This window comes from Gymnogyps californianus, chromosome 9, assembly GCF_018139145.2.
Source record: "Gymnogyps californianus isolate 813 chromosome 9, ASM1813914v2, whole genome shotgun sequence".
NCBI classification, from domain to species: domain Eukaryota; kingdom Metazoa; phylum Chordata; class Aves; order Accipitriformes; family Cathartidae; genus Gymnogyps; species Gymnogyps californianus.
Window position 1 is genome coordinate 11,804,722 of NC_059479.1, and position 58,881 is coordinate 11,863,602.

Genomic DNA, 58,881 nt, shown 5'->3' on the forward strand with positions numbered 1-58,881 from the left:
CTGCTGCTAGCTTCACCCGAAAGCCCTTGCTCCCCTGCCCTACGGCTCTTCCGGGGCGCCGGCCGGGTTGGTGCCGTGGCGGGGAGCCGAGGGCCGCCCAGCCGCGGGGGGGCGCAACGCTGCCCAGCCCCGCACCGTGACTGGGGCGGGGCCCGCCAAAAAATAACCGCGCCCCCTAGTGGGCGGGACGCCGTTGAGACCACGCATCTGTCCCCAATAGCCACTTCACTGCCCCACCGTCCAATTGGCCGGCGGCACGTGAGGCGGGGCGGAGCGCGTCAGTTCCGGGCGGCGCGCGATGCTGTCGGCGGCGGGCGGCTCCGGCCCCGGCGGGGCGGGCGGCTCCGGGCCGGGCCTCGGCGGGGACGGGGACTTCCTGTCGCGGTACCGGCTGGTGTCGGCCAAGCTGCGGCGGCGGTTCCTGCGAAAGCCGAACGTGGCGGAGGCGGCGGAGCAGTTCGCGGCGCTGGCGCGGGAGCTGCGCGCCCGGGAGAGCCTGCCCTACGCGGCCTGGTGCCAGCTGGCCGTGGCGCGCTGCGCCCAGAGCCTCTTCCACGGGCCCGCCGAGGCGGCCGCCCTGGCCGAGGCGGCGCGGCTCTTCCTGCGCCAGGAGCGGGACCTGCGGCAGCGCCTGGGGCTGCGCGGCGGCTTCGGCGAGCACGTGGCGGCGGCGCAGAGCTGCGGCGCCTTCGCCGCCCGCCTGCACCTGGAGCGGGGGCAGCCGGCGCTGGCGGCCGGGCTGTGCCTGGAGCTGGCGGCGGCGCTGCGCGACACGGGCCGGCCCGCCCGCGCCGCCGCGCCCCTGCAGCGGGCGGCCGAGCTGCTGGCGACGGCGCGGCTGCCCCTGGAGGCGCTGCGGTGCCTGGCCGAGCGCGCCTCCTGCCTGCTGCTGGGCTGCGACTACGCCGGCGCGCTGGCGGCGCTGACGCGGGCGCAGGCGCTGGCCGGGGCCGGGCTGGGCTGTGTCGGCGGCGGCGGGGGCGCGCCCGGCGGCGCCTTCCTGGACGTGCTGGCGCGCTGCGAGGTGTCGCGGGTGCTGCTGCTGCTGCTGCTGCAGCCGCCGCCCGCCAAGCTGCTGCCCGAGCACGCCCGGACGCTGGAGCAGTACTGCTGGGAGGCGCCGGAGGGCGGCGCGGGGCCGGGGCCCGCGGGCGGCCCCGGGGCGGGCGGCGGGCTGCCGCCGGCGGCGAGCTACCTGCCGGCCGAACTCTTCCTGCTGCTGCAGTCGGCTGTGCTGGCGTGCCAGGAGAAGGACGCGGAGGCGTTGAAGGCCCTGCAGGCCGAGCTCTGGCCGCTGCTTAGCGCCGAGCAGAACCACCTGCTGCACCTGGTGCTGCAGGAGATGCTCAGCCCCGCCGGACAGGGGCTCTGAGTGAGCGCCGCCGCTGGCATGGACGGGCCTCGTCGTGCTTCCGCAGGGCGGCAGGGCTGGGCTTGGACTTGTTACTTGAGCCACACTCTGTGTCAGCGTAGCCTCTGTTGCGTTATTTATTTTTAATATGACTTCTGTAACAGAAGCAAGTAATCATTGATGAGCGAATGTGTTCATCTACTCATTTATCTTGTGTCGTAGTAAACTACTCGCTGTATGTATTGGAAGTTGTCGTGCTTGAAGAAATGTAATCCCATAGCAGAAAGGCCCATTCAAGGCAGAACCAGGCTGTTCCTTAAAGAACTGGCTGCAGTTTGCAGACAGGAAAACTTGCCAGGAGGATATCACCTGGGGGACGTGTGTTGGAGGGTTTGCACATCTAGGAATCAAATGTTGCTGGAGCTGCTTTTTTTTTTTTTTTTAAAAAAAACACATTAAAATGAGATTTTAATTTTTTTTCCCTCCTGAAAGCAAAAGACACTGCAGCCAACGTGAGGCCATGCATTTGGCTCTCGTGGTGGGCAAAAGGAGTTGGTCGCTGACCTGCAAGTGGTTGTTTGGGGACCAGTGGTGGTGGCCTGACTACATTTGCTGTAGAACAGCTGGCAGAGTTGGTCTCTGCACCACCCTATACTCCTCGCTCTGTATTGCTTGTTGATTCCCTCCTCAGTTGCCTCTGCCGTCGCCACTGCTTCTGTTGGGCTTCACCCTATGGTTTCTAATGTAATCCTTTTGCAATGCAGCTGGGGGGTGGGGGTCGGGGGGTGTCTGTGTGTGAAATGTTTCTCCCCCACCTCCAGTGTTATATGTATACACCCATCACCCTGGAACCCCTGGGATTTGGTTATGTGGGGAAATCAAATGCTCAGGTTAAAGGAAGATGTGGGTCAATGTGCATCGTTGTTTTCTAATATTTGTTTGGGATATAATCCATCCTGGGCCGATGTTAACCTGTTATGGAGGGAGTTGTTCTGTCCAGATGAGAAAGATAAGATAATTAAAAAGAATGCAGAATTAACCCTACAGCCAGCAGGAAACTGGGCTGCCTGGCCTCAGGTTGATCCTAATTGGGGCTATAATCAAACAGATAGAGATAGCTGCCGAATGGGAGGTTAGAAATCTGATAAATGTGATTAGAGCTTGTGAGGAGATGAGAGCAAATTGAAGCAGGGTTATGAGGGGGCTTTGGAGAAGGCGGGAATGTCGCGGATGGAGTGGCGCACTTCACTCATAAGACAGAAGTAGCAATGTTTATTGACATAAAACAGCAATTTAACAGAGTTTGATGGTAAATGTGACAGTGGTTTAACAAGATGCGATGGCAAGGTTCGCTTGATATTTACTGCATAGAGGACAGGGTCAGACAAAACTGGGAGACCCTCCCATTGAGTCACGAGGTTCAGAATGGACCCCCTTGCTTTCTGAACTCCTTCTCAGAGAGGAGTCTAGGTGCGGCTGGATCCAATCCTAGTCCCAGACTTGGTCAGTGGTTTATGTCTAAAGGATTATATGTGCGCAATCATTCCTTTAGATCACTTTGCTAAGATTTCAAAGTTTAGCATGCTGTTAATCACTTACCGAGAATCTGTTGTGGCAAGGAATCTCTCAACCTCGAGGAGTAACCTTGAGAGGCATCCCTACGTGAGGGGAGATCCTGGCGTGCAGCCCGCTGCCGCGTGGGAGAGCTCAACGGGCCCTGGGCTGTCCACTATTTATGGAGTAAGATAATTGACTCATAGTCATATTTGCATAGTGACTACAGATGTTAGCTTCTTCCAAATTTGGTTTGAGTCGGACATTGACCAGCACTGTGGTTAGGTGGGCGCATTGCTCAAATTAGCCCTTGTCTGTTGTGTTGTTATCTGTCTCCCCCAAATCCACTTTGAGCCGGATGCAGCCATCGTGACCAGACGCATCCATTATGACCGCCACTGGTGGTTATCACTGGAGCAGGGTTACAGGAAATACAGGTCAGGCTGGGGGGGGAAGCACACTGCCACAGGGGGTCAGCCAAGTGATGGCCGCCATCGCAGTGGGATGGGCAGGGTAGGTGTGCCCGCCCAGCAACTGCCAGCGATTGGCTTGTGAATTCCCACAGCACCCATCAATGTCAGGCAGTCTTTGCTCACACCTATAAGAGATGCGGCCTGGGGCAGCTCTGAGGAGAGCTCTGCCAGCGGCACCAGGGGACGGTTGTGGTGGGGACCCCAGGGCCCTGCCATGAGGCAGGGCGGTTGTGCGAGGAACGGCTGCTCCGAGCCACCCGGCTCCTGCCCGCCCTCGGGGGCACTGGGCTGGCTGTGGTGCACACAGACGCTCCCCTCCACGGCCTGTGTCCGGAGGAAGCAGGGACACACTGCAAATCAGCGCAGTGGCGTGACCTGTCCGGGAACACACACCCAGCGGAGATCGGAAGCTGGTGTCTCAAATGAAGCAGGGCTGAAAAAGCCTCATGCAACTGCTGGGGCTCCACACTGCTGCGGCCCTGGCAGTGATTACATTACAGCCCCAAGCAGGAGATGCAATTGCCCTTTGGCTTCATTGCATTCTGACAGTAATCAGGCGCAGATGTGAGGAGAGGCTGCCTGGCAAGTGCTGGCCTGAAGAGAGGAAGTGGAGCCATAAGCTTCTCAAAGGGGCATGCCCCTGCCTGAGGCAGGGTAACCTTCAGCCTGGGAGGACAAAACCTGCCACCTTGGGCCCTTCTCAAGGCAACCTTCCTCAGCTCGAAGGCAACTACAGCTCTCCTGCGCAGCATTGGCCACTGCGCCGAAGGACAGCTGGCTGCAGTCTCTGGACCACCAGTGCAGAGGAGCATCCCAGGCATGGTGAAGCGCCCGATGGCAGAGAGAACAGAGCTGCGACGTCAGCTCAGCCCTGAACAGCAGCTGGACTGTAGACAGAGACCCGCACACACTCGCTGAGGAACTGGCCCGGTCCCCCATGTTGATGGCCTTGGACAGGGGCAGACATCTGCACCCTCTGCCCATGGCTCCCACTGCAGGCCAGGCTGGGCCTGACCAGCTGAAGCTTAAATACCCATCAGGGCCTGTACCAGTGGATGCGCAGGCTCGTCCTGCCTCCAGAAACCAGCTGCTGTGTTGTGGCACGTTTGTCCGGGGTTAGATCAGAGAAAAAGCTGTGCGCACCAGAGCCCCCTCTAGATTATTTTCAAAGAGGAAACAGGGCTGAAATCTCTGCAGGTGACCGAGCAGCCTTCACCAACCAGCCCGGAGCAGCTCCAGGATGTTCTCCAGCCACCCAGGAAGCAGTGAAGGGGCTGTGCCGAGCGAGAGCCCTGGGAAGGGGCTGTGGGCAGGCGGGCAGATGTGTCAGAGCCTGCCAAGCTCTGGCATCCATTACTGGAAGCGTCTCTTGACATTCATCTTGTGGGGAATGCAGACCAGACGCTGCTTCCTCCCAGCGCAACGCAGATCTGAGATGCATCACAGCCTCCCCCAAGCCACAGATGTTTCTGTGTGGGGGAAGGGCTGGAGCAGCACAAAGCCCTCTGCCTCTCGGCCAGGGGATGCCCTGCCTAGTCACCACCCCACAAAGAGCCCTGCTGCGGCAGGGGCTGCCTGGCCAAATCCTCCCGGACGCTGGGGATCTTCCTCTCTTTCATGGCTCAGCTGCTAGGATTGCCTGGGCTGGGTGATCCAGTGATCACGCAGCTATCTGGCGTCTCCAGGAAGACAAAACACATGCCTGCCATCCCTTTCTAGTATAGCCCAAGCAGAGATTATTTTGCAATCCAAAGCGTGCGAGGTGCTTCAATGCTGAGCCCCAGCCAGATAAGCCATGGGCCAGGGCTGCTTCTGCATCCGGCTTCTCCCATGCTGGATGGAGAGCCCCCGGTATGCAGCCCCCACCTCAGCCAGGCGTGGGGGATGTATGCAGGTATTGCAGCTGGGCAGATGGGCACCATTCTCAGAAGAAGTTGCCAACACGTGACAGAAACGGGCAGCAGCATGCTGAAGAGAGCACCTGAGCAGGGACTGTGGCCGACGGGGAGCGAAGCGAACTCGGGAAAGCAGAGCTTAATTCCCAGCTCAGCCATGGAGCTAGGGCCAAGCTGCTCCCCGCCTCCTCCGCCTCGGTTTCCCTGTATGTAATCAGGAGAGAATGAACAGACTTAGACTTCCCTTTTCTGTCTGTCGGGTGTCTCTTGTCACGCTTAACTGCAGGGCTTCTCTCTGCTCTCTGTATCTCTTGCCTCCTACCCCACATTGTTACCAGCCTGTTTCTAGCCCGTGAGTGCAAGAGGAGCCTGGGGCCAAGGCGTCCTGCCTCCAGGATGTGCTCAGGGCAGCGTGTTTCAAAGCCATCCCCACGATCCCACTGTATGTCTGTACTTCCCCCTGCCCCCGCATAGCCCGCTCTCTCCCGGAAAGGCGAGGCTTGCTCTCAGTGAGTACTCCTCCTCCCAGGCTGCCTCAGCCGCTGGGTAAGGATGCTCCAAAGTGCTCTGCAGATCCTTCTTGGTCAGCCGGGCAGGGCTAGGGGAGATGACGGTCCAAGCAGCATCCTCCAGCCTAGTGGGCACGTCTGTTGGTGCTGAATGCAGTCAGGCACCCCGGGACTTTTCTAGGCCCCCAACCTAGTCCATTATTTTCTCATCCTAATCTGATTTTACAAGCTTTCCAGGGAACCCCGCAGATGAAGTCTGGGCCACAGGTCCCACTGTGCCCAGCTGCAAAACATGGCCCTCATAGCTGGCTGTCGTCTTGCTCCTGGTGCTGACTGCCCTGATCTTCTACCGTCACTGCAAGCCTGTTGTGCGATTTGGTATACTACTTATACAGAACTTGCTTAGCATTAGTAGCTAAATTTGCTGAAGCCTTGGGCCACAAGCTGTGAACTTTCACCCGGATATGCTGAACTTTTACCTAGTTAAGTAAAAGAAGGCCCCAGAGCTGGTTCGAGCTGGAAGATTAGGAAGCAAGGAAGGCCGCTACTGTCGTCAGCCGACGCAGCAACCTTAGAGATAAGAGAAGAAACGGCCCGCCTAGAGACAACGAAGGGACCCAATGAAGAACGGGAAGACCCCAGACCCTAATATTACTACTGGTCAGAACTGTCGCATGAGGGGTGAGGAACTTAGATTGTAAGGGTATAATTGCCCAGAGATTTCTTTGTTTGGGGTCCCTCCTTGGAGGCACCCAGCTCGAGCTGCTCTGCATGTCGGATAAATAAACCACTTATTTACTCAGCGGACTGGCGACTTGTCTTCTTTGAGCAGGAACCTAGGGCTGAGCCCTGTTGACAGTGGCATAATTCCTGGCAGGTGGTGTAATTCCCTCAACAAAGCCCAAGACCACCTCCCAGCTGGGCAGTGTGAGGCTGAGGAGAGGGCAGGAAGTGGATGTGGAGCTACATGTGGATGATGCAGAAGACTCCTGCCAAGTGATCCCACGTAAGTGCGCAACAGCTGCCACAGGAGAGGGACTGATGGGAAGAGCCTGCCCCGAGCAGCACTGACTGCCCACTCCAGCCACCTCTGAGTGGCAGATCCATGGGTTTCTGCCTCTTAATCCCCATCCACGTGACGTATCTGCTGTGGAGGAGAAAGGGGTGGGCAGCTAGCCCTACGGGGCAGTCCTGGGCCGGAGACCACTGCAGGAACTCCACTGCCCAGGGGGCTGGAGTTTTCCAGGAAGTTTCTTGGGAAGGATGAAGTTTTTCAGTGCCGGAGGGGTGGGCGCGCTGCCCCTTGTGATCTGGGGGATCCCTGTCCACCCTGTTGGCCTCAGCCTGCAGCAGACGAGGCACCCAGCAGCCTCGACCGGGGAACGCTCTTTGTGCTGGCCCAAAAGGCCCTCTCGTCCTCTGTGTACGTGGGTGCACAACCAGGCTCGCTCCTCCACTTGCTGTGCACACAAGTAACACCAGTTTGCCCAGAGGGCACTGGCTTTGTCCTGGGGCTGAAGGTCTTTATGGCGGCCCCAGAGCGAGGGAAGTGGCATGTGTGTGTGTGGAGTGAGAGGGGCTGGATGCTGCACATCAGCACAGGGAAGAAGGCCTGACCCTGCCTCAAAATACACTCAGATCCTCCCCGTGCTGCCTCACGTACGTGTGTGCGTCGCCCACCATCTGGCGGTCCCTTTCTCTGGGGCAGGTTTGCTCCTCTGGGTCGTGCTGTCTGGGTCAGAGCTCCAAAACCCCCACTGTCACGAGCAAGATGTGGCAGCGAGGAGGTGCACCTCTGGCCACCTGTGTAAGATGCAGCAGGAGAAGATTTACAAAGGAGGATGCTGGCCAAAAGCTAGTCCCCAGTCTACGAGGCCATAGTTAAAGGTAAGGTAAAAAAAAGCAGACAGGGCCCCAGAGCACAAAGCTTGTATCAGAACTTTCCCCAGGTTTCCAGATCAGGGCGTCTGCTCAAGAAGTAAGCTTTCTGGCTCCGTTTGCTTACAAAGATGATGCATTCCCAGTGACACAGTCTGAATTCCCCTGTGGGATGTGTTGGGGGCAGGCCCCCAGCACCTTTCCCGCCTCTGAGCACCCACCTCCTCACTCCCTCCCCAGGCTGTGCTGCTGGGGCTCTTTCCTCCTGGCAGCATTAGAGCAGCTGCTGGAGCCGGTCGCATCAGCACCTGCAGCTCCCACACCTCCTCTTCCCTGCGTCTCACAGCACTCTGGGCTTTCTGATAGCCCAGTCAGGAGCAGTTTTATTCCCACAAGGCAGGAGAAACTGGCTGTCAGAACAAGATGGATTTTCTTTCTTTTCTTTTTCTCCTCCTCTTATTCCCCTGCTTCCCTGTTTGCTTTCTCTAGGGATTTACACCCTTCTTTTCCTTTTATTTCTTAGGGTAACTTTAGACTGAGGCAACCTGGGGAACTCGTCTGGCAGCAGCGTGGGAGTCCGGTGCAAGGAAACCTCAAAACCTCCAGGATCGCAGGGATGGTGCGAAAAATCCTTTCAGTGATTATCTTAAAGAATATTCCACCAGAACTGATTTCCCATCCCCCAACCTGTTATTGAGAGAATTGTTCCGTCCAGACAGAAAGATAAGATAATTGAAAAGAATGTGGGATTAACCCTACAGGCAGGGGGAAATTGGACTGCCTGGCCTCAGGTTGATCCCAGTTGGGATTATAATAATCAAACAGATAGAGATAATTGCCAAATAGCGGTTAGAAATCTGATAAATGCGATCAGAGCTTTGGAGGCGATGAGAGTAAATTGAACTAAAGTACAGGCATGTAGACAGAGGCCAGAGGAACACCCCGGCGACTACTGGGGAAGATTGTGACAGGCTTTGTTGACGTATGGGGGAATGACTCTTCAGAATTTTAATAATGAATTGGCAGCAAGTGTGTTTGTGGACCAAGCCGCCTCTGACATCTGCAACTATTTTAAGGATCACATGCCGGGGTGGCGAGGAGAAAATTTGAAAGATACTCTATTACCTGGAGGTTCTATACTTGTACAACATGTGGATGATTTGTTAGTTGCCAGCAAGACACGTGAAGATTGCTAGAAAGATACTATTTGTCTATGTGCTGCTTTAGCAGAAAAACATCACTGTGCATCTCTTTCTAAGCTTCAGCTGCATCAGCAGGAAGTAAAAGATTTAGGATTCATATTAAAAGAAGGACAAAGATTAGTAGACCCAGAACGGGTCCAGGCTATTGTAGAAACGCCTCGACTGGTAACAAAGAAGCGATTGTGAGGATTTTTAGGCGCAGTAGGATACTGCAGACCCTGGATACCGGGGCTAGGGGAGTTAAGTAAGCCATGGACAGAAGCTACCAAGGCAGAGGAAGTGGAGCCTGTATGCTGGGGTCCAGAGAGACAAAAGGCTTTCCAAGCTATGAAAGGAGCTTTAGCTTCTGCTCCAGCACTGGGATTGCTGGATTACTCCAAGTCCTTTCAACTATTTGTGCATGAGAATAAAGGAGTAGCCAGCAGAGTCCTTACTCAAAAGCTAGACCCACACCGCTGCCCTGTGGCTTATCACTCAACTCAACTGGATCCTGTAGCGGCAGGGAATAATTCCTGTGTTAGAGCGATAGCAGCAACAGCGACTATCATAGAAAGCAGCAGACCATTAGTCCTGGGTCACCCAACAACCGTGTATGTCCCGCATGAAGTAGAACTGATTCTTAAGCAACATGCTACACAAGCATTGTCCCCACAAAGAGCACATCGTTGTGAATTAACGATTTTAAATGCAGATAATGTTACTTTAAAAAGACGCAATGTTTTGAATCCAGCAACTTTACTGCCTGTTCCCTCCGATGGTGAGCTGCATCATGGTTATGCTAAGGTAGTGTTCCATTCCAGCCGCCTATGGGAAGATCTGCGGGATCAACCTCTAGAGAACTCGGATCTAACCCTTTTCACCGATGATCGTCACGCTACGACACATGGCTATGCAGTGGTGAGAAACTTAGAGGTACTTGAAGCAGAACCTCTACAACTCTCGGTGAGTGCCCAAGGGGCTGAGTTAACTGCATCAGCAAGAGCAGCCTGGTGGGGACGTAACCAGCGGGTAACTACTTATACTGATTCTAAATTTGCTTTTGGAGTGTGTCATGCAACGGGTACGCTATGGAAAGAACGGGGGTTCCATACCTCAGTGGGAAAAAGTATTTCCGGTGGCACTGAAATCCAAATGCTGTTGGAAGCTATTAAGCTTCCAAGGGAAATCGCTGCAGTACCAGCTCATACCAAAGGATCCAGCAAAATTGAAAGAAATAATGAATTGGCAGATAAAGCAGCTGTGTGAGTCAGCACAGGCAGAACACAGGAACAACCACAAAACCATAGATGGAATGCAAAGAGTAAATTTATTTTCGCTGCCTCGCCAACTGGGGGATCCCCGAAGCAGCACCCGGGCAGAGGCACACAAGTGGGGATGCAGGCACCGCTGAGCTCGCTCCGTGCTGGAGGATTGCCGACCCTGCTGTGTTCGCCTGTTTATCAGGGATTCGCGCAGGCATAGTTTACCACTGTGCTTTGATCTTCTGCGTAGCAGGGCAGGAATCTCAAGCATGTCCAATAGGGTGCCTCTAAGCCTACCACCTGCCTATGTTATCTAAACACGGATGTTCTACTTGTCAAGCACACAAGGATAAACAACAATCAATATGATATATTTATTTTTCTACACTCCAGCTGCAGGTCACTTGAGCGTGTTTACAATCCTCCTTGCCAATCTTCCGTTATTATCCCACAGCAGCTAAAGCTGCTGCCCTCCAACCTATACATGAGAGTACCTCCATAACAACTCCCTCTGCTGATGATTGGCCAGACATCAATAACCCAGCCCAAATATATGCAGCAGTCACTCAGGAAGAACGGGCTCGTTGGGAAAGTTGGGAGGCTGTGAAAGATGAAACTGGAATTTGGACTATTAGGGGAAAACCCATTTTACCAGGAGAATGTTTAATGACTTTGGCTAGGTGGTTTCATGATAAAACACATGGAGGGATGACAGCAGTTGTTAACCAGATTGAGAGAAGGTGGGCAGCTCCAGGAATACATACGGCAGTAAAAAGGATTGAGAGTTCTTGTCCCACATGTTGCAAGTTTTCCGATGCAAAATCCAAACAGGAGGTTGGAGGACGACCATGGGCATACTTCCCATTCCAAAGACTGTGAATTGATCATGCCGACGTGCCTCCCATGAGCGGATTTAAGCACGTGCTGGTAATCGTGGACCAACTCTCAGGATGGGCAGAAGCTTTTCCCACCAGGAAGGCTGATACTGCGGGAGTGGTCAAAGCACTCTTGCAGGAAATCGTTCCCAGATACGGAACACCTGAAACCATAGAATCCGATAGGGGTTCTCATTTTTCAGCAGGAGCTCTAAACAACATTTATAAAAGTTTAGGAATACAGCGACAACTAGATGTTGCATATCATCCGCAGTTGTCAGGACAGGTGGAAAGAATGAATAGGACTCTCAAAAATACAATTGCTCAAACTTGTAGTCAGGTAGGTTTGAAATGGCCTGAAGTTTTAAGAATAGTGCTATGGGATATCAGAAATACCCCTCGCCAACCTCTAGGGTTGTCACCAGCAGAAATAGTGTTTGGCAGGCATTTAGCTGTACCTGGGACCTTTGTCCCCGCTAGGACCAGCCTCTTAGATGGAGATGAACGAGTTACCAGATTTGTGTTGGGGATACAAAAACATTTCCAGAAAACAGGGCACAAGCCCAATGGTTTCAACCAGTACCAGCAGAAATGCAAGGACGTGATATCCGGTCTGGAGATGCAGTAATGATGAAAGTCCACTCTTGCAAAACAAAGTTGGACCCTAAATGGGAGGGTCCGTATACTGTGTTATTAGCTTCTTACTTTGCTGTAAAGGTTGCAGAAAAGGATAACTGGACTCACCACTCTCATGTGAAATGACTGCCAAAAGAACATCAGTTAGATGGACCACCGTCGACCCCACGCGACTCCGTCAATCCCACCTTGGAGACTGAAAACGGGACTGTTTGAGCTTACAAAGGCTGAAGGAATCCCAGAACTACGTCGGTTTTGTTTTCTTTCTAGAGCCACCTGGGCCAGAGAGTCACCCGCTGCTTGCCCAAGTGGACCATCAGAGAACGTAAATCAAGGGCAGCGTCCTGTTTGGTGTATTCGCCACCCTTATAGAGTGGCAATCACTCCAGGCTCAGTTCCAAGAGGGGAAGGTTTGAGATGGCATCAGCACGGTTGGCTTTGTTTATCCTGCAATAATTGTGGCCCACGTCATCCTGGGTGGTGTATTAATAACTGTTATAAAGGTCGTTGGGAAAACCATCATCGAGGTTGGGGCTGGGGAAGTATAACCAGACAAGGCGCAGCTGGATACATAAACTGGTGCTGTGCATGCAGGTGGCACCAACCACCCGGTGAGGAAGAGTTAGCCACGAGACTCAATGTTTTGTTATTGGGTTAAGAGTGGTTACCCTAGTTCTGGTATTAACCCTTCTTTGTCTAGGTGTTTTGGTTCTTTTTCTTTTGTACATTTGATTGAAAACAATGGGCAAGCCATCGCCAAAATGGGCTCAACCACGCATCGACAAACCCATTACGTGAATGATATTCTCAAAACTGTCTTAGTACAATACCTTTCTTTATTGCTTTTACTAATACCCCCCGCTCTTAGTTATAAGGAACACAATTCCTTATAAAGACGGTTTTGACCTTCCGTTGGGAAGATACGGGATTTTAATCTTACATACCAGCGTACTAACAAGCAGACATTACTCCCCATTTTGGGCCCTACAAGGCCATTACTGTGTCGGTGGCCGAAAAGCTTATAAAATACTACCGGCCAATTGGACAGGCAGTTGTTACGTAGCCCGTGGGGGGCCAGATTTACACATTACTTCTAAATTACCTCAGGGAACAATTAGAAACGTCAGAGAAACTTCCCTCATTGAAACTTGAGAACAAACTCTCCAAAGACTAGAAGAGGCACTAGACAGCACATGGAAAAATCCACTAACAGAGGGAAAACTAATAGGATGTTCCATTTCAAGAATGACTCCGTTAGTGACCGGCCCGCCATTACTTGTGTAGGCCGATATACCATCAGACTACAAATGGTCTTAGAAGAGGTTGCTTTAGAACCTGAAGACTCCATCAATGATCTAGGAACAGCCATTGAATCCCTGGTTACAAAACTTGTTCTCTGGATGGGGATTATCCTCATGGTTTAGTAGTTTATTTAGTTCATTGCTAAAGAGTCTTTTACCTGTGGTTATTATGCTTCTGATAGCCTGCTGTGTTTTTACTTGTATTCGGAATTGTTTACAGAATATGCTTATGAAATCTGTACAAGGGTATCGAAAAGTCTTCATACAAGACCAACTACAGATGGGCAGGGATGCCGAAAAAAGACAAAGGGAGGACTGTTATAGGAGAAATGTGGTTAATTGTCTTGTTCTCTCTGAATAGTCTCGTTTAGCATTAGTAGCCTAGCGCTAGTAGCTAAAGTAGTTGAAGCCTTAGGCCGCAAGAGCTGACCGAGAGTAAACTTTTTGATAAAACTAATGCTGCTAACACAGAACTAGCTGAATCCGGCAGATAGGAGCAGAATGAAGAAGATAAGGACCAAGGAAACAATTCCAAGAGAATGAAGCAACTTCAGAAGGCAGCCAGCCCAGCGACAGCGAAAACCGGTAAGAAATGAAGAGACCACCGACCGAATTAAGTGATTGGACTTGGGGATTGGGTGCTGGGCGGTACAGGTATAATTGAGGGGTGCGATCTGGGGTAGGGGTCCCTGTCCGGAGGCACCCAGCTCGAGCTGTAACCTGAGAACTAATAAAAGGGGAATCAGAAACCTTCACTTGGACTTTGCATTTTCAGCGGGATCCTAGGGTCGGGCCCTGTTACGGCGGCCGGCGTGCATAGATCCGTAACAGTGGCCTGACTACATTTTCTGTAGAACAGCTGGTAACCTAGAGAACTGAGACTGCAAGATGGCAAATCCACTACAGCTGAGGGTAATTAGGAACAAAATTAATGGTGGAGGTGGAGGAGGATGAGTTATTGGAATGGACCGTTTGCTCGGTTCTCTCCAGCTGCTGTTCCTGTCTGCTGTTGGACACTTCTGCCTCTTGCTTTCTGCTTATTGGGACCTTTTCCGGTATTTAGGTGAAGAAGGCCAGTCTTTAGATCAGCAAAGAAGTGAAGCTGCTGGTTTTGGTGCACCCAGCTGTTGCCTACAGGCCTAGCCAAATTTCTGCAGCGTTAAGATGCAATCTCAAGAAGGGGATGCTTTATTCCGGAAGCCAGAGACGCCCTGGTGGTCCCCAAATAATTGTGCGTGTCGCGTAAATAAAGAGCAATTCTAGTACACCCAGCTAATGGTAAATGAAACAAACGCTTGCAGCAAACACTCCCCAGAAACCCCGCAGAAGGCTGAGGCTTTGGGAGAGAGAGCAATCTCATTTGCACGGCAGGGAGAGAAGACAGAGGCAAGAGGGAATTCTGGTATAACATGTACTCCTGATTTTAATATTGGGGTCTAGAGACAGCAGTTTTTTCAAATGCTTTTCCAATGTTTGTTTTTCAAATGTTTTTCAGGTTCCACACTTAAATAACTAGGAACTTGCCTACCCGAAATGCAAACATTCATTCCCACAATATTTAAGAAGAGTTAGTTACCACAAAGCTTTTTTTGCCTAGATAAAATTATAGTTGATAAACGCTTGCTTCAGAATTTGATGTTATAGTTAAGTTAGCTGTGAGTGTGCCATGCCGTGAAGCAAAAATAAAAAACCATGCATCAAAAGTACTTGTGACCCTCTCCTTTTCAATTAAAATAGATGAAACTGTTATTAGAATATTATGTGGTGGTTATCCAAAAAAAGTGACTGTTCTACTCTAAGTTTTTAGAGGCTACAGCGATAGCTGTGTAGAGTTAATTCCCAGGCAAGGGACGTCTCTAAGATTCCCAGATTATCTGAAATCAGAATACTTAAAAACTGCATACAGGTAATTTTTGGTCACTGTCGAGAACCTTCCTCGAGGCAGCAGGTCTGAGAGCGACCGTAACGACAATAACTGCAATTTGTGCCAGCACAGCCGAGCAGACGAGCTCTGCTGTACAGCCTTGTCTGCCAGCAGGAGCCCGGGAGAGGCTCCGGGCTCTGCGCGGGGGTGGCCCGGGGCAGTTTCCTTCTCCCGCAGTCCCGCGAGCTACAGGGCCGCTCATTTTGCAGAATTCTCCGGGACACTTAAATCCTGGACAGAACGGACCGGAGCCTGATCGCACCCACTGCTGCTCTCTTCGTTTCAGGTGCCTAAATGGGCAGAGACCATGCGGGACGAGTTGCGGTGACAGCGACTGATGCCGCCCCCGCGGGCGGGCGTAAGCAGGAGCCCCCTTGCGCTGGCCGGCAGGGTGGTCTCACACCCTGCGTGGCTACCGGCATCCCCGGCAGCGTTCCCTGAGGAGAGGCGCTCCCGGGTGCCGGACTGCCGCGGAGCTGCCTGGACACCGTGCGGTTCCGCATGCACAAAGGGCTGGGGCGTGCAGCGCTGCGACCCCGGGGTGTGCCGAGGCTCCGCACCGCGAGCACGAGGCTAGCGTGTGCTGGGCACAGCTCGCTGCCCCGGGGCGGCGAGGGCAGCGGCTCGGGCACCACAACCGCCCCACTGCCGCGGACGGACCCGGAAAGCGCAGGGTGCCGGGCTGGAGCCTGCAGCGGTGCTGGGGCGCTGTGCCGGGAGGTAAGGCATGGGCCGCAGGAGCGCGGCGGGACTCGCCGCCGAGCAGAGGCACCCGTGGGGTGTAGGGAGCTGGTCCGGGCTCCCTGGCAGGGGGGCTCGGCCGCCTCGCAGGGCGGCGGGGAGCTCCCCGGCCTGGGGAGGTTTCTCGGGCGTAAACACTGCGGCAGGGCGGCGGAAACGCAGCTCACCGCATCCCGCCACGGGAGACCCGAACGCCCAGGGAGGCGATCGGCCGCGAGCGGAAGGAGCGAGCTCTTCATCACGCGAGGCAAGAGCTGAGCTCTGAAGGCACCGGCAGGGCCCGGGCGAGCAGGGCTGGCAGCGGGCGCTGCTAACCGGGCCCTAGCGCGCTGGCTGCCGGAGGCCGGTCACCTGCAGCCGAGGAAGGAAACCCCGCTGTTGGCGGCCTGTTCCCTCCGCGCTTCCTGTCCGGCCCAGGGCAGGGGCGCTCGCTGCGCTGCAGGCACCGTCTGGCAGCTCTGAGCAGTGTAAAAATGCACCCGCTGGGCCAGAGCGGCCATGGGTATTTTTAAACTTTCTTTCTGGAGCAGAGCTGGCCACGAGCACGGTGTTTTTCTCAACCTGTCTCCAGATGCGTAGCTGATGTGCCGCTTTCTGGGAGGCTGACGGTGGGCTCGCTGTGCAGCTGGCCGGGGTGCAGCCCCTCTCCTTCCCGCCATGGCTCTGTCCTGCGCATGGAGGCTACCGCGCTGGCACCTTCGCCCTTCGAGTGCTCTCCTGAGCAGCCTGCCCAGTCAAGGCCGCAGCCTGCTGACGGAGAAGAAGACAGCAGCAAAGTGGAAGGAGAAGAAAAAGGCCAGGGAGGGCTGCAGCCTACCAGGTTCCTCCTGGGAGGAGAGGTACAGCTCTTCCAAAGCAGCAAGCACCTGAAGCGGTTAGAGCAGTGGGTTGGGGGTTTCACCTCCACCCAGCTCTCCCCAGTAGGAATAGAAGAGCCAGGGCTCAGCTGGCTTCCCTGGAGCTTTGCCTGGGGGTAGGAATAATGGAAAAGACAAATGAAGAGGTCTAAGAGGAAGGGATCAGGAGCAGAGCAGTTGCCATACTGGCAAGCAAAAAGTAATAGTTCATTTGATTTGCAGTTCTGTGCCTGAAAGTAGTTGGCACTGGGTGCTTTGGAAGCAGCTCCAGAAATCCCAGTAAGCAATAACAGCAGCTTATCCAGCTGTAGGGTGAGGTTCCCCATGGGCCCAGTGAGTCAGGAGTTGATGGATAGTTATGACAGTTTGGATCATATCCACCTCACCCCTTACTCTGTCTTTTTTTTTTTTTTTTTTTTTTTTAAATCAGCTTTTATTGTTCTTGCTCGCCGTGCCTCAGGTACAAGTAGTGGCAAGTTCCGAGGTTTGTCTCTAAACTGCCACTGTGTGGGTGGCCGGGTCAGTGAGAGTGGGCAGCCTGTAATTCGCTGCCTGCTACAGACAAACTGTGCATTTCACTGTGGTGGGTTTAATCTAGTACAGCATTAGCACAAAAGATGTAGTAGTGGCTGGAAGTGTGAGCAGGCAGATGATGCAGGATGGATGCATCAAGTCATGAGAGAAGCATCTTGCTCTTTTAGGGGAAAACTCCAGGGAGACGGGACTCGGGCTGTCCTTGGAGCAGCAAGGGACGGTCAAAGCCTCTGATTCAGTGGGACAAAGCAACAGAGCCCACCTGAAGCTACAACATGATCTCTTTTTTTTCCCTTCTCTGCCTGCACTTTGTTTTTTTCCCCCTCTGACCCCAGTGACGTCTGAATACCCATTCCCCTGGCTTTACCAGCGTGGAGTCAGATCTCAGCCAGGGCTCGGCAGGGCCTCTCTGGGTCCCTGCGCAGGGGGAACGCTGTTCCTGGCCCTGTACTCTAAAGGAGGATCAGAAAGGTACCTGGGTTATCCAGGACGCCCAGGCATCACTGGTCAATCTTCTGCCAAAGGCTCAGCCTGTCCTCTGGAGAGCTGGTCGTTGTGGTTCCTGGGTCCCTCTTCCAGCCACAAGTATTCTGCACCAGGAAGGTGCCAGGAAAGCGAGTTTGGATGTTCACAGCCGGCTCTGGTGCAGAGCCCGTACCAGAACGGTCCTGCCCATGAAGCAGCTGGCGGGGATGTTATGCCATAAGTACCAGGAGGTGAGTAGCTCTGGGCACTACCGTGATGTTGCACTTTCCAGGTTAGCGAACGCGGCGACGCCACTGTGGAGACTTCCCTATCAAGAGCAGCTGCAGGTAAGATGTGCTTACGTGGACTTTTCTCTGTCGTGTTGCCCCAGCTGTCCCTCCTATGCCCCTTGAGCAACAGCCCCTAGCATCTTAGTCGCTTAATGCTGTAAACTCTTCAGACCCCATTTACTGCTGCTTTAATTCTTCGGTTGTTGTGAAGGATAGAACGGGGAGGTTCCCTGTGGGTGGTGTGTGTGATCACCAGCAGCACAGAGGATGGGCTCTCGCACAATGATCCCGTCCAGTGCGGGACAGCTGGTTCACTGGGGCTTCAGGTTGGACCAAGTGCTCCAGGCCAGTGCTTGGGGACCACGGACACAGGATTTCTCTCTCTCCCCGTTGCTCCAAGCAGCTGCGGTGATGAGAAAGGCAGAGTTCCCCTGGGGCTATATCCCACTCGCAGTATTCCCTCCTGTTGGCCTTCCCAGAGGTGGGTGATGAAGAGCCGCCCACCATCGTGTGGTCCTGTGAGAATGTTTCTGGCTTAGGACTCCTCTGCAGGTGAAGTATGAAAGCCAGAGGAAGATTTTGCAGACACTGGCATCTCGTCTTGAGGAGCTGGGCACAGATGCGCAGAAACCTGGTGGACTCTGCTGTCCTCTCCAGCCTGTGGTCCCTTCGGTGAGAATCCTGTGGGAATGCTGTCCCCTCTGAGCCACTAACGGTCTCTCACTCGACTCCAAAGAGTCTCATGGTGGGGATTACTTGGTTGCAGAGAATGCGCCTGTGGCAGTCCTTGCTAGCTTCTGCTTTGCAGCCTGTGGCTGCCGGAGAGTGAGAGAAGCCCAGGGATTAGGAACGCTTTTTTGTGCCCAAGCCTTCCCTGATGAACCTGTCACCATTCTGTCACCGAGAGCCATTTCTTCTTCCCGAGGGGAAGTACTGGGGGTCTCGCGCACAGGCTCCGTTTCTGCGTTTTGCACATCCGTGTATATCTTCCCGTGTGGCCACCAGAACAACCAGGCTGGGTTTTGGCTTTCCTCCGTTACTTTTTCTTTTAATCCAAGGCTTTACTTCCCTTCTTTTCTTCCTCAGCCCGTCATTAATGGCTACCGAAACAAATCGACTTTCTCTGTGAACCGAGGACCAGACGGGAACCCCAAAACCGTGGGGTTGTATGTGGGAACTGGCAGAGGTCAGCGCAGGACAAGGAGCTGGGTAGAAAACTGCTGGTGTGGGCTGGGTTGGGGCAAGGCTCTGCTGTGAGAGCCTCCACCTGAGTTAGAAGCCTGAATCCTGGGCGATGCCAACAGAAACGCCACCAAGTCCTGGGCAGCAATTTTGAAAACTCAGTTCACTAGCTTCTTAAGAAACACCAGCTTCTGATTTGCTAAATACAGCAGTAAGGATGACAGCTGTGGTAGCAGCCCCTCCGGGATTTAGCTTTGTTATTCTTAACTATGCTGTTCCCATGTTTTTGGCGTGCTCCAGGAGCCTGTGCTGAGCAGGGAGAGCACGGTGGGGTGTGCACGTCCATAGGCAGCAGAGCAACGTTGGAGCATTTGGGATGCGTGAGGCAGTTTGGTTTTGTGCAACGAAGATGTGAGCTGTGTGCTCCTCGCAGGCTGCTCAGTGGTGAACTCGTTCACACCATCGATACTAGGTTTTGCTTGTCAACATCCATAGCAAGAGGCACTGGGGTGGTTGCTGTGTACTTTTCTCATTGAAAAAATAATTCCGTGGATGCATTTTACTATTGTCTTCCAGGCAACTTAAACTGCCTTGCTGCTGTAAGCCCACACCATTATTCTCCAGTTAGAAAACCAGCTTGCTCTGCTCTGGCTCCCTTAGTTTAAGAACAGTGCAATGGCTCCTTCGGGAGTTGCTAGAGGACATTTAAAAAGCTCCCGGAGCTCCACCCTCTTCATGGAAGTTAGTGACTAATCACCGACAAAGGGAATTTTGGCAGGTCCTGCAGACTGCGGGTGCCCAGAACATCACAGGATTTTAGTGGAGCACTTAGATACCAGTTTTTTCTTTTTTTTTTTTTTTTTTTTTTTTTTTTTTTTGTACAATGGGAGAATTCAGGGGAAAGGCCTCTCCACAATTTATCATGTCAGATGCTACAGTGGTTTATGTGCCCTGAAGCAAAACAGTTAAATACCTGTCTGTCTCTCTCCAGCAAGAAATATTGTCTGTGTGAAAGCCAACCACATGGAGAACATACCCCCAAAACACAAACAAGTAGCCCAGGTAAATAAAGAAGTCATGTCTGTCCCTAGACTGTGGAATAGAGAGACTGCCATAACTCTTATTTGGGAGAACATTGTAATTTTAGTTACGCTGTGTTTTCAAGTCCGTTTTCACGTTGTGAAAAGTTTCAGGCCTGACTCTGGTTGATGGATAAATATTTTTTTAAAACTTGCATGTTAATGTTGCAGCCTCTAAACTGTCCCAAAGAATGAAATTAATCAAGTGACAATGAATTCCCGCCAATCTATTAAAATACATAAGAATCACAAAGATTCGATTGAGAAATTATTAAAATGTCTCATCTTTCAAGAACTTGGAAAGAGCTTTCACTCAGTGTATTGAAATCAAACAGAAAAAACTGATGATACTGGTGGAAGGGCCATCTGTTTGGGGTGCATGGAGTTATGCTAAGACCAGGGCAGTTGTCTTCACTGTACTACAAGTGCCATTTCCCCTCCGCTCAGTGCTATGAGGAGTTCATCCGTTGCTCCCCCCTGGACCCCTGCATCCTCTTCCACGAAGGCGGAAACTGGCGGGAGCTCGTGGTACGCACCACCAGCCATGGCCACACCATGGCTATCATCACCTTCCACCCCCAGGAGCTGGGTCAAGTGAGTATGTGGAGGACAGGGCATCTGGCAAGAGGCACATCAGGTATCTGGCTGACCTGAGCTTGCTGGGTGTATTGCTAGGGAGAGGTGTCTAATCAGATTACCCAAACAGCCAGGTTTTCCTTTCTTGCTCTTGACAGGAGGCACTGGCTACTCAGAAAGCATTGCTTAAGGAGTTCTTTACGTGTGGACCTGGAACAGTCTGTGCCTTGACTTCACTTTATTTCCAAGAGAGGTATATGTCTTGACACAGGGAAAGAGTGGAAAAAAAGCCACCTCCTTTTCTCCCCCCTCTCTGATCAAATTCAAATTGTACCAGTTCAGGGAGTGCTTGAAGAGAATGACGGATGTTTGGATGTCTCTTGCAGACGTGGTTTTAACATGGCCACATCTTTTGTTTTTCGAGACCTGAAATACTTGAATGTGCTATGGCTCTATCTCATGAGAGTTATGAGCCTGGGAAACTAAAGAAAAAAACGTACAGTGACTTTCCCAAGACAGTAAATCACATTAGCCGCAAAACTGGGGAATAGACCCTAGGACTGCTGCTGCCTTCTGCGAAGCCATTTTGATCCTTGTAATGAATTCTAGGCTGTGCAAGTTACAGATCCCTTACAAAGAATCAAAATTCTTTGATCCTGTTGAAAGGCGCACATGAAATAAAAGTTGCTGGGGGAGAACCATCCTCCCCTGCACGTGAGCACCCCAGGGATGGAAATGGAAATCAGTTGCCTCTCTGCTGCCTTCTAACACCTGGTTTTTGTGTGCTCTGCTAGCACCATGACACGCTGCTCCCACGAGCAGTCCCCCTTCCAGCTCCTTCACGGAGAACCGCACATCTTTGAAGAACTGCTTGGCCTGAAGTTTCGCATCTCTCCAGATGCCTTTTTCCAAGTAAACACAGGTGGAGCAGAAGTTCTGTACCAGGCAGTCAGGGAGCTGAGTCAGGCTGGTGGGGACACCATCCTCCTCGACATCTGCTGTGGAACGGGTGAGCAGTGGCCGTGTGAGCCTGGCTTCCAGGGCTGGTGCTTTGCGTGCCAAAAATGATCCCCATTTCTTCAGCATGGATGTATGGAGTATTTTTTTTCTGCTCGTTTCCAGGCACAATTGGTCTCTCTCTGGCTCACCAAGTTTCCAAGATTATTGGTATTGAGCTGGTGGAGAAGGCAATAGAGGATGCCAGGTGGAATGCAGCATTCAATGGTGAGTTCAAACTCGCTGTGGCAGAAAGTTTCAAACTAATTGCTGAAAAATCGGAAGCAGAAGTGAGCAGAGGGATCCTAACAACTTCCACGCAGCAATGGGTGGTACTTCATGTTATACCTAACATCTGGTGAGACTGACTCTGCTCAGTTCATGTTGCTTTTTGCTTCACAGGAATTTCAAACTGTGAGTTTCACAGTGGAAAGGCAGAGGCCGTGTTACCACAACTCCTGTCATCGTGGGAGGATGCCCGACCCCTTGTTGCTGTGGTGAACCCATCTCGGGCTGGGCTTCGTAAGAGAATATGCTATTTATTTTCATCTTGAAAACAGAGAATTTTGAACAAGTTCTGTGAGACCTGTTATACTGGCTCCAAACCCTCTGCTCGCTTAGTCTCTAGTTTCTTACCTTGTTGCTGACAGCAGCTAAAATCCCATAGAGTCTGCTGTTTTCAGTGCCTTTATCATGCTTTCTCTTTAAAGCAGACAGCTCTAATCTTTTTTCCATCTTTCATAGGCTCACAGAATTATTTAGGAGAGAAGGAGCCTCTGGAGGTCTGTGGTGCAATCTCCCAACTAAAGCAAGGCCAACTTCAGAGTTGTATAGGGTTGCACAGGGCTATAAAGCCCAGCTGAGGTTTGAATGTGTCCAGGGGTGGATACCTGCTCCTGAAAATGTTTTCCCTAATATATTTAATCAGAATTTCCCCTTGCTGCAGTGCATCTGTTGCCTCTCATCCTCTTCTCGTGCCCCTCTGAGAAGATTCTGGCTCCATCTTCTCTGTAATCCCCCATAAGGCCCCTGAAGATAGCAAATGGATCCCTGCTCACCTTCTCTTCCCCAGGCTGAATAACCCCAGCCCTCACGTTCTCCTCACACATGCCATGCCCCAGCCCTCTAATCATCTTAGTGGTCTCCGCTGGACTCACTCCAGTGTGTACTGGCAAGTCCCAAACTGGTCCTGGTACCCAGATGGAGTCTCACAAGTGTGTGTGGAAGGTTTTACGTGCCTCTGCTTAATTAATAATTTCTCTCTCATCCTTCATCCCCCTGGGAAGCAGAGGGACTTCTCCCACTGCTCTACCCTGCCAAATCGGCTGAGCTGTTAGCAGTGTGGGTTGCATCCCTGGCCTCCTAAGAGCCTGCATCTGAGACAGGACATGGCAAAATGTGTATATTCTTTTTTCCCTGTATTTTTGACAGTTCAGTGCAGTTCTGTGATGCTTGCTGTGCAGTCATTCCTTCTGGAGAGCTTACGGTGGTGGTGGGTCACTGGGAAAGCACGGTATCTGTTTTTGCAGATTACAGGGTTGTGCGAGCCATCCGAAACTGCAAGTCCATCCGAAGGCTGCTCTACATTTCCTGCAAGCCAGAGGGTGAAGCCATGAGGAACTTTCTTGAGTGAGCACCCTCCTCTCTTCCTTTCCACTGACCCTATGACAGACCCTATTACGTCCAGACAAGGACATAAATATCTGACCTTGGCTTAGGAAGGTTTTTGTTGCGACTGAATTTCACTGGGTGAGTTCTGCAGGTGTGATCGAGGACTGGTCAGTGCATGGTCAGAAGTGGTTTATGCTTCTGTGTTACTTTGGGTCTACCTGCAAGCTGCACTCGCTGGTTTAAGGTAGTGGGTGTTCTTTGGGTTTTCTGTTCCAGCAGGATGCTTTAGTGCTTCAGTAAGGAATAGAAAATAATGCAAACATGCTATAATGGCATTGTGCATCCTTTCCCAACAAAACAGCACATCTGGATGTGGTACATGGAGTCCACTGGGTTCACTGCAGGAAGGTTGGCCCCTACTCAATGAAGTGAAGCCAAGGGGATTAGTCACCTGCTTACAGTTAATCATATAGCTAAGTCTTTATCTGGGGCAGGCCCATTTGCAGGTGATAAATCTGTCTGCAGGTAACCAATGAAGGTAGTGCAAAACTGAGGATTATTTCCTAAGGGTATTAAGTGCCTTTCAGCTGGGATGGCTTGTGAGAAAGGGAGCTTTAAACCTGCCACTGACTCTTCAGCTTGTCCATGAGGTTTTCAGAGCTGGTTTGGGATTCAGTATTGATGGTTCCAGACCTCAGCCAGTGTCAGCTGCAGACTCTGAGGGATGTTAGCCAAACACATGATACCTCCTTAGTGCATCCTCTGTGCTATTGTGCTACCGGTAATGGTGGGAAGGCTTCTGCTACTGGTCTAAAGGATGCTCTCTTTGCTTTCCACAGGCTGTGCTGCCCACCTGACCCAGGCAAGAAGCTGGCAGGAGAGCCATTTGCCCCCATGTTGGCTATACCTTTTGACATGTTTCCTCACACTGTTCATTGTGAGCTGGTGCTGCTGTTCACCCGCTGACAAGGAGGCAAGTATGCCAGCTCTGAGAGCTTGGGAAGCAACCTCCTACTGTCCTGAAGACTGGAGTCAATGTAGTTAGGATTTTAACTTACTTTCTTGAAAGTTGTTTAAAAATAAATAATTTTGCTTTTGCTCTTACTTTGGGTTGCCTAGCTACACTGTTCTGTAAGGAAACACTCAGATTTCTGGGGTGAAAAGGTTCTCTGTAGCATTTCATCACCCTTCCCTGCAAACCTCTTCTTGGGCTGCTGGTTAAAGCAGCCTGGAAAATACCCTCTCCCTGGTATTGTGGGTTTTCACCATCAACATGTGAATATGAAGTACTAAAATCCACTGTATTTTCTAATACTGCCATGCCATTAGTTCTCTGCTTGCTTCAAGGATATTTCAGGTGTTTTTCAAGTTGATAATGAACTTGCTATGAAGAAACCATACGAACTAGAAATCCTCATGCTTCACTGGGAAAATGTTGACTTTTGGGGTCAGGGAAGTATTTCCTGTACAAAGTTCCAAAACCAATATTGAATCGCTGTCAGTCACGTGCATAAGTTGGAGGCAATGAGAAAGATTTTTCTATAAAACGAAATGAAGAGAGAACAGATTCAGTGTCTCTCCTTCCACATCTGTCTCCCCCTTCTCTGCTAATGCTCGCTGATACCTAAATATTAAATACCCTGTGACAATGTCAGCAGCAACAAGTTATTTCCTCATCAGGTTGCTCTGCAATAGCTAATTCAAAAATCTGGTGTGTTTTGTATCTGTCCTGCTATGCTCACTGACTGGTAAGCTGTGAACCTCAATGTTACATGAAGTTCTCTCCAGCTCTTCAAAAGATGGAGCTGCTACAACCTGGAGGTGGGTCTGAGTGAGCGGAGTTCCCTTGTGTTTTGTGAAGTCCATGTTGTTTTGAGGGCTCCTTTTTTTTTTTTTTTTTTAAATTTTTACTTTTACGTTGTATTGAAGTTACCTTTTGGTTTATCCTGGTCATCTAGGCCAGACCAGTAGCAGAACACATTTCTACAGTCAAGCTGTTAAATTTGACTCTCTCCTCTGAAAGAGGAGTTCCCTATCCGATTTGGGTGAATCAAGGCTGATAAACTCCCAAGGAAACAGGAAGAGCTCCCTGTATTTTTCAGACTTTTAACTCCAGTCCTAAGGAACCCTGTGAGCTTGGAATAGTAACATCAACCACCAGTTCTCAAGCCATGGGGGCTTAAAATACATGGGTTTAGGACTGGAGACTTACTACACCAGAAAGGGAGGTGATGCGGAAATTCCTCACAGGCATAGGAAGGGTCACTCTTGTGCTATCTCACAAGGGTAAGATTTTTGCACACTGTTACAGCCTCTTGTTTTCAGTTTATAGCGAGGGATGCAGCTTTCCAGCAGTTCTGTTTTGTGTAATTATACCTTGGCTTCTTGCTGTGAGATCTGAATAGATTTCTGCTTAGCCTGGCTATGCTTTTGTCAAAAGGAAATTCGTTGCAAATTAGAGGGAGAGAGATAATGACTTTAAATCAGAAAGTAATAGAGGATCAGGAAACCTTTCCACTAGTCTCTGGAGAGCTGAACATACAGGACAGGTTTTATCTGCAATGGGGGAGGGTGGCAGAGTGGCCTCACCATCCCTTTTGGGCATCAGGTTCCAGGAGAGCCACAGGGGCAAGACATCTTTTTTGCTTTTCTGGGGCAAATATATTAAGCAATATGTTGTTTGCTGTGTATTAGTGTCTGAGCATCTGAAACTGAAAGCTGTCTATGTACAAGAGACGTCCGACCACTTTTCCCCCATAGCAGGTTACTCCTGTGCCCTGTGCTAACATGTCCTCCTTTTCCCACTAGTGAGCAACTGTGCTATGCGTTTGGCTGCCATCCTGCATCCCTAGAACTGGCTCAGTTTCGGCTTCCTGTGGGTAACTTACGGAACGTGCAAGGAAACAGGATGACTTAATGGTAGGAGCGGTGGGAATGCTCGTCGCTCAGGAGGTGCTAGCGCTGCCTGGCTCTGGCTGCATGGCTTCGGGGCATTAGGACCCAGAGGTTGCTGAGTGGAGGAGGCTGAATCCCCCCTCCCGCTGTCATCCTCGCTGCCTCTGCAGCTTTATTCCTCATCTCCTTCAATGGTGACTGACTACCTCCCGCCCGGGCTGGCAGCCAGAGCGAGGCGGCCTCACTAGGACCGGTTCCCAGCGGCTCTATGGCATCTCCCAGGACTATCACCATCGTTGCCCTCTCGGTGGCCCTGGGGCTCTTCTTCGTCTTTATGGGGACCATCAAACTGACCCCTCGGCTCAGCAGAGATGCCTACAATGAGATGGTGAGTACGACAGTGGCAGCATGGAGGGAGACACACGAGGGCTCTCTCTCCTCAACCTTGCGGCAGCAGCAGTGTTTGCAGTGGGATACACGGAGGGTGATTGCTCTGGAGCCCTGAGCCATGGGCGGGAGAGGGAAGAAGCTTATCTGTCTCCTTATTTGATGGACATGGAGAGAAACAAATAATACGCAGTACCGAGGATATCCTGGCAGCCCTCGCCTGGGCTCAGTCTGGGAGAAACCTCTTGTGGATAAGGATGGGGAGGGGAGGCGAGGAGGACGGGGTAGCACAGCACACCAATGCCTGCAAAAGATGGGGACACAAGGGTCTTTGAAAAGCAAGGTTTGAAGAAGTGCCAGACGTGTAGCAGGCAGGTACAGCTGATCCCTGGGAGAATACCTACCCCCTGGACTGGGGGTAGGAAAAGCCCATGCCTGCTTTGGCAGCCATCCTCAAAATTCTGTGCTTTAAAGCAAGGATAATGACACTGACTGTCCCTACCTCAACAGACTTGTGCAGGGATTAATTCATGACCATGAAATGCTTTCAGATTCTTAGTTGGCAAAAGAAGATATTATTAATAGTCACCTTATTATTCTCTTTAGTCTGGGAAATGAGCCTCTCCTCCTCTTGCCTAATGGGAAAGAGGTGAGGAGAGGAAGAAGCCACTATGTGCATTTCTCAGCTGGTGAGCTGGTTCATGCTCTTCTGTGCCCAGGACCAACCCTGCTGCAGGGCTTTGCTGGCTGCGAGCTGCAGGCAGGTGAGGGACTGGCTGCCACGTTTTGCTTCCTTGTCTGTGTTTGTTTATTCTCCTGCCGCCCTCCCCCTCCATTATATTTATTGCAGTGGCTGAAAAGCATTGGTATAATTTTTGTGCCCCTAAAAAAATAGTGCTGGAAGTTTCCAGCACATTCTGATCTCTCCCTTTGCTCCACCTGCCCAGCTGCTTTTCCTTAGCTCTCAAATAACATCTGAATTGCAGTGCCTCATCTGCAGCCCAGCACAGGGATCTCACAGAGAAGAATCACCAAGAAGTAACTCAGGAGCAAGAGACTGAGATAAAATGCCCAGAAAACAAAGCTCTTAAGCTTCTGCTACATAAGGGACAGAAAAAAGCACTGAGACTTTAGAAGCATTGCAAAATCTTTGCTCTGTAAAATATTTCACTTCTCTGTCGCTTTCTGTTTTACTGAGAGTCAGGCCTACAGGTAGGAACGATCTCGGTTTTTACAAAGAGAAGCAGAGGTACTCAGATATTACACAGTCTTAACAGCCCATATTGTAACATGTTTATGGCTCCTTAGGCTTTCAGGCTTTTGCTGTGCTGCATACCAGGGTGGTCTGTCATGTAATGGAGACAGTGAAAACCTGATGTTGCCAATGAATAAGCATGGCTTCTTGCCCCAAGCAAATGGAGAACCTATCTACCTACAATGCCAAACTTGCAGGTTTTCGTTCAGAAAAAATAGACACACTAGTTTGTTGATTAAAATACTTACAATACCAGAGTACTTTAGGACATGCTGATAGTATATTTCTTTAAAAAGCTGTATTTTTCACAACTGTTTAAAAATACTCTGCTCTGAGGAGAGGCTGTATTCACTGAAGGTTTAAAATGCATCCTTAGAATGCACTTACACTTAGAGTAAATGTGTCATGAGATCTTCAATTATTTAGCAGCAAAAATGACAATGCTGTATATTTTTTAACCACACGTGAACTGTCAGCTCCTCTTAGGAGGAAGCAGCAAAATTTACAGAGAAGTGGGGAAGTTCTGTGTGCCTGTAGTGCAGGTCTCCAAAATCACATGGAAGTAAATCTACAATCTGATCAGCGCCTGTGAGAGCTGAACAACTCTGTAGTTGAGATTCAGCTTCCATTTCCCTCTCCCTGATTAGAAAGCAGAGAACACAATGGAAAGAATATCTGCAGGGACAGTATACTCAAGTGGAAATAATTTCAGTGTCTCCAATAACTAGGAGCTTTATTGAAATATTAAAAAAAAGGAAAAACTTGATTGAAAAAGGAAAAAAACCCAAAAACCCAAAAACAATAAGCCCACGAGCACCTAGTGTTCAAATGCAAGAACTTGAACATGTGTAAGGACAGAGGTTGTTTCTTCCCTGAAACAATGAGGCAGCCGTGTAAGGAGGCTGAGTCTTGCAACTTATACTGCTTCTAAATCCAGCATAAACCAGGGAGCAAAGGATGTCAAATGTGAGCTTGCTTTCATCTGAGGAAAGAAAGAATCATAAAGGTATGTAAGCACAGGATAGGGTTGGTGAAATCTCAGCTTTGATGTATAGTCCCATGCTAAGACTGTACTGCCCATAAACACTGGGATATTTTAAGTTGCTTTGAGGTAGAAAGAGACTTCTGTTTTTACTTGCTGTGCCTTGGCTTTGCAGGGACTAGGTGTGTTATTTAATCATAAAGGATGAGCTACTCTTACAGAGAGGTACTTTTTTTTAACAACATGGTTCTGCATTGCTAATTCTAGCAATTGTAACTTCAAATTTCAGGAGAAGGTACACCTGGCCTGGTCCTAGCTCCAGAGATAGGTGCTAGGTTGCAGAACTGTTTTCCAGTGAGGAGACAACAGCTTATAAAGGGGGAACTGCAGGCTGATGGTGTTAATATCCCTCCAACAGAAGCTTCAGGGGTACGGATTGGATATTGTGCCAGAGGGGTCTGTGATGATTAAGTGATCTGTAGGTCATATTGCACATCAGTCTATTTCAATGGAAGTCACCTTTGCCTTTACTTTCTCACATTGTGGTGTTCTATTACTACTACAAGCTATTACTGCTTGATTTCAGAAACGAGCATACAAAAGCTATGTGCGGGCCCTCCCCATGCTAAAGAAGATGGGAGTCAGCTCCATCCTTCTCCGCAAGAGCATTGGTGCCCTAGAAGTGGCGTGTGGCATTGTCATGACACTGGTGCCTGGTCGCCCCAAAGACGTGGCCAACTTTCTTCTCCTCCTCCTTGTGCTGGCTGTGCTCTTCTTCCACCAGCTAGTGGGGGATCCACTCAAGCGTTACGCCCATGCCCTAGTCTTTGGGATTCTGCTTACCTGTCGTCTGCTGATTGCCCGCCAGCCTGAGGAGCAGCCGCCAGAAAAGAGGATCCTGTCAGTGAATGGGGATGAGCAGCCACTCATCTATGAAGCAGCTCCTGAGAAAGGCAAAATGAAGGTATCCTAGTTGAGTGCGTGTGAGAAATACGGACCCTCGAGGCAGCTCTCTCCAAAATCACCCAGAAATTTTTTTATTTACCTATTTATATTTTTTGTCTGTCTAAATAAAGTTGCACTTGGGGTCTGAGAGACACATGGTATGTCTACACTGTAGTCTTGCTTTTGCTGCTGCCCTGTAATGTAGAAAAATACAAGCTAGCTTTTACCAGGACAGCTTGGAGGCAGTTAGCAGCCTGGCTGGAGTAGCGCTGGCCTCAGCAGGAGCTGCAAAACCAGCCTGAGAGCGTGGGCAAAGACTTGGGCCGGTAGTCATGCTAACTCGGCACTGCTGCAGTGGAGAGTTTAGTCCCTGAGCATCAGCTCCGAGCCCCATGGCAGCTGAAACTTAGCCTGGATGCACTTCTGCTACATGGCAGTCTCGGCAACAGTGGCTGGGTAGAACATAACCAGAGTGTCCCTGTGCTGGTTTGTGCGGCCCCATCCACAAATCTACATTTCCTTTTCCATAGTCAAGGGGGGAAAGGACCCTACCAAGCATAAAAGTAACATTGTGTTTGAGAGAGGGATACCTTAGCCTTTGCTGCTTCTGTGCGCAGTCCTTTCTTTGGACTGGTTATCCAGGGAAAACATGGGATGTGCTATGTGCATCTTCCTTGATTTCCACACTTTGCAGAGGCTCTAATACTGGAACAATGGCCTGATAACAGTAATTTTTTGCCTGCTTCACATGAGGCAATGGCATCTCTTTACCACTCTTGGCAGAGAGTAAGGATCCCTGGTGAGGGGATGGAGAGCAGAACTGCCCAAAGAACTCCAAAATATCTATCTGCTGTTGGCAAATAGCATCATGCTCCCTATTTCCTTGCAAGAAAAAAAATCCCTTTTTCCACAACTACTGCAACTTTATAGAATTGTCAGTTATTGCTAACAGATGAGAGTCTGAACATGTCTCATTGTTCATCCCACATACAGCTTCAGTGAGCTGGGGAAAGTCCTGTCACCAGAGCCTGAATCCCTGTGTTGCATCTGAAATCTTACAGAGTATCATAAGAAGCATGTGTTACCTCTGAGTTTGTTTTTCTTGATGTTTGTCTGTTTTCAGGTTTTCCTTATTTTCTTAATTATTCATGAAAATAAACTGTTTGAAATTTGGAGAAAAATGTCTTGACAGAAACAAATTTCTTTTTGGAGAGACACATCTGAAAATATTTTTCCTGTGCTCAAACACTGCATGTAAAATGGGCAGAATCATGTCAGGGGAATTTCAGTGAAAGACAAGGTGATGCAGGATGGAAGCCATGTGAACACTACTGGGCTATATATTAATAACCACAGGCATTTAAAGGAGAAGTTTGAACATTTTCATGAAACAGTCTCAGATAAATTTCTGCTTCAGTACAATGTGGCAGCGAGAAAAGATTAAAACCCCAGTAAAATGTCAGTATAATATCTGTATAAAAATTGATGGTTATTTTCATATGCAGTATATCCAGTTTTCTTAAATGTTGTTTGCTGCTGAAACAGATATAGTCCCAAATATATATATGCTGAAAAATCCTCCTCCTAGAGCCCCAAAGAGTGACTAATTCTCTCTTATCAGATGTGCACCCTGAACAGAGGAAACTACCAACAGGCCACCTTTGTTAGACAGTCTCTCATCTTTACGGACTACCTCAAGGTCATCCCAAATATATATAGAATTTGCTTTACTTCCCGAAAGACACTTCATCTACCATGCCCTGACTGGAGTTATTAATCACTTTTAAATTCAAAACCAAATAAAAATACCACCAACTCAAAACCACACTACGATGTGTATTCCTACACAAAGTACTTAACAACTGAATTGCTGCAACCTTTTGGCCAGCTGCCCCTCCCATGTGCACCTAACTCAGTAACCTTTTGGAAAAAAGTGTTTGTCTTTTGTAATGTTCTTCACCAAAACCTGTACAGATGCCATAGTAACAAATGTAAAATGTTCTGCATAGCAAAGCTTATCCCTGCAAAAACTTAAGACTGTAAGTAAATTCTGAAAAATGTCCCCCTCTTTTCACATTTGCAACAGTATGAATTACTGATCTGCAGTAGTGGCTACATGTTCTTTACTACAGAGGAAGACAAGACTCTTCTTGGAGTCCAGTAACAAGAATTCTGTTTTTATCTATATTGGGTTGACCTCCGTCATTGCCCCCCAGCATCAGCAAACTATTTCTGGAAGCCAGCAGTCATCTTTGCTTGCTGGAGGTGGTAAGGCGCCAAGAACAGATTTAGTCCTTTACTAAGATGACTATGCTAACTTACTCTTTTTTCTTTTTTCCCCTGCACTTTTCTTTCTTCTATCTCCAAACCCATAATTTCATTCCCGTCAGTCTCATCTAATTGCTGCCATGAGTCTTCCCAGCTGCAGCTCGCTGCGGAGGTAGGGGTTTGTCAGAGGAGCTGCCTGCAGCACGGCCGGCCTGTCCGGCGTGCCGGGCAGAGCTGCGGCCTACCTGAGGGCTCACCAAAACCGCCCAGCCGCCGGCGGCACCGCAGGACTTGCCTGGACACCTCTGCCTGCCTGTTAAAAGAGGGATGAGAAAGACCCTACTCCATTTCCAACCTTTTAGGCCCCATCCCCCACAGGCGTTCCAACCTGCACCTCCCCCCCCCCCCCCTTGCGCACGCATGCCGAGGCCGCTGCGCACGCGCCGCGCCGGGGTAAGACTGCGCATGCTCAGAACCGCCTGGGCCAGGGCGGAAGTGCCGCCGTTCCCACCTGCAGCGCGCGGCGGTGCGCATGCGCGGGAGAAGGAGGTGGTGGCGGAGGAGGGGGGCGGCGGTGGCGGTGGCGCGCCCATCGGCCTCTGCGGCCCTGCGTGTGCGCAGTGCGCATGCGCGGGATGCGGCGCACAGGTTTGAACTGCGGAGCGGTTGGAGCTGGTGCTGGCGGGAGGTAACTGTGGTGGGGGCTGTAGTCCATGGCAGCGGGCTTCCCCCGGGGCGGCTTCTCCCCCGGGGCGGGGGGCCCTTGCCGCCGCTCCTGGGGCCCCGGAGCCGGCATGTCTGAACGCGGCAGTGGGGCTGGGCCGGGAGGGCCTCGGCTCCCTGCGTTCCCTCAAGGCCGCTCCCCGCGTTGGGCGGCCAGAGCATCACAGAGGGCTCTGTGGGGGCGTCCGGGGGGAACCGCTGTGGGGAGCTGGAGGGAGAAGGGTGTGCGTGCGTCGGTTGGGGAGGAGGGGAAGGGATGTTCGTGCCAAATATCCATGTGGAAGCGTCTAGTACTGAAGAGCTGTGCAATGGTGGGCTCGCTGTTAGTAAGAACTGGCGTTCCAGCCTGTCTGTTAGTTCTGCTTTAAGGTCTAGTGGCGCCCTCTTCCCCACCAAACCTTTCTGGTAGAACTCCTGCAAGATAAAAGAAAAAAAAACAGGTAGAGCAGGTGCTAAGGAGTCTGTGAGAAAGCTGCTGTTGTACCCCAGAGTGTGGTAGCTGAGGACTGTTAGCTCGATCTGCTTCCTGAACCACTTACAGTGTGCTCAGGTGATTCAAGATGCAACAAGAAAGATTCTAGAGCGTTTGGGGTTTTCTGCAACTTTTACATGTCAGTCCAGCTCATGTCAATCTAACTACGGTATAGTCGCTATCAAGAATTTTCACTGTTTTGAAGCACCTCAATTATTCTTAGTCACCGTCATGCAAAGCATCTTTGTGGGAGTTCTGATGTGCTTGGTGTTGTCCTTCAATACTGAGGGGGTACATTTCACCTGAAGTCAGTAGACTTCATTTGTAAATGTGAATGCCCTGTGTGTGTTATCAGTGTGTGCTTCAGAGGAGGTCTTGACATAGCTAACTGGAGATTTGGTCTTGGTATGCTGCACAGGGAAGTTAGTGACAAACAAACCTATAAGAAAATAGAGATGATTCTAACATCTTAAGGAAGTGAAAGCTGAAGAGGGAGTATCAATTGAAAATCATTCTGTTTTATTGTGTCAGGAAGGCTAGGAAGCAAAAGATAGGCTCCATCAATCCAAGGACATGCAATCCACCACATCCAGGAAATTGTAGAAAAATTTCACATTCTGTGGGTAAAAGGTTGATCTCTCCAGCATATTGAGGAGAAAATGCCACTTTTCACGGTTGTATTTCACCCAGAGCTAGGCAGTTTTGCAGTGTTGGTAGCTCTTGTGCTTCACTTGGAAGTTTACCAAAATTTCATATTTTTTTCAATCCTAGCTGCTAGGTAGAAAGGCTGCAAAAGAATCTAATTTTTGTAAAATAGGAGGATAAGTGTTGTTATGATTCTCTAAAATCTGTACGTTACCTTGCAGGAAATCATGACCTGTTGGCTGATTATGTTGGCATATCGTGTACGATACAAGTAATGAAACTGATAATGCACAAAATAAACTCAGAAGAAAATTGTTGATTGTGTTTTGCTAACTTTCTGCTTAAGTTATATAGTATTTTGATCCAAAAATTTTAATTTTATCAGATAATTTTTAAATTGAAAGGAGTTTGTGTTAATTTTTACTTGTGAATTTTTTTCTTCCCTTTTTTAATGAAAGAAAGAATGGAATTTTGATACACTGTTGTCTGTGCATCTTCTGAGTATATTGTCTGATCTTTTGGGGGGCAGGCGGCTCTAAATGATTTCGTCTGAAGTTACTCTGTTGGAGTACTCTGATGTAGGATCCCTCTAAAATCTGTTTGTCAGGAAAATAAATTTTTCTTTTCTTGCAGGGAACTGGCTCTCTGATGTTCTTCAGCTGTGGAGGTTGATCTATTTTCTTGCCTCTTTGTAATGAAGGATTGGAACCCACATGACAAATGAGTAAAATTCTCCAGTCTCAGCTGGGAGTCTGAAAAGATGCAGCGAAGACAGAGTTCTAAGACCCCAAAGCAGCCTCTGCAAGTTCACCATAAAAATCAAACTGATCTCTCTGCATGGCGAAAAGGAGGGAGAATTGACCCTGAAAAAAGTGTCCAGAATCATCAATCTCCTAACTATCAGAAAAACGACAGCAAACAAGACTCCCTTGAGCAAGCTTTGAGCTACTTTGAGAAAGGTAAGAGCAGTTTTAAGGTTAGCTACCTAGGATTGAAAAGATAATAACTAAATTCTTAATAAGAGTAATAATAAAAAAAATCTAATTTTACCTGCTGTTTTCCCTCTTTAATGCGCAAGCTTTGTAATATTTCTTTAATGTCTTAAAAGGTTTTCCCCTTTCTGTTGCTATGTAAAGAACCTGACAAAAAGGAATATATGTAGGGACAGTTCAGAGAAGTTTAAAATAGTTCATTTTTGGTTCAGAAGTTGTTTCATCCTTGTGTTTGTCGTCTTTTTTTTTTTCTCCCTAGTTCAAGACCGTGTTTCACTGAAAAAGAACAATGTTCTGCAGAAGCACTTGACTACTGTGGAAAGCATTGCCCTGCAAAGAGGGTTACCCCCTGAAGGATTTGATGTATTGCTAAACGTGGCACTCAGTGGCAAACTTGGTAAAATGTTTATATACTGCTAGTGTCTTCTGTGAATGTCTGTTTCCCCTCCAATCAAACCTGCTTGAGATAATGTGTTTATGGTGACTGTATTGTTAGGTACTTTAGCGTAAAATTAATCTTTCTGGCATGCTTCAGTGTAATTTCTGAATTTATGCTAAAAATAACCTCAGTTCTTGCTACAGGGGAGTGATATCCAGAAAAATATTATGACTTGTTACAAGTATTTTTTGAAAAGCTTATTTCCTTTGTTCGTAATTGCAGGTCTCTGAAAGGCTTAAAGTGTGTCCTTAGCAACCATTGTGTCTTTTCCTTCTTGTAACTGTTTGTTTCACTATTTTGATCTTGGGGAAAAGAAACCTACACAAACTGACATAGTTGTATTAGTGAAACTTGCTAAAATTAAAATGTCATCCTAACAATCAGTTCATCAGTGTCAGTGCAGCCCTCATGCTGATTTCTTAGAAATGGTGGCCACCATTTATACTTCTAAATAATGAAATATTCCATGAAAAAAAACCTGTAAACTTTCCCCTCCCTCCAACCCAAGAGGAGCACACACGATTCTTTCCCTGTTATGCAAGTAGTTTAGTGCTTTGCTTGATTTAAAATTACTAGCTTATTTCCAGAACGCTAATCTGCTGATGTTTGGCTGACAGTCATATACACTTTTGCTGAAGGAATTGGTTGTTTAATATTACCAGAAATTTGTGTTACTTTTGGTTGTCTTGCCAAGAGTCTAAAGGCTATTTCAGTACTAAAATACTCGATATTCCATTTTCTTTCTTTAAGCTGAAAAGAAATATTTCTCAATTTTTTGAGGTATAGGTAAGTCCCTACTAGATTCTTGTGCACTGTTACTTTAAGCAATGAAGCTCTGAATAATTTTGTCCAGAGGGAATTTTGACCTAAGCTGCAAAACCATGTCAAAGAACCTGGTACATGAGCACCATCTTATATTAAATTGTTTGTTTTCCAGCTGATACAGTGAATATTCGTTTACTGAAGAGCCTGGTTCCAGCCTCAGTAATACCAGAAACTTCTGTGGTTTCATCTGTATCTTGGCTCTGTGTCAGCAAATGCTCAAGCAACATCCAGGTAACTTAGTAAATGTTTACAGTAGTTATTGCTTCTTCACAGGAATGATGAGGACAGATTATTTTCAGGAAGCAAAAATCTTGAGGTTTTAATGTACAAGGTTCTTAGATAAGATACTGTCATTTAGAAAGATTGGCAGAGACACTCATTGCCGGAACAGCAGTGGGAACCAAGGAACACTTTTTAAGTGTGAGTGGAAATCTGCACAGCTCCTGTTTGTCTTGTATCTCTGAATTCCTTAGGAATGGTTTCTCCACCAATATTTCTGTAAAAAACTTCAGCTATGTGAGGCATTCTTCACCAACTTCAGCAAGGTATCCCTTAGGTTCTGTGTACATTGGCCATGGCAACATAACTGTCCTGGTTTTGGCTGGGATAGAGTTAATTTTCTTCCTAGTAGCTGGTATAGTGTTGTGTTTTGGATTTAGTGTGAGAATACTGTTGATAACACACTGATGTTTTAGTTGTTGCTAAGTAGCGCTTATCTTAAGCCAAGGACTTTTCAGTTTCCCATGCTCTGCCAGCAAGCAGGTGTGCAAGAAGCTGGGAGGGAGCATAGCCGGCGTAGCTGACCTGAACTAGCCAAAGGGCTATTCCATACCATAGAACATCATGCCCAGTGTATAAACTGGGGGAGTTGGCCGGGAGGGGTGGATTGCTGCTCGGGTATCGGTCAGCGAGTGGTGAGCAATTGCATTGTGCATCACTTGTCTTTTCTTGGGTGTTATTTCTTTTTTTTTTTGTTATATTCCTTTTCATTACTATTATTATTATATTATTATTCTTAGTTAGTAGTGTATTTTATTTTACTTTAGTTATTAAACTGTTCTTATCTCAACCCACGAGTTTTACTTTTTTTTTTTCCTCCTCCTCCTCACCCCACTAGGAGCGGGGAGGGGGAAGCGGCTGCGTGGTGCTTAGTTGCTGGCTGGGGTTAAACCACAACAATAACATTAGAAAACAGTCTTTTTCGTCTTCATATAGTCTGCTCAAAGGTTTACATCATAGAATCATTTAGGTTGGAAAAGACCCTTAAAATCATCGAGTCCAACCGCAAACCTAACACTGCCAAGTCCACCACTAAACCATGTCCCTAAGTGCCACATCTACATGTCTTTTAAATAGCTTCAGGGATGGTGACTCAACCACTTCCCTGGGCAGCCTGTTCCAGTGTTTGATAACCCTTTCAGTGAAGAAATTTTTCCTAATATCCAATCTAAACCTCTCCTGCCACAACTTGAGGCTGTTTCCTCTTGTCCTATCACTTGCTACTTGGGAGGAGAGACCGACACCCACCTTGCCACAACCTCCCTTCAGGTAGTTGTAGAGAGCGACAAGGTCTCCCCTGAGCTTCCTTTTCTCCAGGCTAAACAGCCGCAGTTCCCTCAGCCGCTCCTCATAAGACTTGTTCTCTAGACCCTTTACCAGCTTTGTTGCCCTTCTTTGGACGCACTCCAGCACCTCCACGTCTTTCTTGTAGTGAGGGGCCCTCAGATCGTATCTGAGGGTTAGCGCATATTCAGAACTGAGCTGCTTTTTCCATTCTGGTATGGCAGTTGGTGCTTTTGGCAGGCTTTCTTCCACAGCTGAATTATCCCTGTACTGTTCATCTGTAGCTATCTGGTTGTCCTTGAGAGTAGCATGTATCCTTAATGATTGTGTCTCTTAAATTGGCTAGTGACTGGTCTGTCTTGCTTTTGCCCATCACTTAATGTAATATGGCTTTTTTCCTATCTGCAGCTGCTTTTTTTAAGATGGCTGATCACAGTGTTTGACTTCATTGATCACAAGGAACAACTTCATGCCCTCTATGGTTTCTTCTTTTCCTTCCTGCAAGATGAGAAGATGGTAAGGAGAGCTGAAGAATATATGGAATTGACAAAATAAACCTTCATTAGTAGTATGCATATTAATGCTAGAATTAGTCTGGAGTAGCTGTTGGTTAGAGACCATTTTCTGATGGCTGGAATTTATTTTCTTTTTTTTCATTTTGCATTCTAAGATTGCTGGGTAATTTAGATTCGGAAACAAGGAAGTATTGTAGGATTATTTTAGTTTCAATGCTGTGGTCTGGTTGTTTAAACATGTTTCCAAGAATTGCTATTCTGCATCACAAACAGAGTGACAGTATATTCTGTCTAAATTCCCAAGAGTAACTATGACACTGCAGTCTCTGGGATTGCCTTTGATGTCAGACATCAGCAGGTGAAGTCTCCCGCTCCTGGGGAGAAACTGACTTGCATACCTTGGGCAAAAAGAGAAAAACCTTTTAGAGCAATGTTTATTTAAAGGTGAGAAACTGTAAATGCTGTTCTACTTAATTGCTTGTTCTCATTTAAGCTACATTTCAAATCAGTCAGGAGATTTCTGCTATATGGCAGCTGTAAAATCCAGGTGCTGTAATACTGAAGTGTTTGGATTCAGTTCATATTAAGATGATCTTGGCAGTCGTGTTAGATATGAAATTGTTAATATTCTTTCAGTTTAGGATATTTTGTGGTTAAGACTTTTAAAGTTCCCAAAGTTCTGAGTTATATTTCTTGCAAAGCTTTTAATGGTTTTAGGTTAACATTAGTTATAATCTTTTCATAAAACTGGATTTAAGTTCTTATGGTTTAAAATAGCATTTTCAGGCATGATGGGCCAATTGGAAAGTGCACCAGAGCTGGTGTGAGACTAATTTAAGACCCTTACAGCCTCAACTGTAGTTAGAAGCTCTAATAAATTATTTTGATTCAGAGGTGCCTTTCTTTTTGAAAATGTAATTGTACCTTCACTGCTGACTGCTGAAATATCTAGACCATGTTCCAAAACACAAGGTCCAAGCTCACTGAATAGCTTGATTACTATAGGGACTGCTCAGTGCAGATAATGTTTCTAAATAAAATTGACATATGTGACATGTAAAAAACCATGCTACTTCCTAAGAGAAGTAAGGTATGCTCTACCCCAGTGGGGACGCAGTGATGACTTGAGGGAGCCAACTGAATGAAACGATATTAGCTTGTGAAGCCTGTGTGTTGCTTTTAGTGTATCCTGGTTAGCAGCCTGCACCAGCAGGATAGTTCATTGCTGCCTTCTCTTTGCAGTGCCCCTATGTCTGCCACCTGCTGTACTTGCTGACCAGGAAAGAAAATGGTGAGTCTGTCCAATTGTATGAGATGGAATACCATTTGTTTCTTATTCTGTTTGCTGGCACTGCCTTTTCTTCCAATGGAGCTAATACAATGACTAGCCAATATATTGCTTTTAAGGCAATGAAGCATGAGTTCAGCCTGATTTGTGTAACACTTTCTGAATTGGAAACCTGTCTATTAGCCTAGAAATAAGACTGATTGGTTCTGCTTGCTTTGCCATGACTTTGTACAATAAAAATAATATTGCATTTTTGCTTAAATGTCTGATACAGTGGTTTTTAAATCCATTATGTTCTTAATTGTATTTCCAGTCAAGCCTTTTCGGATTAGGAGACTGCTTGACCTCCAAGCAAAAATGGTGAGTTTATTTCAAATCTTGTAGTTTGAACTGTGGTTAATAATGCAGTTTGTAAGACTAATGTCCTTACAGGATGGAGAAGAGTGGCTAGTATCTCAGGACAGGGTTAGACTTGGAATTGTAGGTTGTAGTCTTTGTAGCATCAGGGCTTGTCTATCTTGCATGTGCATCCCTAATTTTCATTGTGTTTTGTGAGCACATGCAATGACATGCACAAAGCTATACGTTTTATGACTAGGTGTGGTAAAATCTCTGAAGCAAGGGGCAGCTTCATTTATCTATTACCATCTTTAATTTTCTGTTCATCTTCCTTTTTTGAGTGTGTCCTGGTTTTGGCTAGGGTAGAGTTAATTTTCTTCCTAGTAGCTGGTACAGTGCAGTATTTTGGATTTAGTAGGAAAATAATGTTGATAACACACTGATGTTTTTAGTTGTTGCTCAGTAGTGCTTATACCAAGTCAAGGATTTTTCAGCTTCTCATGCCCAGCCAGCAAGAAGGCTGGAGGGGCACAAGAAGTTGGGAGGGGACACAGCTGGGACAGCTGACCCAAACTGGCCAAAGGGATGTTCCATACCGTATGACATCATGCCCAGTATATAAACTGGGGAGAGCTGGCTGGGAGGGGTGGATCGCTGCTCAGGAACTAACTGGGCCTCGGTCGGTGAGTGGTGAGCAATTGCATTGTGCATCACTTGTTTCATATATTCTAATTCTTTTAGTATTATTATTGTCATTTTATTATCATTATTTTTCCTTCCTTTCTGTCCTATTAAACTGTCTTTATCTCAATGCACGAGGGTTTGGGTTTTTTCGATTCTCTTCCCCCATCCCACTGGGTGGGGGGAGTGAGCGAGCGGCTGCATGGTGCTCGGTTGCCAGCTGGGGTTAAACCACGACAAAGTGGTATCAAAAATGACTGAGAAATATAAGATTGTAGAGGATCTTGCTCCCTTTTTTGTAAGAAAAAACTGTAGCTATAATAGGATGTTTTTTGGAGCGTTTAGACAGCAGAAGACTATTTTTCATAGTTTTGATTGTTAAATTCCTTTTTATTAGAGTTATGACTACAGAATGTTCCTTCTTCAATCCCCTTCCTGTGTTATTTCATTGACACAGTTTCTGTTCTTCCTTTCGTTTTCAGTTGTTCATCTATGGTTACTTACTGACATGTAGCTTTAGAAAGCTTTTAGTAATCACTGGGGTCTTTCTGCTTCTAGAATACTGTATTCAATTTCTATATTAAAAACACACCCCACATCTTTTTCCTCTTGTTCTGCTATTTGACAGGGAATGCAGTCTCATCTTCAGGCTCTACTGTCACTTTACAAACTCTTCTGTCCTGAGCTGGTGACCATAACCCTTCCTGGGAAAATGAAGGTAAAGAATTAGACTTAATCTATTTGGAACCAGTACTTATGACAGTATTTGTACCAAGCTTTCCATTTAAGCTATAGCACAATTTAGTGGAGAAGATTAATTCTGTTCCCTCTTTTCACTGAGTAAAATCAGGTTTAGATGAGAATTCCTTGCCTTGTGTTTTGTTTCCTCTTCAGCACAATGAGATGATTTGGAATAGAGTGGCATCTACCTTTATCCTTATGAGGATTACTTTAATCCTCCTTTTGGTGTTCTTGCTGGTTTTGACTTGTTTCACACAATGTTAAGTTCTTCAGGAAACAAACTGTCTTATTGTGCAAGGCATTGTCCAAATTGCTGACTTTCTTAAGTACAAATAACAATGGAAGTCAGTAAGTAACTTCCTGCTTGGAAAGTCTATGTCATAGGAAAGAGAAAAAAGCGGGGGAAAAAAATGCGGTAACCTGATTTGTCAGAGCCTCAAGGTAACAGCAAACAATATGACTGTGCTTTTAGAGAGGCCCATGTGTATGCTTAGCCCTTTGACCAAGTAGAATATATGTAGCAGAAACTGAATATATAACAGAAAATAGCAGCAGATGAGACCTAAATTCTGCAACAAATTTTCTTTTGGTACTTCAATGGGATAGACTTAGGGTTTAGGGATTTTTTTTAGAATAGACATTTAATTTATATGTAGGCAAGTTGTGTTTCTATAAAAGAAAATTTATTTTATTTCAATCTGCTTGTGTACTTACATTGCTCTATAAATTTATACTTTGCATTGTGCTGCACAGTCATCTGTTGGAGAATTTACATTTTTTGGCATGCACAGAAGTGAAGTAAATAACTAGCAACTAAAACCCAAATACATCTTCAACTGTTTTTAGGAACACACTGTGGTAACTTGTATAATAAAAGCTTGATTACCTAGGCCCAAACCAATCTGAATACTCTTGTGATGGTTTGGCACTTGATTAGGATTTAAAGACTGGTTGCAATTAAAGTGACAAAAAATAAGTTTTGTGCAGAAAAGGTGTTGGGTTCGTTTTTCCAGTTTTCTTTTTAGCTGTAGTATCTACAATAATTTGAGAATTCGATTACTCATTGAATTTTTCTGTTTGGTGGATATCACTGATGCTGAATTTGGGAAGCTTTCCTAGTAACTTGCATAAGCATACCTTGGTCATGTTTTGTTTTAATGTATACTTGAGATTTACTCTATGAATTGATGATTGATCTGAATGAGGATTATAAATCAGAAGTGTTGGAGATATCTTCTGAAAAAGGGGGCATCATTTCAGAACGAAGTAAAAACTTAACTGTTGAACTATAGTCAAAAGGTAATGAAACTGAGGAACGACGAGAGCTCTGTGCTGTGAAAACCTAGCCTTTAGTCTGTCAAGCAGAGTTGAGTGTATATACATCACTGTGGTGACATTTATCAGAATAGAAACTGATCTTTCTGTCGCTTTGTCTTAGTTTGGCTTCTTGCATAGATGTCTGATTTATGTTTTCAGACTTACTTCAAGAATTCAGAGGGCCCATGGAAAGCAGCAATCAACACAGTAAGGCGAAGAAACCAGGATAACCCTCCAGTGTCCCAGCCACTGTTTTTAGGCACAGCTCAACCTCAGTCACGAAAAAGGGTAGGTTATGGGCCTAAGGTAGACCCTAGAAGGGGCCAAGCAGCTGTTTTCATTATGAATATTGGCAGATAATGGGAATCAGGCTTTATTTCAGCACTGGGAAGGGTGGAGTAGCTATATAGAAATGCAGCATTCCCATTATAATGAAAGCCTGGATACCTTTTTTGCAAAACAGGGTCTTTATGGGAACACTGGTCACAAGTGCACTTCATTGCATTGGAAACCAAGTCATTGCTATTCATTTGTGTTTCTTTTCTACAGAAATGGAATACCCAGTTGATTATACCTGCAAGCAGTACAAACAAAAATAATTTAGAAGAGGACAGGGAAAAGAACCATGTTGATTTGTACAGTACGAATGAGTCTTTTCCAGTGGAGCAGCTGCAGACCTTTTCTCAGCTCCTACAAAATATCCACCATCTAGAGGTGAGTTTCAGGAAGGTGGGCTCACTGAATGTTTTGAGAGATCAAAGGATATTCCTCTATGTCCTGTTTATATGTGAATACTGTGTGGGCTACCTAGTTCTAACAGAGCATCTAGTCCTACCTGAGGGTGATGAATGAGTCCTGGAGATGGTCTTGTTGCCGGTAAAAGGATTGGACAACTCTGATAGAATGAGATTCTCTGGCAATTTGCTGATGTAAATACTGAATAACTCTTTTTCTTGATTTCTTTTGCAGTTTCCTTCCCAGATGGGTTCAGTGCTAACAAACCCTTTATTGCTTCACTACATGAATTGCGTCAAAGATGAATCTATTTACCTGAGGCTCTACTATTGGATGGGCCAGACTCTTCAGGAAGGTAGGAACTTAGTATTACCTTGCATGGTAGGGACGTAAAGGATGTCTGAGGCTTTTCACCTCTCAACAAGGGTACTTTGCTATTCAGATTTATAGTGATGATCACATAGCATTAAACCAGCTACTGGAGGAGAACTGAATTTTGTTTCTGATTGTGCTTATTCTTGCTGTGCTCATATTCAAATACAGTATTCTCTCCTTTTTAGAATGCTCCTGGTGTGTGGCTGATAATAACCGATATGAAGAAGAATTCAAGGACTTCCTGGAAACTGTCTACAAGAGCGAGTGTTTCTTGCAGGTAAGTGCCTATATCGTGGAAGGCAAGGGTTTCACGCAGTCTTCCCTTAAAGTACTTTTGGACTTACCTGTTTCCTATAGTAACTCTAAGAAGTGACAGTATCTCAAGTAGTAAAAATACATATTCCTATAGTGAGTCAATATTCTGGAGATGGCCTAGTTTTCTGCAGGAAAGATAATTTGAGAATGATATTGAGAATGACAATTTGAATGTCCTGGTGAATTGTATGGCAGGAAGGAGGTGTAAGCCTCTTTCTTCAGGGTGAAGTGAGCATGACAAGGTGCAGGCATATGAGACGAGTTTTTAAATGTTCATCTTCTGCTTTGTAGGAGGGATTTTCTTCCTGTGAAGAGTTCCTGTATAAAAGCCTTCCTCTCTGGGATGGCTTCTGCTGCCGATCACAAATCCTCAGACTTGTGAGTTGGATCCCCCTCAGCACCTTCTCTGGTATGTGTTGCAGATCATACCTGGGTGAGGCTGGACAATGTCTGATCTTGGGGGATAGAATTTGTGCACAGATATCATACTGCTTTCTCATTTGTTTCAGAAATGAAGTCACATCTCTATGATCCCCTGGCACAGCTCTTTTTCACATCGTCCCTTTACTTTAAGGTAATTTGTGTACAGTGGCTGTTTACTTCTAGTTGATATTGCTGTCTGAACTTGTCAGCTGTAGCAGTCCGAGGGATTGTATAGGGGACTTCTTTTGGGGAAGTCTGTGCCCAAATGAGGGTAAAATATATACTTACAACATAACTTCTTTGGGAATCTGAGTGCCTTTAAGATATTTTCTTTTTTGACTGGAATTAAACTGGGGCACTGGAAATAAAAAGAACTGATAGTACACAAGACAATAGTTGGTTTGTTTTATTGCAATTTTAACTCAGTATTTGAAACTCGCATTCTCCAGGAAAAACTATAACGCATACATTCAGTTCAAAGGGATATGCAATTATTTCACTGCTTTTGTGGTCCTGAGAAACTCTTGATATCTTTCCTTGTATATGTCAATTCTCATGGCATTTTTTGTTTAGTATTATTCGCTTATGTAAATTGTCATCAACCTATTTTCTTTTTGCCTCTTGCAGTGCAGTGTTCTTGAGAGCCTGAAAGAGCTGTTACAGAACTGGTTGAATTGGCACGTGATTCATCTGGATTCAGAGTCTGACTCTCAAGTCAATTCTTTGTAAGTTTATCTGACATAAATGCAAAACAATGCAATGTTCTGTGCATTGTTCACTAGTGTATTTAGATATATATTCTAGCCCTATTGCCTAGCATAATGACCGACTAGAAGGTTAATAATGCTGTAAAGTTTCTGCTGTATTGTAAGCTACGTTGTCAATCCTGTTCTTTCTCTTTCTTTAGAAGTATTTCTATTGACACTGAAAATTGAAATGTCCAGAAGTCAAAATCCTTGCAACACTGACAGCTGGGTCATGTTTGTAATAATGTTGGTAACAATATGTTACTGGGCATATTGAAGAACAAATGCATGTTGCTGAATGCTTGGTGGGGCAGAAGGATAAACTTCAGTTTCTTTTTTACCACTTTTCCTTTTTACCATTTGCGAAGAGGTATATATACTAATGTTGTGTCATGTCATTGCTGCAGGAATACCACCCTTTCTGGAGTAGTGAACGTGGTGGCTGAACTGATCCACTTTGTTGGATGGATCTCTACTGTTGCATTGCGTTTGGAAAACAATCCTACTTTCTTGCTGTACTTCATCTTGGATTTCTATGAGACGGTATGTATCCCATTCATTTTGGCTTTCAAAATCCCAATACTCTAAGGCTGTTTGTATGTTTTAAGCTAGAGCATGAAAACACCTTCCTCATTATAGTTTACAGAACTTTGTGATTAAATGCAAGAATGTTCCAAATACTTGGTAGATCTACAGGTGATAGCTGCTGCTGTTGCATCCATAGGCAGAACTAAATATGCTGCTAGAAAGTGGTTGCTCTTAAGTCAGAGGTGAACTGTGGAAGGGGAAGTAACAATATGGCATGACATGCTTTTTTAATGCTAATTTATAGAAAAGAAGAATGTTCAGTTCAATTTCAAACAACATATCCTGATTTTTTTTCCTTAAATGTTCCCTTAAAAAATGAAGTTTTTTCCCCATTTTGTCCTGTAGACAAACTAAGCAGCATCCAATAGGCTTAAGCCTATTCTCTAGCTTCCTCATGTCCTCTCTGTAGATGTGCTTACTGCTATATGAACTCTAGCCATGCTGTTGTTGCTCCTACAATTTGGATAAAATTGTGAAGAGTTGAAAAAACAATGATAGTTCTGGGATCTACTTGTAACTAAATTGTACATTAAAAATGCACAAAACTAATGGGCAACAACATTTGCATAAGACAGTGTGTTTAGAATAAGTAAATGCTCATTTTATGGGAATATACAGAGAATCATGCACCCTTTGATATATGATTATTGGTGCTCTAGCAGACAACTAGGATTTGAATTTTTTCTTGAGGTTTTGTTTCTATATTCGGAACTCTAGAGATTTCTAAAATCATGCAGCTGAGATATTAAGTAAAGAGTCTGGATTTCTGAAAATGTCAGTAATTCAGTCACATACAAATATCTGCCTATACCTTACATGGTGTAGCTGTACTGAGGGCAAGAGGAAAGGTGAAGGTCTGGCAAAAAATCTTTAGTGAAAAGTCTGTTATGAGATTAGGGGGAGGAGTCCTAAAACAATTGTTGTACCTAATTTAACAAAATGTAAAAAGTAGCCATCTTCGGGATGGCGGGCTGTCACAGCTTCATTGTTTATGGTCTGAGCTGTAGTAACTAGATATGCATATTCTTAGACCACTGCTCTTCTGAGAATGATGTGTACCTTCCTGAAGAGCATACCTTTGGGAATAGTTACTGTGCCTAAGCTATAGAGGATAGTAATGTGTTAAGTTACAGCACTATTGCTTTCAATTATTTATCCATACTTTAAGACTGTCATTATAGCTGAAGATCTTGTTGAATCTGCAGAAATTTTAAAATGTCTTTTTTACTTGAAACTCAACCTTAAATTCTAAACATGAGTCTAATAATAAACCCATGCTTTGTGGCCATGTCATCTTTTCTCAGAGCAAAGTTTTATCATGTGTTCATGCAATTCCAGCAAGGTCAAATAGAAAGATGTAATTTCCCAGTTGGAAGATATGTATGTTCTGTTTGGCTTGCTGGTATCAGCAAACCAGGCTAGGAACAAGGTCAGGTCTAGTGCAATCCCAGCTACATATGTTGGAATGATCTAAAAGATCAGAAAAAAATGGCTGCTGCTTTTTTGCAGGGATGTAGGTAGATTTGACTTAACAAGTAACCATGTCAAAACATATGGTATACCTAAATGGTTGAAGCAGAGACTGAGATATGAACTGATGACTGTCTTGTACTGAGAAGGAAACAAATGGAATTGCTTCACCCTGGCCTTCCCTCCTAGGTGAAGTTGATGGAGCTGGCGGAATGCAGTGTCATGTTCTCTTTTGCTCTTAGATGCTTTGGGGTTTGTTAATGGCAGTAATAATCTGCCTGGATTTGCTTCATTCCTGCAGGTGTGTGACATGTATCTGAGGTACAATCTGCCTTTGTTGATAATGCCTCCTGCTGGAGTTTTCTACCCAGCGCTTCTCAGCATGGATTCTGTCAGCTTGAATCAGCTCTGCTACATTATGTACAGGTACTGCAAATGGTGTGGGCTGTAGGGACTCCTTGTCTTCTCTTTCAATCTTTTGGAAATTAAATTACTTTGGTGTAAAATCTGAAATCTACTTTTTCTTACTATGCAAGGCAAAGGTGAAAGTTTCAGTTATGCCCAGCTTTCATGATATGGGATTTTATAGCTGTAGTTCCTACTCTGTTTTTCAGTCTGTTATCCAAAATAGCAGGATTCTGACCTCTTTCCCAGTATTATTTCTATATCTTTGATATGTGAAGGAAGGAGTTCCCATATTGTTTTGAGAGAACTTAAGTCAGCCAGCTGGAATTGCTAGTAGTTAACTATACAACTTCTCACACCTGTGCTTTGACCACTAGACTTGAGCTGTTCCTTACAAATTCTGTAATGTGCTGAGTAGGAAGCACTTCTGCCACCTACAAACTCTGTAGGAATTTGGGACTGCCTCATGCTGCCTGCAGGTCCAAAGACAGCACTGTTTAGCTCTCTGCAGGATCCACCAACATGGTGGCTATTCTTGGCCTTGTTAGTTCCAGTGGTTGCATCTGAGAAGAAGAGTAGTCAATTGCTGACAGCTGGTGCAGGACTCTCCATGTGGTTTTTTATCTAAGGAGTCTGCAGGGTAATTAACATGACAGGATGGTCTCTGGGAAATAAGAGGAGCTAGTGCTTATTATATAGAACTGTCAAGTTGCATTACTTCCAGTGGCTTCTGTTTCTCTGCTTAGTGAATGAAAGTCTCCCTTCTTAAAAATACACCGCATCCTTCTGCTGATTTTAAGGCTGTATGTCAATTCTTGCATATTGCCTTTATGAAGGTGACTGTCCCAGCCAAACCGGTCATGTCTTAATCATTTAAGAGATGAATATTATCGGGTGTCCCACTACTCTGCCTGGAAAGGGTGGGTCTATGCCAAGTGATAAAGTCCCTTTGAATTCTTTTTCATGTCTCTTTTTTTACCAGTAAACTTTGATCTCTCTTATGGAGGAAATAAGCTTTCTTAATACATTCCTCCAGCTTTTTTCAACACTGGTAGGTAGTAAAAATTTACAGGCCCCTAACTTTCTCTTTTGTTTGTTTTTTCAGGTATCGAACCAACTTGGTGGCTGCAAAAGAAAATGAGCTGAGTAAAAAGGTATTGTGGGAAAATCTGTTATGTGCTAGAACGGACCTTAGCAAGGAGTTGGGTTGAATGGAGGGGAGGTGTTCTCATGGCATTCTTTTAAGGACTGGAGGGAGCACACAACTGCTTTGAGGATGCTATTTATTGGTTTGTTTTCTTGTCCCTCAGAAAATACTGCAATTCAAGTTCAGTAGCCAGACGTACCAAGAGTACAACCAGTACATAATAGCTATGGTGGGCTGTCTGTGGACATCCAGTGCATTCCAGAAGGATATTCATCCTCAAGGTCTTCGTATGGATGATGAACTGCTGAAGAAAACCACAGTGCAGGAATTCAAAACCAGCTTTAACATTGTCTACCACCCAGCCATGATGGGCTATGCTCTCCTTTTCCTCCAGCAGGTAATGGTGTAGGCCAACATTTGGGCCTTTGGGAGCACCAGATGTTCTGTCTTGACAGTTTCTCTAGAGAAGTGTCTCTCAGTGTACTGGCTGACTTGTAGAGTCAACTGAGCTTTCAAAAGCTGGTATGACATTCTGTGTTTGTGTCAGATCAGTGACACAATTTGAATAGTCTTTGTTTGCATGGTATGACAGCATGAATTTAACAGATTTAGATGTGAATTTGTGCTTATGATAATTTTGAGGGTAGAACTAAAATAGCTAAATAATGAAGTAAATTACTAATTCAGTAAAAGCTTCCCAGTAGTGCATCCTGCCCCACAAAATATGGAGTGTGACCTAAACATTTAAACTCCAGAAAGTAAAGAAATACGTAGTTAAATTGTATACAGGTGCGCATGGTAGAACTTTTTAGCAGTGCTTTCTGGCTCTTGCAGTAGCTTTTGAGAATGGCTTATTAAAAAAGAAATACAAGTAGCTACTTCAAGTACAGAAGTAAGATAATATGGTGCTGTCTTGTATTGTCTGATATGAGTTCTCCTAGTAGTTGTCTTGAATTCTGGGTGCCATCGTGTGTTCAATGCAGCTACTGAATAGCGGAGGGAGCTGCTTGCCAGAGTTGTTATTATTCTGAGATGTGCATGCTGCTCTGAGAAATCAGGTTTTGTAGGCTATCCAAGGGGTGCACAAAGATGCCATTTCGTTGTGAGGAACGCTGGCAGACTGAAGGCGTGCGTAGGTGTGGCTCCTGGAATGAAGCAAGGGAAACCGAGGTTAAAGTTGAAGCAAAGAATGCTGGTTAGGAACACTTCACAAATTTGCCTTCATTTATATATTCAGTGTCCTGAATCTAGGTAGTTTGTCTCTTACTGCTGATTAAATCCGAGTTTTGTCTTTGCCAGAGGCGGCTATTTTATTTTTGTTATATACAAATTCTTTTCCTTGGTCTTTCTCCTGTTGTAGCAGGATTAGTTTTTCATATCTTTTGTCTAGATCCTTTCCATTCTAAGGCTTCCTGATTCTTCTTTGTAGCTTTTGTAAGGGGGAGGAGGAAAAAAAAAAAACAAACCAAAACCCAACACCTTCTGGTAGAGAATTTTTGCATTCTTCCTACTGCAGAACCAAGAAAGAGATTTTGCTTAGCAGTTATCACAGATGTGTCTTAAGACAGGAAAAAATATTTAGCTACAGTGCCATCTTTTCTTAAAAACTTCAGTGCTGAGCACCAGAGGGCACTGCTCTGTAGCACACTCAGCAGAGTATGTATCTGCTGAGCAATAATCTAAATGTCAGTAGGTTCTCTCCTCTTGCTCTTTCTCATTGTTGGGAATTATCTATCTAATGTTTTGAAAGGGTAGCTTTTACACTGTAGAGAGACAATGGTTAAAGATACCTATAAATATTCTCTGTTGCTATCCAGTAATGCTGCAGCACAGGGCAAGAGGGGTCTCCATATTACCTTGCCACTTGTGGATGCAGTATGATGCTGGATGCCCATTCTGAAGCATGATTAAAAATCTCTGAATTTCTTTGCACACCTGCAATTCCTGATTTAGGAGGGGACTAAGCAGAGGCCCAGCAACTCTGGACATACTTTTTATCTGACTTGATACTGTTTTTATTCCCTCTCCTTAAGGCTTGGCCAGATGATACCACCTTCAACTTCAGTTTAATTAAGGTAAGATTTCTTGTTTCAGTGAAGTGAAAACAGGCAATTTTCAGCAGCTATGTAGAAGAGGATGAGGTGATAATATTCACCGATTCCACAAATGCCCTATAAAAATTTTGAAAGGGGAAAATTCCAGCTGTAGACTTTGGTTCAATCTCTTAACAGGGCCAAACATGAGGACATCAACATCTGAGAAGTTATGTATCTAGCCATCTGTGGGTGGTGGTCTGAGATTTTTATATATTTCCTCCACAAGTCAGTGCAGTGTCAGGACAAGGCTGTTTATTGTTCTCTGCAGGCTCCACAAAAAGTTGTATTTGTGGTGTACTTGAAGCAGAATTTCTATTATCAATGAACTTAATATTAAATTTCTGAGATGGATGTGTAGCTTTGTTATAGCTTTGAACAGGGATCCTCCACTGACCAAGTACAGTAGCAGTTTGTTTCCTTTCCTGTATCACAGTGTACTACAAACCTGATCTGGAGGAATCACCATTAGTGATGGAAGGAAGGCTTTAATATCCATGTTCATTTCGTTCCTGACATCTGCACTGTTGATCCAATAGACTTTGCTCTTTTTAGAACTGGGATTATAAACATCTTCAGTATTAAAAGAAGATCATGATCTCTCATGTTCAAGCTAAGAATATGTAATACATAAGTGAAAAGTTTGGGCATTTGGGAGCAGGACGTGACCCTGTATACCTGTGGGTATTTACAGACTAGGATGCATGTTGTCAAACTGTGGAAGGTGATATTTGCAGACCTTTTCCTATAGGCCTAAGAAAGAGACAAAGCTATGTCCTGCACATCTGACTATTCTTTCTGGTTTTATAGGGAAAGAAGTGGAACTGGTATCTGGAATATCTCTATGCACAAGGTTTAAAGGGTCTGAAGGTCTTTATTGAAAGCAGCATCAATCGTGTTTCCCAGGCCTCTCACAGTAAAGCAGGGAATGTGCAAGCGTGACCCTGGGACTCACTGGAGCCTTTTTATCATCTGGAAGCATATATATAAGCAGAATATAATGGACTGTGTCACTAATTCTTCCTTCCTCAGAGGAAAGAAACAGCAGTTACCCGTGTCTGCATTTTTGTACTGACATCTAGTTTAGGAAAGTGAAGACACGGAAGGAATGCTTAGGCTGGCTTGGTTCACTAACACTGAACCCCCTCTTGTCGCTGCTGAACTTCTCTGGTCTGAAGCTGCTGAGCTCATATGTTATGTATCATCCTCATTTTTCTCTGTTGGAGTATCTGCTTTGATTAAGAAACAAACATTTTCCATCTCAAAACTGCAATGAGCAGTGCTGCTTCATTTATAAGTAATGTTGATCCCTGACCTGCTTTGCCTTCCTCGACAGTAGATAATGAGAAACAATTTAATCAGCCTTTCAGGGATACTGCGTATGTACTGGATTGGAGCACTACAAGTTCCCCAATTCCCTGTTGTACCATGTATATACTGGCTTTTAACAGACTGACCAAACTGACCTTCCTGAACTTCATTATGAAGCTTCCAAAAGAGACTTTTTGCTATCATTGCTTATAATGTTCTTCTAATGCAGCTGGAAAATTTGGTGCTCGATTGATGTTTTATTGATGATTTGAGCACTTGAACAATGTTGCCACCAGCTCACCATTTTCTATTGATAAGTGCAAATGTAGCTTTCCTTTTTGTGTTTTTAGCTCTGTAAGTGTTGTATATTATATGTGTACATATATATAATTTATATTCTGTAAAATGTTTCCAACATGCCATTTTGAAGGAACTCGGCTACAAAATGTATCTTCTCCTGTCATTTCATTTTAACACTGAGTAGAAGTTGGGAGAAGCTGAACTCAGGTCTCCAAAATTTGAGTCAACTTTATTTCACTACTGTAAAATGAGGTTGTAACCACTTGAAAGACGGGTCAGAGTATACTGAATTTTGCATTGTGAATCTGTACGTTGATCTAGTAAAGGAATCAGTCCTGAGAGTGACTCCAGAGCCACTAAGGATGTGTTTGGTTTCTTCATCCTCTCAAAATGAGACTGGCCCTAGGTTGAGTACCATACTTCTCAGCTCAAATAGATTATCTGGTTAATATGTATATATATATTTCTATGTGTATATATATTCTCTCCAGAGAATAATAAAATCTTTCACTGAAGACTTTGAAAGAGAGAGATTTGCAGAGAGATCTGCTTAGACTAAAGTATTGCCCTTTCTCATCTGGCTGTGTTATTACAGCTAGTATAAGTGCTGCTTGCTAATTTCTGTCAAGAGAAACAGATCTTCAAAAATCCTGATTGTATTTTCTCAACAGGGGAAACTCCACAAATTACAAATTTCTCCAAGTGGATATGCTTCAAGATGTGTCCCTAACATATAACCAGTTATCTCCTTTAAAGGCTGGTAGTGTTGTTTTGGACCAGCTCAGCTTGTTGGCTGAGGACTATCCCAACACCACTGGCTGGCACTCCCTATCATAGTGTTGCCTATTGTTTGTTAGACTCCTTAAAGGTTTCAGCTAAGCACCTAAGGAGGAGAGCTCTGTAGTTCCATAGTTGTTTTTATAATTTTTCTATGAAGCTACCTTCAGAAAGGTATTGGAAATGCTAGCACTTATGCTGGAAAGCCTGTGTACTGCATTCCTTAAGGACAACTTAATCCTTAGCTTTTGTCCTTGCACCATACAATTGTCTTCAGATGTTGAGCAGACTTGTACTTCCATATTGTTGCATTGGGATTCTGTATAGGAATAAGGCTGGAGGGATTGACAGCCCTAGGAAAACATGAGGTGAAGACATGGACCCAGTTCTAGATCTATGTATGGCAGGCTCATTCAGTGGGGAAAGGAGCAAATACAGAACATCTGAAGGAAGCATTTAGTTCTAGCCAGGAAGACAGACTTCATGTTACCTGGGTGCTGTTTGGAGTTTACGTGGAAGGAGCAAAGCTCTGTAGCATTCCTGTCGGACTGCAAGGTGCTGCCAGAGGCTTCATTTCAGTTGTGAAAGGTGCCTAGATTCTTAAGAGTGTGTGATGTATGTAAATGTATTTAAAGAGGCTTATAGCAGAATCCTTTAGGATATACTGAATGTTGTATAGTTATTGGTCTCTGAGATGAGTTTTCCCTTGAGGTTGGTGTTTGGTTGAGAAAACACAGAATCATGTTATGGAAGACTGTTGTTGCAGCATCACAGGTCTTTTATTACACCCTGTGTTACAAAAGTCTTTAAAAAAATTGTATACAATTTTGTCAGTCAAGTGCATAGGCTGGGCGCTTAGAGGTGCAGAAATAAAGTAACAGGGCAGATAACTTCCCTTTAATGTCAGCTTTGTTAAGATGGCTGTTTAAAATCCTTCCCATGCAGCAATGATGTGCCTAGGATTACTGGGCACTTGAGATGACTTTTAGCCTCCTTGTATGCCTTGGTAGTTCTTGTCTTTTTTCACATCTGGACACTTTTTCTTCTTTTTTTTCTCTAAATATCTGACTTTACTAACATTCCACTTGAATGGAAGAATGGTTGTTTTAGGGAGGAATGTGCTGCTGTACCTTTTCCTTCCCTTCCCCCTCCCCCGCTCACTCTTTACCATGTAATCACTGTGGTAACTTTTGTAGACCATTTTCTGTTACAAGCATGTGCTCAGAGACTTGGCTGACCACAGCATCTGCTCTGAGAACGAAAAAGGAGATAGTCAAGACCCATCCATTTTCTGGTAAGTGGCAAATCAGTGACTTACCTGTAGTGCCCATTTCTGCCCGTTGTAAGGTGCCACCTGTATGTATACACTATGAAACTGTAGCAGAAACAACTGTTTTGTGGTACTATTTGATAGGAACAATGCAGGATGAAAAGTTCATTTAAGGCTCACATTCATGTTGTCAACCAGCACCCCAGAATATTTAAGTTTAGGTCAGGCCTGCAACCTCCCTCTGAGGGGATTATATTCAACACTATTCAGTAGAAAGAAAGTGCATACTTTCATGTCATTTGGGTCTGCTCTTGAGTGTGTTTTTTCTTTCTACAGGATGCTGTTTCAAGGTCCAAATTTCTAGTATCAGCTGATCTCAGGGAATGCTGGTTTGTGTCCTGTCTCCCCATGAGTAAATGTTGATGACTTGCTCCAGTTCCTGTCTGGCCTCCCTTCTCTGGAGGCTTCTACATGCCTTTGATTTAGGGTTTTGTAATATTACAAGCAGGCCAGGGCAGCGGTCACTTCAGCTTAACCACATTCTGCAGCTTTTCTAGTAGCCTGTTTAGATGCTTCCAAAAAGTGAGGCCTTTCCCTTTAGAAAAATCTCTGAGTGGGTTTTAGATAGGATTTCAAAGTATAGGGCCAGAATCCTGTCTGGGGTAAGCAGGCATAGCTCCACTAATTTCTAATGGATCTATGTTGAGTTGCACCAGCTGAACATCTGGTCCACAGTTCACAGAACCAAAGCCATTAACCCCCTCCCCTGTCAGACACATTGGCCTGAGCATTATGCATCTGAAAATGCAAATCCCTTGGGCTAGAGTTAAGCTGAATTCTTTTTCTGAAGCCATGTTTGCTTTGTGTTTCTGTTAATCATGATTTTATTTTATGGGGACTCATTTGTGCATTATTATGCATCAGGCTGTGTTGCCCTTTCAGAGAGAGCTTGCTCTGAAAGGGTTAATAATTTCAACCTGTTTTCAGCTGGAATGAAGAAACTGGTTCCTCTGTGTCCCTGCTTTCTATTCTCTTGTTGGCCTACTTCCCTCTGCTTGCATTTTGCATTCCTAATGCCATGAATAAATCAGGACCGAAGGATTTAGAAGGTGGTACAGCTGTAGCCACTCAGAAAATTGAACCTCTGAGGCTTGTACTGCAGCTCTAACAACTGCCAATATGTGTGCTCCTGAACTATTCTAATAACATTTAACTGGTACCAAAATAAAATTCACTTTGCCCTTTTTTTATAGAATGTTTAAGTTTTTTGTGCCTCTACCCAGTGTCTCCTCACTTGGCTCCCTTTGTCTTTTAGTTAAAGCTCAGTCCTAAGCCCTTTAGGGCAGGGCAATCTAAGCCCCTTTAGGGCTGTGACAAAATGGTTTATCACAAATCTTTGCACAGAGGAGAAAAGAATAAGGGAAACTGAGGGATCTGACCAGGCTAAGGGTTCACCTTCTCTACAGAATCACAGCACAGTGAAACTCCTGTCTGGCTGTGGTCCTAGATCCTCTGATAACTTTTCATTAATAATACACACTGGCCTGCTTTTATTTGTAATGCTGTAGCTCCTGAGAGAATGGGTGAGGGAGCTCTTTGTGCTCTTTAGTCAGAGGATACATCCAGTCTGGGTGAAGAACAACAGGCATTGGTAACAAGCTTGCTCTGGAGGATTAATATCTTCAAAGAACAAAGTCTCCAAGTATTTTCTTCCAGGAAAGCCGATTTATGTTGTGCTGATGGCTTTCCCTCACTATGGCTCTGCTTTTTAGAATAAAAGTAATGATTTTGGTCTGATGATGGTTTGATTTCACCAATCTTTGCTTTTGACTAAGAAGGTCTTTTATGACCTTCTTAGCATATGGTGACGTGGGTTTCGGCACAGGATTCCTGAGATCTATATCTAGCTGTTAGACCTGCTTGAGTAACTCCCAAGTAATTATAGTTGGCAAGGGAGGTATTGAAGTATGTAAATAATGCTCAGTAAAGTGCGTAACTTGTGATGCTGCTTCATTGCTCTGCTTCTCAGTTTCCTGTCTTGTAGGAATAAAAAGTCTGCATAGCAGAGGGTAAGATTTTTAAAAATGCCTTAATTATTTTGGTATCTAATTTCCATTTTCAGGCTCACTGCAGTCTTGCACAAATGTAGAAACTGAAACAGTTGGTCTTCAAAAAAAGCTGCAGGTGCCTTACCCAGGCTCTAAATACTATTTTAACCTTGACAGCATTTAGAAATCTGTAGGCTCAGGTGTGATCCCATTCTGCAGCTTAATGAGTGAATATGCATCAGCAAGCTTTGGTACCTGCCACAAATGTGACACAAAATGGACTGTTCTAGTACAGGCTAGGTGATGGGATATTAAGTCACTGTAATGTGGCTGAGCTCCTGATCCTCAGATACTGGGTTTAGGTGCAAATTGAAGCAGATACTTTTGAAAATTTTATTATCTGCCTAAATCATTTGGGCTCTTCCTTTACAGAATTCAGTGATAAGCTTCGTGTGTGTGTGTGTGTATTTTTTTTATATGCAGCTGTATCCCCATGCAGTTTGACTCGCTCTCCCCCAGTATCTGTGCTGCCTCTAAGTCTTGAGTGTGATCTCTGCAGGAAGAGGCTGCTCTCTGCAGGTTTGCTCCCAAATGTCTCTCTAGAGTCTCTAGGCCTGTAACATTCCCATCATGGTTTGTTGTGCACGGATCACTAAGCAGTTTCCTTTCTCTTAGGGCACCTCTGTTCTATGTCGAAGTGAATCTTCGGCAGCTCCTGTGTGATTGCTTTCCTGCTCCTTTGTGTGTATGGCCCAGTAAATAAGGAGGGGGATGGAATGCATATTGTAAATGTTTTGACAGCTTTTGAAGAACAAAATGGCCCCTGAAAACCGCCTGCCTGCCTTTTCCTTTTCTTCTGCATGTTTTTGCTTTCTTTTCTACCATTTTCTCCTTTCTCTTTTCTTTCTCCATCTCTCCCCCAAATTCTTTTACACTCTTTTGACACTCACCCCTCGTTCTTTTGGTGCTCACTGCTCTGAAAAGATTTCCTCTCCCCCATAGTCCTTCTCATTTCTCATTCAGGAGGGACTGTTTCAATCCCTGTGCAGGAACAAATGAAAAGGGGGGATTCATTCTGTTTCTGAGTGCATGTCAGCTGTCTGCTTGTATCAGTTCTCTACCCATTCTTCTCTCTCACCCCAGGTACTGTGCTTTTAGAAAGCATCCCGCTGTTTTTCTAAACGCTTTTGGCAGGGTGGAATCTGTACTTGGAAGATTTTTGTGCTTATTGATGCTAGCAAAGGAGGTGCAGTTATTTATTTGACATTAGTTATTTAAACAAAAAAAGGAACAGGGTGGTACAATATCTGGGCAACTATTCCTAGATTCTTTTCAAGCTGAATTTAGGGCCCCTAATTCTAGTTTTGTTCCTTCTTGTTGAAAAGATGCTTTGTGCTCTACTCACAAGCATGCTTGCCTATCTAATGTACTGGAATTGATGGGCAGGTCTGTCCCTTTGTGTGAGATCTGTTCCTTCTGGCTTTCCCTTTGCAGGTAGGCACAGCATAACCACTGAGATCAATGATCCTGCATCAAAACCGAATTACTGTTGTTTTGATATGGATGGTTGTGCAAGAACTCAGTCTCATCTGTTACTTCAATTAGGAGGAGACCCAGGTGAGGGAGCCCTGTGTCTCAGGGAAACAGGGATTCATAGGCTCTTGGGGAGAAATAGGATTTCTTCAAGCCGTAAGGGACCTTGTCCCTGCTCACAAGCCTTTTGCCAAACCCTTCTTCAGCAGCTGGATCCACAAGGACATTGTTGGTGTATGGCTCTAGGGAAAGTGCTATTTTTTTGCCTCTTCCTGTATACTCCTTTTAGCAAGCATGTGCTTTCGTAGATATTCTCAGTCAATGTTTAGCTCTGTTCTTTGGTTTAGGTGTTTGGGGTTTGGATGCTGTTAGGATATCAATGACTTGTTTCTGCATGTAGGAACTTCACAATCTCCAAATCTAGTTTGGGAATTAAGCTCATCGGACTCCACCAGCTGCTTCTCTGCTAGAAATGCCGTGTGGGTTCCTCATCAGAGGCTGCTTGACAAAATGCTACAGTACTTTGTGCAAGGCAAAGATCAGTTGAATACAGGTGTATGAACGTGCTCTAACCTACTGCCTTCCTTGCTGCTGCTGCTGCATCGCGCTCCCTGAAGCCTTTCTTCACTTCGCATTCTCTGTGTGTGTTCTTGGTAGTGCTCTATATGAGGGATTTTTGAGAATTTATTCCACACTGGTAAATTGTAATCTTTCTTGCACAATCTATATTCTAGGTTCCTAGGTAAAGCATCATTCTCTAAAATAATTTAATTGGGATAAATTGATAAATTTGAGCTTTACTCAGAAAAGGAAAGAATCTAGCAAAGTTTCCAAAGGATGGTAACAACACTTCCTTTTCTGTACAAGAGGGAAGATGATCCTCCTCTTTCAGGAGATGTGAGA

At 45.9% G+C, this 58,881-nt stretch overlaps 4 protein-coding genes across 9 annotated transcripts; all 4 read left to right on the forward strand.

The window, feature by feature from the left end:
• Positions 1-274: 274 nt before the first annotated feature.
• LOC127019633 (40-kDa huntingtin-associated protein-like) lies at positions 275-1,593 on the forward strand. Of its 2 annotated transcripts, XM_050901782.1 has the most exons (2): positions 275-1,143; positions 1,192-1,593. In XM_050901782.1, exons 1-2 carry the CDS (start codon positions 299-301, stop codon positions 1,370-1,372), a joined length of 1,026 nt encoding a protein of 341 aa, XP_050757739.1. In that variant the 5' UTR covers positions 275-298; the 3' UTR covers positions 1,373-1,593. The 2 variants fall into 2 exon arrangements, with proteins under 2 accessions (XP_050757739.1, XP_050757738.1); XM_050901781.1 differs by having other exon boundaries at positions 275-1,593.
• A 13,482-nt stretch (positions 1,594-15,075) lies between these two features.
• Positions 15,076-24,274, forward strand: TRMT2B (tRNA methyltransferase 2 homolog B). Of its 4 annotated transcripts, none has more exons than XM_050901636.1 (13): positions 15,076-15,125; positions 16,152-16,419; positions 17,729-17,783; positions 18,279-18,398; positions 18,813-18,912; positions 19,900-19,970; positions 20,435-20,581; positions 20,722-20,816; positions 21,358-21,572; positions 21,686-21,787; positions 21,962-22,081; positions 23,089-23,188; positions 24,010-24,274. In XM_050901636.1, the coding sequence occupies exons 2-13, from the start codon at positions 16,238-16,240 to the stop codon at positions 24,134-24,136; spliced, it is 1,434 nt and encodes a 477-aa protein (XP_050757593.1). In that variant the 5' UTR covers positions 15,076-15,125; positions 16,152-16,237; the 3' UTR covers positions 24,137-24,274. The 4 variants fall into 4 exon arrangements, with proteins under 4 accessions (XP_050757593.1, XP_050757594.1, XP_050757591.1 ...); XM_050901637.1 differs by lacking the exon at positions 15,076-15,125 and adding an exon at positions 15,386-15,559 and having other exon boundaries at positions 16,152-16,428; positions 17,723-17,783; XM_050901634.1 differs by lacking the exon at positions 15,076-15,125 and adding an exon at positions 15,386-15,559.
• A 1,879-nt stretch (positions 24,275-26,153) lies between these two features.
• On the forward strand, positions 26,154-30,813 carry TMEM35A (transmembrane protein 35A). Of its 2 annotated transcripts, XM_050901640.1 has the most exons (3): positions 26,154-26,453; positions 29,276-29,653; positions 30,628-30,813. In XM_050901640.1, exons 1-3 carry the CDS (start codon positions 26,334-26,336, stop codon positions 30,634-30,636), a joined length of 507 nt encoding a protein of 168 aa, XP_050757597.1. In that variant the 5' UTR covers positions 26,154-26,333; the 3' UTR covers positions 30,637-30,813. The 2 variants fall into 2 exon arrangements, with proteins under 2 accessions (XP_050757597.1, XP_050757595.1); XM_050901638.1 differs by having other exon boundaries at positions 29,276-30,813.
• A 1,727-nt stretch (positions 30,814-32,540) lies between these two features.
• CENPI (centromere protein I) lies at positions 32,541-52,706 on the forward strand. Its single transcript, XM_050901646.1, has 21 exons — positions 32,541-32,590; positions 34,376-34,701; positions 34,994-35,131; positions 36,111-36,229; positions 37,970-38,077; positions 39,319-39,367; positions 39,678-39,724; positions 41,013-41,102; positions 42,602-42,730; positions 42,992-43,156; positions 43,412-43,532; positions 43,738-43,829; positions 44,159-44,276; positions 44,377-44,441; positions 44,918-45,015; positions 45,444-45,579; positions 47,396-47,520; positions 48,605-48,653; positions 48,810-49,043; positions 50,680-50,721; positions 51,550-52,706. The coding sequence occupies exons 2-21, from the start codon at positions 34,503-34,505 to the stop codon at positions 51,679-51,681; spliced, it is 2,256 nt and encodes a 751-aa protein (XP_050757603.1). The 5' UTR covers positions 32,541-32,590; positions 34,376-34,502; the 3' UTR covers positions 51,682-52,706.
• Positions 52,707-58,881: the final 6,175 nt, after the last annotated feature.

What these genes read in the sequence shown, in the direction of transcription:
- TMEM35A (XM_050901638.1), top strand. Translation starts at nt 26,334, where the DNA reads ATGGCATCTCCCAGGACTATCACCATCGTTGCCCTCTCGGTGGCCCTG. An exon ending in GAGATGCCTACAATGAGATG is followed by an intron (nt 26,454 to 29,275) that starts GTGAGTACGACA and finishes GCTTGATTTCAG; the next exon opens with AAACGAGCATACAAAAGCTA.
- CENPI (XM_050901646.1), top strand. Translation starts at nt 34,503, where the DNA reads ATGCAGCGAAGACAGAGTTCTAAGACCCCAAAGCAGCCTCTGCAAGTT. An exon ending in CCCTTCCTGGGAAAATGAAG is followed by an intron (nt 41,103 to 42,601) that starts GTAAAGAATTAG and finishes TTATGTTTTCAG; the next exon opens with ACTTACTTCAAGAATTCAGA. An exon ending in CTCTCCTTTTCCTCCAGCAG is followed by an intron (nt 49,044 to 50,679) that starts GTAATGGTGTAG and finishes CCTCTCCTTAAG; the next exon opens with GCTTGGCCAGATGATACCAC.
- TRMT2B (XM_050901637.1), top strand. Translation starts at nt 16,238, where the DNA reads ATGGCTCTGTCCTGCGCATGGAGGCTACCGCGCTGGCACCTTCGCCCT. An exon ending in TCACTTTATTTCCAAGAGAG is followed by an intron (nt 20,817 to 21,357) that starts GTATATGTCTTG and finishes GTGCTCTGCTAG; the next exon opens with CACCATGACACGCTGCTCCC. An exon ending in CGACATCTGCTGTGGAACGG is followed by an intron (nt 21,573 to 21,685) that starts GTGAGCAGTGGC and finishes GCTCGTTTCCAG; the next exon opens with GCACAATTGGTCTCTCTCTG.
- LOC127019633 (XM_050901781.1), top strand. Translation starts at nt 299, where the DNA reads ATGCTGTCGGCGGCGGGCGGCTCCGGCCCCGGCGGGGCGGGCGGCTCC.